At 45.0% G+C, this 65,971-nt stretch overlaps 2 pseudogenes; both read right to left on the reverse strand.

Annotated features, from left to right (window-relative positions):
• Positions 1–26,431: 26,431 nt before the first annotated feature.
• LOC123825415 lies at positions 26,432–29,105 on the reverse strand (annotated as a pseudogene).
• A 74-nt stretch (positions 29,106–29,179) lies between these two features.
• LOC123825419 lies at positions 29,180–36,993 on the reverse strand (annotated as a pseudogene).
• Positions 36,994–65,971: the final 28,978 nt, after the last annotated feature.

Genomic DNA, 65,971 nt, shown 5'->3' on the forward strand with positions numbered 1-65,971 from the left:
CACTGCTCAGCCTGCTGAAGCCAGAAAGACGAGAAAAACTGGTTTGGCCAGTTAGAAACCAACAAGAGGTTTTTTGTTTTTGTTGTTGTTGTTTGATTGTTTGATTTTATCTTTTTAAGTAACTTTTTATTTTTTAATTCTTATTATTTTTATATCTTTCAATTCCATATGTTTGTCTTCCTTTCATCCTAGTGTTATTCCTTCCTTTCCAAATATATCTCTCCTGCATTCCATCTTTTGCTTTTTTTCCTTTTTTTGAACCTACAAATTATTGCAAATTTGTATTATCTTTTTCTCATTATTCTTACATTTTTTTTATTTTAATAGTATTTTGGTATTCCTTTTTTTTCTGTATAGTCTTTGTTTAGCTGGTTATACTATATCGCTTCATAGCTTTCCCCTGTCTCATTCATAGTGTATTGCTAATTTACTGTCCTTTATTCGTGTTCCATTAGTACACTTCTTAAGGTTCTATACTCCCTATTCTTGTTATCTAGATCTCATAGATTCTGCCATATGATTGTTGCTCTAATATTACTGTAAATAAGACCTATTTCATACAATTGTAAATACTATACAACACCCTCCCAGATCTCAGCCCACTACGCAATTTCCTGAACTCTATTATTGTAGTGGTTAACTCTATTCTCTTACACACTACTCCTATTTACTATTTTTTACTCTGACCTTACCTCAGAATCGGATCTCTCACAGCCTCACTGCATTCTAGATCAAACTCACAATCCTTTCCTCCCCAATAAGAGTCTTATCTTTCCATCCTTTCTAAAACGTGGCTAATGGGGTGAAAGATCATGGTTAACACTATATGGAGCCAAAGGACCTCCTATCTCTTCTCTACTGGCTGCTACTTTAAATATCATAGAATACTCTCTTGCTGTCATAAACCATCTTGCTTTACTCCTCCAACTGATCACAAAAAAGAGTAGGGGGAAGCTGTGAACACCAGGATACCCAAAGGAGACTGCACCACTGAATCTCACAGGTCTTCTACCACAGAAGTTCACACCATAAACCCAGGGAACCAGAACAGATCAATTTAAGAAACAAAGGCTAACAAGAAGAGTCTCATGAACAATGAGAAGACAAATAAACAATCCCCAAAAGAAAGGTAAGGAGGAAGCCTCAGAAAGAATGCTAAATGAAATAAAGGCAATTCAACTATCAGATATTGAGTTCAAAGAAATGATTATCAGGAAGCTCAAGAAGCTCACAGTGAGCTACCAGAAACTACAGGAAAGCTACAATGAACTCACTGCAAACTATATGAGCATTAAAAAAAATAGAAACTATTAGCATGGACCAAGAGGAAATGAAGAATACAATTTCTGAACTGAAGAACCCAGTAGAAGGAATCAAAAGCAGGATCAATGAAGCAGAAGACTGGATCAGCAAATTGGAGGACAAAGTAGGAAAAAATGCCCAGAAAGAGCAAGAAAAGGAAAAGAGGCTCAGAAAGGAGGAATAGGGATGAACAGAAATGCAAGACAATATGAAAAGTAATAATAACTATATAATAAGGATAACAGAAGGAGAAGAAGAAGAGCAGGAGATAGAAAACCTATTTGAAAAAGTAATGATGAAAAACTTCCCTAATTTGATGAGAGAAAAAGTCACACAAATCCAGGAAACACAGAGAGTCCCAATCAAGAGGAATCCAAAGAGGCCCACCTAAAGACATATCATAATTAAAATGGAAAAATTTCAAGACAAAGAGAATATTAAAGGCAGCAAGGGAGAAACAGGAAGTGACATACAAGAGAGCCCCAATAAGGCTAGCAGCTGAATTCTCAAAGAAAATGCCCCAAGCAAGAAGAGAATGGCAAGAAATACTCCAAGTAATGAGAACCAGAGGTCTTCAACCAAGGCTACTTTAACCAGCAAGTCTCTCAATCAAGATAGAAGGCCAAATAAGAAGCTTCTCAGACAAAAGAAGTCTAAAAGAATACACCTCCACCAAACCAGCTCTACAAGAGGTGCTAAAGGGACTTCTTTAAGGAAAGGAAGAAAAAGAGATAGAGAAAGAGGAACGCAGGTACGAAAATGGCAATTGGATAAGTACCTATTAATAATAACCTTAAACATAAATGGATTAAATACTCCAATCAAAAGACATAGATTAGCTGAATGGATAAGAAAGCATTAACCACACATATTCTGCCTTCAACAGACCCACCTCAGAACAAAAGGTTGACACAGGATGAGAGTCAAGTGCTGGAAACAAATTTTCTAAGCAAACAGACAGAGAAAAAAAAAAACCGGGGTAGCAATACAAATCTTATCAGACAAAATAGACTTCACAAAAAGGACCATAAAGAGACACCCAGAAGGTCACTACATAATACTCAAAGGAAGAATCCACTAAGAAGACATAAACATTGTAAATATATATGCACCCAACATAGGAGCACCCAAATACATAAAGGATATCTTAGAGGACTTTATGAAAGACATTGACAGCAACAAACTTATAGTAGGGGATTTTAACACCCCACTGTAAAAAATGGACAGCTCTTCCAAACAAAATATCAACAAAGATATTGAGGCATTGAACAATGCCCTAGATGAAATGAGGTTAACTGATATATACAGAGCCCTCCATCCCAAAGAAGCTAAATACACATTCGTTTCAAATGCTCATGGAACATTTTCAAAGATAGACCACATGATAGGACACAAAGCAGGCCTCAATAAATTCAAGAAAATTGAAATTATACCCAGCATTTTCTCTGACCACAAGGGGCTGAAACTAGAAACCAACCCCAAGGAAAAAAACCCAAAACACTAAAAAAATCATGGAGATTGAATAGCATGTTATTAAACAATGAATGGGTCAAGAACGAAATTAGGGAAGAAATCAAAAAGTTCCTGGAAACCAATGAAAATGAACTCACAGCAACCCAAAATGTATGGGATATAGCAAAAGCAGTCCTGAGAGGGAAGTTCATAGCTATACAGGCCTACCTAAAAAAGATAGAAACATTTCAAACAAACAACCCAACCCTGAGTCTACAAGAAGTTGAGGAACAACAACAAAGACAGCCCAGAGCAAGCAGAAGGAAGGAAATAACCAAGAATGGAGCTGAATTAAATGACACAGAGGCTAGAAGCACAATTCTAAGGATCAATGAATCCAGGGGCTGGTTCTTTGAAAAGATAAACAAAATCAACAAACCTTTAAGCAGACTCATCAAGGCGAAAAGAAAAAGGATCCAAATAAACACAATCAGAAATGAAAGAGGCGAGATTACAACTGATACCACAGAATTACAAAGGATTGTGAGAAATTACTACTAAGAAGTACATGCCGAGAAATTTGAAAACCTAGGTGAAATGGACAAATTTCTAGGAAAATATAATCTTCCAAAACTCAATGAAAAAGGAGCAGAGAGCCTGAACAAACCAATAACAGCAAAAGAAATTGAAGCAGTAATCAAAACACTCCCAACACACAAAAGCCCTGGATCAGATGGTTTCACAGGAGAATTCTATAAAGAATTTAAAGAAGAGGTAACTCCCATCCTTCACAGACTATTTCAAAACATCCAAAAAGATGGAACACTCCCAAACTCTTTTTAGGGGGCTAACATCCTCGTAATAACAAAACTAGATAAAGATATGACAAAGGAAGAAAATTTCAGGCCAATATTGCTGATGAACATTGGTGCTAAAATCCTCAACAAAATACTGGCAAACTACATCCAACAATACATTAAAAAGATCATACACCATGACCAAGTGGGATTCATCCCAGGGATGCAAGGATGGTACAATATTCACAAATCAGTAAATGTAATACATCACATAAATAAAAGCAAAGACAGAAACCACATGATCATACCAATAGATGCAGAAAAAGCATTTGATAATGTACAGCTCCCATTTATGATAAAAACACTCAGCAAAGTGGGACTAGAGGGAGCATTCCTCAACATAATACAGGCCATATATGAGAGACCTATAGTCAACATTATACTCAATGGGTAAAAACTAAAATCTTTTCCACTAAGATCAGGAAGAAGACAAGGCTGTCCACTTTCACCACTTCTATTCAACATAGGATTGGAAGTCCTAGCCACAGCAATCAGACCAGAAAAAGAAATAAAAGGCACCCAAATCAGAAAGGAGGAAACAAACTGTCACTGTTTGCAGATGACATGATAGTGCACATAGAAAATCCTATAGACTTGGCCAAAAAAGTGCTTGACCTAATAAATGAATTTAGTAAAACAGGAGGATACAAAGTCAGTATCCAGAAATCAAAGGTATTTTTGTACACCATTAAGGAAACAGCAGAAGCAGAAATAAATAAAAAATCTCATTTGAAATAGCAAAAAGAAAACTAAAATACCTTGGAATAAACCTAACCAAAGAGGTAAAAGACCTGTGTTCAGAAAACTACATAATACTCTGGAAGGAAATCAAGGAAGACACAATTAAATGGAAACACATACCCTGTTCATGGATTGGAAGAATTAACATCAACATGTCCATTCTACCCAAAGCAATTTACACATTCAATGCAATACTTATGAAAGTACCAATGGCATATTTCACAGACATAGAACAAACATTGCAAAAATGTATATGGAACCATAAATGACCCCAAATAGCTGCTGCAATTTTGAGAAAGAAGAGTAACGTAGGAGGAATCACAATACCTGGGACCAAACTGTATTACAAGGCCATAGTAATCAAAACAGCCTGGTGCTGGCATAAAAACAGCTCATGGACCAATGGAACAGAATAGAGAGCCCAGAAATAAACCCAAGTCTCTATGGTCAATTAATATTTGACAAAAAGGGAAGCAACATAAAATGGAGTAACAACAGCCTCTTCAACAAATGGTGTTGGGAGAACTGGACAGCTACATGCAAAAAAAAAAAAAAAATGAAACTCAAGCACCAACTTACACCATACACAAAAATAAATTCAAGGTGGATAAAAGACTTAAATATATATCATGACACCATTAATGTCCTAGAAGAGAACATAGGCAGGAAAATCTCAGATATTACACACTGAAACATTTTTACTGACATGTCCCCTAGAGCAAAAGACATAAAGGAAAGAATAAACAAATGGGATCTTATCAAAATAAAAAGCATCTGCATGGCACTTTTATTTCTTTATAAAAGAAAACAGTATTAAAATAAAAAGAACCAACTGTATGGGAAAACATATTTGCCAAGGATACCTCAGACAAGGGTTTAATCTCCAAAATATATAAAGAACTTACATGACTCCACTCTAAGAAGACATGCAACTCAGTTAAAAAATGGGCAAAGGACTTGAACAGACACTTCTCTAAGGAGGACATACAGAGGATCCAGAGACACATGAAAAGATGTTCAATATTGCTATCAGAGAGATGCAGATTAAAACCACAATGAGATATGACTTCAAACCAGTCAGGATGGCCATAATAAACAAAGCAACAAACAACAAGTGTTGGAGAGGTTGTGCAGAAAAGGGGACCCTAGTGCACTGCTGGTGGGCCTGAAGACTGGTGCAACCACTATGGAAAAGAGTGTGGAATTTCCTCAGAAAACTAAAAATGGATCTGTCTTTTGACCCAGCAATTCCACTACTGGGATTGTATCTTAAGAACCCTGAAACACCAATCCAAAATAACCTATGCACCCCAATGCTCATAGCAGCACAATTTACAACAGCTAAATGCTGGAAGCAACCTAGATGCCCATCAGTAAATGAATGGATCAAAAATCTACGGTCCATTTACACAATGGAATTCTATGCAGCAGAAAGAAAGTAGGAACTCCTACCCTTTGCAACAGCATGGATGGAGCTGGAAAGCATTATGCTAAGTAAAATAATCCAGTCAGTGAAAGACAAATACCATATGATCTCACCTTTAACAGGAACCTAAACAACAAAACAAAAAAACAAGCAAAATATAGTCAAAGACAATGAAACAGAGGACAGGCTCACAGTGACCAGAGGTGAGAGAAGAGGGAATTTCAGGGGAGAATGGGAAGGGTTTACAGGAACAAATTTAAAGGACACATGGACAAAAACTAGGGGGGGATGGGAGGGTGGGCTGGAATGAGAGTAAAAGGCAGAAAACTGTACTTGAACAATGATTGAAATAAAAAAAACTGTGGTACATTTACATGATGGAATACTACACAGCAGAGAGGAAAGATCTCCTACCCTTCACAGCAGCATGGATGAAATAAAGCAGGCAGTTAGGGGCATATACCATTTGATCCCAACTATAAGTGAAGCCTAATAAACAAAACAGACAAGGAAGCAAAATATGACCTGAGACATTGAATAAAGAAGAAACTAACAGTAACCAGAGAGGAGGTGGGAGGGAAAAATGGGGAAAAGAAGAGGAAGGGTCATCAAAGGACAAAGCCAAAGGCACGTAGGATTGAGAGTGTGGTGGGCATGGGTGAGAGGGGTAAGTGGTGGTGGGAAAATGGAGACAACTGTATTTTAATAGTAATGAAATAATAATTTAAAATATATAAATATAGAGAAACTGAAAACAAAAGATTGGAAAACACATAAATCATTCAGACACTAATAAAAGTTCAGGAAGGTATACCAACAACAAACTAGATTTTAAAGAAAGAAACATTCTTTGAAATAAAAAAAGAGTTTTTTCATAAATAATAAAAAGTTCAAAACACAAGGAATATAAACCTACTCAAAATTTTATGCACATAATGTATGGACTCAAAACACATAAAGCAAAACCTGACAGAAATAAATGAAGAACAGACAAATCCACAATCATAATGATAGATTTTGCGCAATAAATTCAGCTTGAACATTCAATCGTAGTGGCATATGGAAACATATATGCCATACCTTGTTTCTTTACACCAAATAAGAGTAATCACAATCTCTCACTTTATCTGATTTTTAAAATAATTACCTACTTTATCAATAGTGAGGGGTCAAAAAAGGTAAATCCAAAACAGGTGGCTAGCAGCTATGCCTATAAGCCTCAACATCAGCAGTAGCTTCCTTAATAAAGATGGGATCCCAAGAGGATGATGTGAATGCCAACATTCAAGGGCACAATGCCATCAAATTCTGCAAGTCTTGCAGGTACTTTCTCATGGCTAGAAAGTACTATAGTCATTTCAGTTCAATACATATTTCTCAAGAGCAGACCAGCAAGGCACTGTCTTCAGTTAAATGATACAAGTAAAACAAAGTCCATCCTTAAAAGATTTTTAGTTGTTGAAAGCTAAATTTGAGTCATTTAAATATATTTTTATCATCTCTCACCTCTACTATGATTCAATGTCACCAGTAATCTCCATATTCCCAAATTAATTATTGTCAGTTCTTATCTTACTTTACCTACCAGGACCTTTTGACAGGTGATCATTCCATCTTTCCAGAAAGATTTTCTCCATTTGGCTGTCAGGTTGCCACACTTCATTTGTTTCCTCTTACCTCACTGCCCAGGTCTTCTGTCTCCTGGCTGCTTCCTTCCCATCTGCAAATTCTGAGATGTGGAGTATTTCTTAACCCCTTCTTTTCTCTATCTATATTCACTCACCAGGGATCTCACCAAGGCTCATGACTCTAAATACCATCAATATACTGATGGTTTGAAAGAGACACCAAAGAAAAAACTTCAGTGGCTTTTAAACCCAATTTCAGAAACATCCAACCTCCTCTCTGAGCTGATTACCATTATTGTCTCCACACTCCCTCTGCTCCAGACATGCTGCCTTTCTTGCTTCTCACATCTTTCTTTTCTCTTTACTTGGAATAAACTTCCTTCAAACACATGGTCTGTGCTCTCACCTTCTTTATGTTTTGCTTGAAAGTCACCCTCTCAAATGAGACCCTCTCTGGATATTTCTGTTAAAACGGCCACCCTCCCTCTGCCTCTATTGCCCATCTCCACTTAATACTTTACCATAGCACTTGTTTCTACCTAAAACACTATATTTTACTTATTTTTTAATCTTGTACCTCTTTCTGTTAATATGGAAGCCCCATAAGTGGAGGAATTTTTGCTTGCTTTGTTCACTGTTGAATCTCCTGCTCCTAGAAGAGTATTTGGCATATACAATGAATGAAAATCTGTATTTCTGTCAATTATCCTTTAAAAGGGGCAGCTGAACATATTTGGGCTGCTCAGATATCTTTTCTTGTCTGTTCTGACACACCTTTCCTTAGACATGTGCATCACTGTCTTTTAGCTTGCTTTTGTTCTCCAAAATGCCGAAACACTGTGATAATGTAATAAATAGTCCTTTACAAGTATAGGGATAAACTGTCTTCTCTAAGATGAACAAACAGCTCTCAAGAAGATCCAATAATATCGTCATTAAAAAAAGAAGATCCAATAAGAAAAGTAAGAGTTACACAAGAGTGAGAAACAGCACCACACCCACCCAAAGACACCAACCTTTCAGCTATGTCCAACAGAAGCAGGCCTAATATAAAGAATAAATGTGATCCTGAGAAGTTATATGAATGTACATAATTTTTATTCACTGAGTAGATCTCAAAAGTACTAGGCATCTCAAAGTGAATTTTCATTAAAAAGAAAGAATTTTTTTTACAATGTACCACCTTCAAATTACATATTTTATGGCAGTCACTTTAGATATCCTAAATAACTGAGCTCCACATCCCTTTTCCTTTCATGGAATTCTTCTCAAAGAATCATTTCCTTCTTTTTTTGTATTTAAAATATAAGTTTTACAAAGTAGGCCCAAATCTATAATCATAGAAACAAACAGCAATGATTGTCCTACATATATGCGGGACTTCTTGGCAAACTAATTAACCATGCCACCCTACTGAGGCATGGGCAGGGAGTGTGATACTATAAACAGAAATTGTTTGAGTAACACTTAGGAGGGAAATTAGACCTCAGGGTCCTTCCTCACCCAAATCCAGCATAGTCATAACAACTATCCCTCATGCACTTTGTGGGACACAGGAGAAAAAGTCTCAGTAAAAATGAATCTGAAATCCTCCTTGGTGGGGGGCTCCACCTGTAGAGCTCCCCGGCTACCATGGATGAAAGTAAATCTACCAAGACATGCTCTGCTTGGGGAGGAAAGGTGACCAATCTCTCAGAGGAGAAGGGTTTTGAACAACTCCTTCCCTGTGTCTTTATTGAGTTAAGCTCACACAGAGATACATAGTGTGCACATAAAACTCATCAATTAATGTTCAAAAAGCTACAGTCATGAAAAACTGACATAATTTACAGATAATTGTTGAAGAAACACAGGGATTGTCTCTGGTCAGGATCAGCTTTAGCTCAAGTGTCTGATTCATACCAACAGGGCAGAACAAGCCTCAAAGGAAAAAATATATATGCTTTCTCTGGCCAGATTTGTCCCAGGGAGCCATCTGTTCCAGTACCAGGCTGCAGCTGCCTTTGTCCTTGTGTTTTTTTTTTGTTTTGTTTTGTTTTGTTTTTGTTTTTAAGTCTGAAGCAGGCCAGGAGAGCAAAGTAGGCAAGAGATTAGGAGACTTTTTACAGATAGAATGAGGACTCAGAGACTATGACAAAGCCAAGGGGTGAGGGTCTTTCTGCCCCTTCTCTATAGACCCCTAAGTCTTTCCCCAATGGCCTTTAGAAAATGTGCCTGTCTTAGGTTGTCCCTTTCTTGAGTAATATTACCCATTATAGGCTAACCAGTCATCCATCTAGGGACAAGCAGGGGGAGGTGAGGGAGGTAGGACCTGTGCTTCTGCCAGGAGGAAATTTTCTGTCTCCTAAGCAGCTCGAGGCCCCAAGGCCTTTTCACTCAGCTCTAGCCATGGGCCCTTTTTGTCATTAATGAGGCTACAGTCCTTGAAACCAGGCAGGTCAGCTCCCAACACCTCCTAATTTGAGAAATTAGTGCAGAGGAAGATATATAGAAATTAAGAGTGAAAACTGAGGGATTAGGTGAAAGTCTGTATTTTCAACTGGGAAACTCAACTCCTTAATTTGTTGCAGCTCTAGAATGCAACAGCCATCCCTAAAAGAAGGGGACTAAACCATCTCTCTCAGGGGGAAGCAAATCACTCCCAACAAAGACCTACAGATACTGACATCTGGAGACCCCAAGCAAAATAGCCAGCTGGCAAGCTGAACATACCAAGTATACCAATCAAAAAGGCATCTCACACAGCTTTTAAACAGCATCTCCAGTGCCTCACATTTAAACAAAAAAGAACAGCCAGGATCATCATGTGGATAAAACCTCAAGCAAGGAAGAAAAAAAAAGCATACAAAGGGAACTCAGAGGATAAACACTTTACTGTGCAGAAAGCAGGACAATTAAGATATTATTATTAACATCTCCAGAAATATTTTTTAAATGTATTTTATTGATTATGCTATTACAGTTGTCCCATTTCCCCCCTTCTCTCCCTTCCACCCTGTACGCCCTCTCCCACCCACGTTCCCCCCCTTTAGTTCATGTCCATGTGTCATACTTATGAGTTCTTTAGCTTCTACATTTCCCGTACTATTCTTGCCCTCCCCCTATCTATTTTCAACCTACATTCTATGCTACTTATTCTCTATACCTTTTCCCCCCTCTCCTCCTCCCACCCCCCCTGCTGCTAGCCCTCCATGTGCCCTCCATTTCTGTGGTTCTGTTCCTGTTCTAGTTGTTTACTTAGTTTCTTTTGGTTTTGCTTTAGGTGTGGTTGTTAATAATTGTGAGTTTGCTGTCCTTTGACTATACATGTCTTTTCTTTATCTTCTTTTCTTAGATAAGCCCCTTTAGCATTTCATAAAATAAGGGCTTGGTGATGATGAACTCCTTTAACTTGACCTTATCTGAAAAGCACTTTATCTTCCCTTCCATTCTAAATGAGAGCTTTGCTGGATAGAGCAATCTGGGATGTAGGTCCTTGTCTTTCATGACTTGGAATATTTCTTTCCAGCCCCTTCTTGCCTGTAAGGTCTCTTTGGAGAAATCAGCTGACAGTCTGATGGGAACTCCTTTGTAGGTTACTGTCCCCTTATCTCTTGCTGCTTCTAGGATTCTCTCCTTCATTTTTACCTTGGCTAATGTAATTATGATGTGCCTTGGTGTGTTTCTTCTTGGGTCCAACTTCTTTGGGGCTCTCTGAGCTTTTTGGATTTCTTGGAAGACTGTTCCCTTTGCCAGATTGGGGAAGTTCTCCTTTATTATTTGTTCCAATACGTGCTCCATCTGTTGCTTTTCTCCTTCCTGTTCAGGTACCCCTATAATTCGGATGTTGGAACGTTTAAAGGTGTCCTGGATGCTCTTAAGCTTTTCCTTGATTTTTTGAATTCTTATTTCATCATGCTTTCCTGCTTGGTTGATTCTATCTTCCTTCTGGTCTGCTGTATTGTTTTGAGACTCAGATTCCTTCCTTTCACTATTGGCTCTCCTCCATGTATCTTCCTGCATCTCTTTTATGGTAACCTGCATCCTTTCATCTAAATTGCGCCCAAAATCAACCAATTCCGTGAGCTTTCTGATCATCAGTGTTTTGAACTGTGCATCTGATAGATTGGCTATTTCTTGGTCGCTCAAAAGGATGAGTCCTGGGGGACTGATCTGTTCTGTTGGATACATGTCTTAAGTCTTTCCCTGTCTCTGGTCGCTCTTGTTATGGTGGGGGGCGGAGCCTTAGGTGTTCACTGGGGCTGGGCACCCTGTTCGCTAGATTGTGACGTTATATGTGTGGGCAGGGGTGGGAGCGGAAGGGGACAATGGCGATAGTTTCTTTCTCCCAGGCTCAGGCCCTTCCTTGGGATCCTGGGCTGTGAGCTCTGCCCTGGTCCACAATCGCTGCCCCACAGGGTCCGCCAGCTGCAGCTTGCGTACTCAGGGATCACCGCTGTGTTCTTGCACCCCGGAAGGCTGTCACGCCGATTTCGCACCAAATTTTCCCCGACCTCCGCGCGCCGCCGACCCGACCCGCGCCAGCCCCGTGCCTGCCCGGCTCGTCGTCTCCTACAGGTCTGGATGTACAGGTTTACTTCAACTTCTTGGCTGTCTGACTTCCATTCAGATAAATCCTGTCAGTTCTGAGTGATATTCTATCTGTAAATTATTGTTGTTCTAATCTTGGTTGTGTGAGGAGGCACAGTGCGTCCACCTATTCCTCCATCTTGCCAGAAGTCCCCAGAAATATTTTTAAAGTTGATCCATGAACAAAAAAAATTTAAGTGTACACAGTTAGAAAATGAGGGCGGGAAAATTTAATAGAAAAATCTGAAATCACCATAAAAAATGGGCAATAGGAGAAAAAGAGATTTAAATTTTAACAGCTCATTCCAGATGATGCAACATCTAAATAATAAGAGCTCTAAAATGAGAAAACAGTGAAAATGGACAACAAGAAGTTCTCAAAGACATTATATTTTACAAATTTCCAGAATAATGGACCAGTATATTCAGCACAATGAAAGAAAAAACCCCAGGGTTGTAAGGATGGCAACATAGGTAAATGTGGTGTTTGAATCCTTACACACCACACCAAAATTGCACTAAGCTACAGAACAACTATCATTCAGAACTAGAAGCCCTACAACTAAGGATATAAAGAAGCCACACCAGGACTGGTAGGAGAAGCACAAACCCAGAAAGGGCTGGTCTGACACCCACATGTGGTGGATAAAAATCAGAATGCATACCCTGGCAATAGAGGTACCCCTTGCTGTAAAAATTAGCGGGGATTTTGGCTGTGCGAGTTGTCAGGCTTCTGGATTCTGAGGTGGTTCATCCTTTTTTTTTCATCTTTATTAATTTAATTATTCTTCAAGTACAGTTTTCTGTCTTTCACTCCCATCCCAGCCAACCCTCCCAGCCCTCCCCACTTCCTTCCCATTTCCACCCCCACTACTTTTTGTCCATGTGTTCTTTATACTGTTCCTGCAAACCCTTCACCGCCCCCCCACCCTGAAATTCCCTCTTCTCTCACCTCTGCTCAGCCTGTTTGGTTATATTTTTGTTTGTTTGCTTGTATTGATGTTTAGGTTCCTGGTAAAGGTGAAATCATATGGTATTTGTCTTTTACTGCCTGGCTTATTTCACTTAGCATAATGCTTTCCAGCTCCATCCATGCTCGCAAAAGGTAGGAGCTCCTTCTTTCTTTAGCTGCATAGAATTCCATTGTGTAAATGTACCATAGTTTTTTGATCCATTCATTTACTGATGGGCATCTAGGTTGCTTCCAGCATCTAGCTATTGTAAATTTCTGCTATGAACATTGGGGTGCATAGGTTCTTTTGGATTGGTGTTTCAGGGTTCTTAGGATATAGTCCCAGCAGTGGAATTGCTGGGTCAAAAGACAGATCCATTTTTAGTTTTCTGAAGAAGTTCCAGACTGTTTTCCATAGTAGTTGTAGCAGTCTGCAATCCCACCAGCAGTGCACTAAAGTTCCCTTTTCTTCACAACCTCTCCAACACTTGTTGTTTGTTGCTTTGTTTATTATGGCCATCCTGACTGGTGTGAAGTGGTACCTCATTTTTTAATTTGCATCTCTCTGATAGCTATCAATACTGAGAATCTTTTCATTTGTCTCTGGATCCTCTGTATGTCCTCCTTGGAGAAGTGTCTGTTCAAGTCCTTTGCCCATTTTTTAACTGAGTCGCATGTCTTCTTAGAGTGGAGTCATGTAAGTTCTTTATATGTTCTGGAGATTAAACCCTTGTCTGTGGTATCCTTGGCAAATATGTTTTCCCATACAGTTGGTTCTCTTTTTATTTTAATACTGTTTTCTTTAGCCATGCAGATGCTTTTTATTTTGATAAGATCCCATTTGTTTATTCTTTCCTTTATGTCCCTTGCTCTAGGGGACATGTCAGTAAAAATCTTTCAGCATGTAATATCTGAGATTTTCCTGCCTATGTTCTCTTCCAGGACTTTAATGGTGTCACAGCTTATATTTAAGTCTTTTATCCACCTTCAACTTATTTTTGTGTATGGTGTAAGTTGGTGCTTGAGTTTCATTTTTTTGCACGTAGCTGTCCCGTTCTTCCAACACCATTTGTTGAAGAGGCTAGAATTAACATCATCAAAATGTCCATACTACCCAAAGCAATTTACACATTCAATGCAATACTTATGAAAGTATCAATGGCATATTTCACAGACATAGAACAAACACTGCAAAAATGTATATGGAACCATAAATGACCCTGAATAGCTGCTGCAATTTTGAGAAAGAAGAGCAAAGTTGGTGGGGTCACAATACCTGATACCAAACTGTATTACAAGGCCACAGTAATCAAAACAGCCTTGTATTGGCATAAAAACTGGCACAAGGACCAATGGAACAGAACAGAGAGCCCAGAAATAAACCCAAGTCTCTATGGTCAATTAATATTTGACAAAAAGGGAAGCAACATAAAATGGAGTAACAATAGCCTCTTCAACATATGGTAGTTCATCTTAAAGGACTTATGCACAGACGTACTCAGACTCACTTGTTCTGAGCTCCAGTGCTAACGCAGCATGTCTGGGATGTATGGGGAAGAACTGAATTTTCTGGCATCAAGGCAAGACCTGGGATGGGGGCAACTTTCTCCCAGACAGAAGTGCTGGCAGAAACCATTGTTTCTTTTTTGAGTCCTCCCCACAACAGAGTTAGCAAGGGGGTTCCATATCTGAGTCTCCATCAACCTGGCTAACATTGTGCATCCCCCTCTGGTGATTCCCTGACACCTTGTCCCACTCAATTTCTGGGTCCACCCAAGCCATTTCCAGTAGTTTTTGATACAAATGGCCTGTCTTGGCTTATGCTTTGTACTTTCCTAGAATATTTCAAAAAAGCAGCATTTGGCTTTCACATGCCCCCTATCTCTCGTTAAGTGGCCCCAGGCCTGGAACTAGTGGTAGCCAGGCTCATTTTGAAGCCTGATTCTTTTGGGAACCTCCAAGCCCAGCACAAGTAGCAGCCATTTGCAGACATCTCTGTAGCTCATGCCAGGTGGGCTGACATTGGCCTTCACCTCCTGGGTAGACCCAGAACCAGCATACCTGGTGGACAGCTTCAGATCATATTGAAACACTACCCAATCACTTCTACAATGGGTGGACTTGGTAGGAACCAGAGTCCTGCTGATATAAGTCCTGCTCTGCAGGGTTGGCCCCTACACAGCTGATTTACCACGGTAATCTCAGCCAGTCCTTGCATCCAGTCTTTGCACCCTCCCATTGAAGTGCCGGTAGCAATCAAGGCTCAACTATAGCTGGAGGGTGTATACAGCCCAAATGGAGGGCACAACTGCAGTGCCCAGCTTGGGTGTTGGGGGAGGCTGTGCCACTGGACCTTACAGGAAACCTACTACATAAGACCTGGGAGATGTGGGGAAGCTATCTCTAGGAACAGCTTGTGTCAGCCTACCAGAGGTAGAAGGTTATTTGCCATCAATTTCATCTATATCTTGATCACATTTCCATTCCTCATCTTCATTCAAAGTGAGCAGACATCCATGTACGTCTTAACCTGTTCCTGACCCAGAGCTCTGGTCACTACAGAGCTTCAGGCTCTCTGAGCCTGTCCTCAGGTATTCCAAATAAATATCAGACTTGAGGAGCAAGGGGTAGGTGTTCTCTTGCATGGTGGACTGGATTTCTGTCTGAGCCTGGTCAAACATGGAAGTATCAATCAGCTGCTTCACAGTGCAGTCCTTTATGAAACTCTTGATGACTGGCTTGGAACACGATGCCATTGTTATCAAGGACATACTGTTGATAAGTAGCTATGGCCAGCTTTAGCCACTTTTCCTCATTCAAGTCAAAAGACTCTAGTTTCCTTAAGCCACTTTAGGCAAACCAGAAGTCCAGCAGGTCAGCATAGTCCTCCTGCTTCAGGAAATTCCTAAACAGGTTTATTATCTCTTGATAATGTAGTAAGGAGTTTAATGTATCAGCTCACTTCAAGTATGGTGGAGTGGGTGAAGCTCTGCCCACAGACTCATATCCCAGGTCCAGATCTGGGCACCTTGGAGTGGCTGTTGAAGCCTGGCTTTTAATCCTGACACCATTTCTGGAGCAGAAGCTGTGGCTGATGGGCTCAGAGTCTGTGCATACCAGTTCACCCTCCTTGCCAGGCACTGGGAGACTAGGGGCATCTTCAGTGAAACTTGCTCCGAGGCCCAAGGAGAAACCCTGCTCTTGAATATTCAAGGATGATGAGTGTTGTATACTAATACATCAGCACTTTATTTCAAAATAAATCAATCTGCCCTGTTGAAACCATTAAGAGGACAAGGATTGGGAAAGATAGGTTCATGGAAACATGAATACAGAGATATTCTCAATACAAGACTCTCAATGATGCCCTCCCACTTGAACTCAAAGCTGGAAACCAGTTTAAATTTGCAATCTTTCATCACAAGGTTTGTGCTACAGTAAAACAATTTCTGGAAACTTTTACAACTACAGGAATGCCTCAGGAGCTAAAGTGAGTGCCCACTAATGGAGAGCATAACACACCACAAATGTTGTTCTGTGAAAACATCACAGAGACCAGCAGCCTGGAGATCTCCCACCTCAGCTACAGAGCTGAGTGACCAGTCCTATGCAAACTCCAGGAAGGCAGGAGGGCTGGATAAGAAAGGTGCTTATAGTCCACCTAGTTGTACAAACTTGGGTGAAAGCTGATCCTTTACATGTGAGATAAGGATGACCATCCTACCTGCCTTTCAGGGTTGCTGTAAGACTGAAAAGACAGCACATCACACACCATCAGGTGGGTGGTGTGTCTGTTCTCATCATTCCCTAGGTCCACAGCCATGGTGCTTTCTTCCTACCACACCACTTCATACTTGGTATACCTCACAATGTGTGCAAACACACAGTGAGTTTTTACTCTCACTCTCAACAGGTGTCTAAAAGAGTTGTTAATTGTGGGCCACCTTCAACATCTTCAAGCGAGTGATCAAAGGACACTACTCACATGCACATGTACAGAAACTTTTTCATGTCATCAATGTGGACAATCTTAGAAATGTTCCCATCAGAAAGCTGTGCTTGACCTTTAAAACCTTTCTGATAAGGAAACTATCCTACTGATGGCAAATGGCGATTGGGTACTCTGAAGAACAGAGAAGGTATGGGAATAATGGAAACTAATATAATTATAATGTTTATCTAAGGAAGCACATAGCTCACATGATGAAACCCTGTAAGCTGAAAACGAAACCACTCACCCTCATAGAGGTCAGAAAACCATGGGTTCCTTTTAGCTGCTGCTATAAGTCTGCCTTCGGTAAGAGGAAGATTATCCTGGATCACCACTCTACCATGGTCTTCAGTCCTCCTTGCCATATCCTACAGGGGCTCTTAGAGCTCATAAGCTCAGTCTATGTCTCCTAACCTGGCTAAGAGTGTGATTGCAGCACAGCCTGCATGATGTAAGTGGTCTTAGAAGTGGTCTGAAGAGAAGCATGTCAGGTCCAAAATGTCTGGAGCACTGAAAAAGGAAGAAATAAAACCCTGAAATCTGGTACAAATGCTAAGAGTAGCTCTGCCTGGTCATCACTCCACACTCTGGGCCCTGGCCTTCATGTAATCCACCCCCAACACTTATATTGTCACACTATGCACACTTCACCTGCTAGCAGCTGCTGACAGCTAGAAGTGAAAGACACCCAGAAATGGAGTATGGGTCACATTTATGTACACCAAATGACATTTCTGCAGCTAATGACTTTTTATGAAAATTACTGGGAAGGCTCTAATTCCAGCCTAAGCAGGAACAGCCTATTTCTTAAGGTCAAGTCCCATGGTCTGTGGCATTCTGCTATTCATGGACCACTTCAACTGCAAAGTCGCTTTCTTTGAGTACCATCAACATGAACTGAGTACCTGTGGTATCTCAGAAATGCACCGGCTTTCAGATATCTAATGTTTTCTTGTCCAGGAATGCATCTCAGGAGCCTTACCCTTAGAGATACATTGTAGTTCCCTGGGCTTAAAAAAAAATTACTGTATTCAAGTGTAAAGCTAATTATGAATCACTTTCTCTTAATATGCTTATCACTTCCATGTGAATTATCTGTAGTGGCATGGTTTAAACATTTTCTGCAGGACCTATAGCACCCAGCACAAGGTCTGGCAACCAAATGGCACCAATAAATTTTTAATTCATAAGGAAAATGACACTTGCCACAGATGTCAAATGTCACCTCTTTATGGATGCTGAATTACTACACTATAGAAACAACAGTAAATTCAAGATCCAGCCCTAGCTTGTGTGGTTCAGTGGATTGAGCACTGGCCTGTGAATTGAAAAGTTGCCAGTTCAATTCCCAATCAAGGCACAAGTCCACATTGTGGGCCAGGTCCCCAGTTGGGAGTGTGTAAGAGGCAACTGGCTGAAGTTTCTCTTCCTCTCTTTCCCCCTTTCTTCCCCTCTCTCTAAAAATAAATAAAAATAAAACCTTAAAAAAAGACCTAGCTCTTTATTACCAAACTGGGGCTGTTTTAAGACTAACATAATGCTTTCCCATTCTTGCTCTTTTTTTTTAAATTCACATGTGAAGAAACTCCCCTAATCATTTTAAACTACTTTTCATTGCTCAGAAGAAACATTTCTTATAATTCACATCTATTTTTGATTGTCAACTTACAGAGACCTTTGGTGCTCTGAAAGCACATGAACTTCTCCTTAAATTACTGACATTATTGAAATGTGCTCTAATTCCCACAACCTCCAGGTTTCACCGAGAAGCACACAAACTATTTAGTGTATAAACATGCATATAACCACACATAAAGCAGTTATATTAATTCAGGTTAGAGTCAAATGTCCACAAGCACTGAGTGTGTCCAATAACATGTAACCACCATCAATAAAGGGATTCCATAAAAGGAAACTACAACTCTGATACCACATTTAAAATCTCCTTTGGTCAAAGCCAAGACATACCCCTTGGGTACCATGGCAGCCAGCTTGATGCTACAATTGTGTGTATATTTATTTATTTAACTAAAATACAGCTTTTGACCTTTTGGTTTATGCAGAAAATGGAAGTAATACAGCATGACTCTGATATTTTCCTAACTGTCCATTAATTAAACTCTTAAAAGGTTAAGGGTAACCATTTTACATGTAACCATTCCCTCACCACCTAAATTCTAAACAACCAAAGTATCACCAAAAAAAGCCACTTACCTCTTCTGAAATAAAAAAATCCAAGAGATACCAACATTTGCTGAAAAACAAACAAACACTACTTTTAAAATAGTGCTTTCCCATCCTTGCTCCTTTTTAAAAATTTTTACTTTTTAACTTATTTTTAGACAAATGGGAGGAGAAGGAGAGGGAGAGAAAGATCAATGTGTGGTTGCCTCTCACACGCCCCCCTACTGAGGACCTGGCCCATAACCTAGGCATGTGCCCTGACTAGGAATCGAACCTGCAACCTTTTGGTTTGCATGCTGGCACCCAATCCACTGAGTCACACCAGCTGGGGTTCCCACCCTTGATCCTAAGTAGAAGTTTTTAAAAGTGAACCCAATACTGCTATCCTGGGAGGCCAGGTTTAGACTGTGTGTGTTCTCCAAAACAGGGCCTGTGGTCCAAATATACCTGAGACTCTTCCTAAGAAGCAAAGAACATAAATGTGAGCAAAAAGGAAGTGCCAAGTACACAATAAAAACTCTTTATAAATCTGAGAGATGAGTTTGACTAAGTTTGACTGCCCTGGCTGTACAGCTCATGTTTCATGGTGGACTGAATTCCAAAATGTGGAGTAGAAGTAGAATCTGAGACCCACACTAGGAGAGTTTTGGGGACAAAGTATCAAACTGAAAGAGCCACTCAGCCTGTTCAGCCACTCAGGTAAGCCAAACAACAGCCTGAACCCAGCCTAAGGCACCTCTGCCTCAGAAGGAATGACTTCCTTGGGTTTTAGACTCACTCATTCCTACTTTTTGCCAGGCATATGGGAAAGAGACACTCTGCTGTCTAATGTCTCTGCAGAATCCCTTCACACGTTGTCTTGCCCCAGAAACTACTGTGCACCCCACCCATACCCAGAAACTTACCCAAAACTCACAAACCTCAGCATGCACCAAGCATCATCCAAAACCATCAGCCACAGACCCTAGCCTCATTTAGAAGGAAACCCCACCTCTTCTCAGAATCCTTACTCTTCCTTATACCCTTCCACTCCCCTAAAGCAAGAGCCTGCCATTTTTGAACCAAACTCAGCATTCTTCCTCCCAATGTAAATGGCCCTTCTATCTCCTGCTAGCACCTTCTTCTGACACACCTGCTCTCATGGCCTAGGTCACACACACCTTTCTCATACATCACTGCAGCCTGCATACCCTCCACACACAGCCTCCTCTCACCTGCTCCCTGTCCACACTGCCTCAGTGTCCAGAACTGCTTACATAATACCTGGCATAACTCCCCTTCTAACACTATTACTATATGTTATCTTGCCTTGATGGTTCCTCCTCATTCTGTGTCTCCTGCATGGACAACTCACCAGCAGTCATGATATAGCCCTCAGATCCCTGATGGCCCCCATGAGTCAAGAGTCAGGTCCTGAAGCCAACAGAAAAGCAGTAGCATGGCAGCAAGTGTGTGAGCACCAATAGCAGCACACTACATCTCAGAAGTCTCGGGAGACACAGTAACATGGAGGGTGACCATGGAAGTCAGGTGACACTCCAGGCTCCACCATGCTGCAGCTCATGGCCCTACTGCAGTTACCTCATGGTGCATGTTCTTACATGCACACACACAGAATGTCCCTCTTTGATCTCCAAAAGATACTTCATTTACAATCTCTTAATCATGGCTGTCTTTTAGGTCCTGTCCTCTGAAGCCCAAGGTAATTGGATTTCGTGCCTCTGATTCATGTTGTCTAGCTGCTTCGCATTATAGGTGGATGTTTTTTCCATTTTATTTTCAATACTTCTTTTCTTCTTTAAAAAAAAAAGCCCCTTAAACTTTACTAACTTGACATGACTTGTTGCCTAGCCCTAGGAGTCATGGCTGGGGGAGGACAGGTGTCCATCATGCCAAGGCTCTGGCCAGCTGGGAGTATTTATTTGATGCTGCCTCCATGTGAAATCTAATGTGAAAGACTAGGGGAGCCATTTTTGGGACCATGGTGCAGTGGACTCATTCTGCCTTTGTCTTTTCCCACGACTCTTCCTGGGGACATTTGAGGAGAGGGTCTTAAGGTATGCGTGTGTGTGTATGACCATGTAAAGGTGCAAAGGGTGGGGTGCACTGAGGACAGGGCCTTAGCCATAAGAACAAAGGGCAGTAGGAAGCATGTCCACTTGTCTGCCTGTCCATTCATCTCCATCTGTCTGCCCTCCCACCTGGCTTACTGCATCTGTCTGGTTCTGTCTGCCTGCTGGTGCCTCACTATCCCATGGTCTATCATGATAGGGTTGGCCATCTGTCTGAGCACTCTCAGCCACTCCAGGAAGCAACTTCCTGCTCTTTATCACTATACATCTGGAAGAAAAATGCCTTTAGGCTGCAGCTGGGATTCCCACCACCGATTGACTGAGGCAGGGACCAGATAACAGCCTTAGAACCCTATGGTAGCCATTGTAACCAGCACCTTTAGACACCACCATCCCCCAAGCCACTCCTAACAGCTGAGGAGGGAGCAAGGAGTGCCGCTGATGGGGTCCACTCCAGGGTCCCCTCAGAGGATATGGTCAGGCATGACTGAATGGTGGTTATTGCTATACCAGCTGTTGTTTTCATGTATGTGTGTTTCATGAATATCCAGTGTGAAGGCTCATTGTCCCTCTCTCAGGACATGTCCCAGGATGCTCCATTCCCTGCCTGACTTCTTGGTGGAGACAGAAACAGTGTCCTTGCAGTCCCTGCTAAGAGGAGAACTTCAGGTCAGTCTTCCCCCAGGGGCTGAAGGCCAGGCTGAGTCTCATCAGAAAATAATGGGTGAGAAGCAGGAGGAAGAGCAGGAGGAACTGCCCAACCCCAAGTGGGCAGAGCCAAGCTTTTGATCTGCCTTAGACCCCAAAGAGCCAACCAGCTTTATCTCTGCCTGCCAACCTTTCCTCTACTGTCTCATTAATCTACTGAACACACAAACACACTTACACAGCCTCCTTTCAGCCTTCAAACACCCTAGCATGGCTTTGCTGCCCACAAACCTTGTGTCTCTACCTGCAGAACACTGGTACTTCAGCCACACTAAGCAGACACTCCAACCCTGTGGAAATTGGCCATACACCTATAACCTTGCACCTGCTCTTCCCTTGTCCTGTACCCCCAGACCTCTTGGTGAGACCTTTCCAGATGTCTTAAACAAGGGCAAAACATGGCATCACCCCTGTGTGTTGCAGAGTATTGCACATCCAAGAGCCATTCATACCTCATCTCCGTGATAGCACCTGTCCTTTCCAAATGTTCCTGTGATGAGAACCAATTGGTCAAGGACCACAAGAAGGCCACTTAAGAGCCCAGTTCCTGGCCCACTCCCAGCCCACATCTGCTGAACACAAGGTTGTATAAGGAAGAGTTACAGGGCTGTGATGAGCAGGTGTGAACTTCAAGCCCCTGGGGAGAGACCAGGACTGTGGCAGGCCCCTGGGGACTCAGAAGCTGCTGAGGAGGCCACCACCAAGGCAAGAAGACTCAGGAGCTAAGGGGAGCCTGGAACACAAATCAATAGGGGTCACACATCTGAGGGTAGGGACTTAAGGCAGGCCAGGCTGGACCCAGAGCCACAGGGCAAAGAAGGTGCTCGAGTAGCCCCCTGAACTTGCTCTCACACTTTACATGACCATACCCGAGCTGCCTGGTCATAGGATTGAGGTGCCAGTTTTGAGGGCCTCCCCTGCAGGGCAGGACACCTCCAACAGACAGGTCTTTTCCAGGAGTAAATCTTGGGACAGCTGACAGTGGTAAAGGGTTCAGGGCCTGGAGTCCATTCTGGGGATCAGGGTAAGCTGTGGGCTCTGGTGTGCTGTGGCAGAGTGCAGAACAAGACAGCATAAGGCTGAGGCTGCTAAAGTAGTTCATCTGTCCCTGGGATCCAGCCTAGGGGCAGTTGCTAGGGGTGGGAAGAAGAGGGGTTTGAGGGAGTCTGGAGCCCACAGAGCATTTAAGGGGGTGGTAATGGACTGTGAAGGTGGAGATGGAGTCCAAGTCTCAGGGAAGGGCAGATGGTGCATGTGGGTGTGTCACAGTGGTTCCCCTGAGTTCCCAGCACCCTGAAAGGACCCAGGGCATGGACAAAGGTGCCCAGGTCTCACCTGCTCTCTCCACACCCACCACCATGAAGCTAGGGTGCACCAGAGGAGGACTCAGGTGACACCCTCAAGAAGAAGTGTTAGGAGAAGGACCCTAGACTGGACCTCACCCTCCCTGAGACTCAGAGACACCAGAATGAGACAGTGGACACAACATGGTGTTTGATGGCCACTCTTTTGTTAGAAGCCTCTTCTGCATAGTAGCAAGGGATGCCTCCTCAGTCCACAACAATAATAATGGTCCACCCTGTGTCCACAGCTCAGCATGGCCCTTGACACTGAAGCTGACTGGTTGGGCTCTGTCGTCATGTAAACACACATGGGCTCAATTATTCATGGGGAAACAGGAATCAAGAGGGCTTGCCCAAGGGCTCCTAGAGGGCAGGGGAGGGTCTGACCCACCTGGTGCAGGGATAGGGGGGTGGGATAGCATGAAGGCAGGTCTGGCTTTTGTAGTTTTGACCTTGGTCAGTAGAAATGACCCCAACCCAGGGGCCTGAAGGGCTGCAAGGCCTCATTGATGGGGAACTGGAGGTTCTCAGAAAGACAGACACATCAGCAGAATTGGCAGAGATGTGGTTAGTGATTGGGAAGAAATGAGGAAGGCAGCTCAGGTGGCCTGACAAGGGCCTGGAATAGGAAATATATGTGGTAGGGGCAGGGATTTGTGGTCAGATGGGCTACAATGGCTCAGCTCTTGGTTGTGTGACATATGAGGACATACAGTCCATGTCTCCCTTGTCACCCCCATATCTCCAAAGGTGGAACAGTGTGATAGATCTAGCCTGCCAGGGGCCTCCACCAGACCTGGGTTATTTTTTTATTTGTAGTGAAGGATGAGTCTGTCAATCACTGAGGGCTTCTTAAACTTTGCTGAGTCAAGGGTATTTGTGAGAATTTCAGGAAATGAGCTGATGCTGCCTCTCTCCATAAAAGAGCTCATGTTTCAGAGATTCCAGACCAAGGCCACACTCAGACTGACAGCTCAGTCCAACATCAGGTTATGGAGAAGTGAATGACCTACTGAAACCATGCCAAGCTCCTCCTATTAGCCAATAGCCAGTAGCCAGCCTGGGCCATCCTTGTGGTAACCCTCAGGCCTTAAGGGAGTAGAGTCAGCCAGGATTTGGACACTCCCCTGGCCCACCAGTACTAACAGGGAGACTGTGGCCCAAGTTCTCCCTCACCCTGCATCAGCCCCAGCTGCCTTGGGAACCCCAGGAATCTGACACATGAACCCCATAGGTCATGCCAGAAGCCCCCTCTACTTGTATGGCCTTTGTTGGGGTGGAAAGCAAGCTATGAGGGGTGACTGAGAGCCAAGGTCAATGAACTAAGGACATTTGGGGTGCACACCACAGTGGTGAACCAAGTGATAGGCTGAAAAGCTGGAAAGGGATCAGTGAGATTCAGTTCAGGGCTGAACATGGGAACTGTGATGTGGACATGAGCATGGGCAGGGATGGCCCATCCAGAACACCACCAATTCAGCTGGAGCCAGGAGCTGTAGTTTGGGCAACTGGGCTGGGCTATGCTGGTTCCCCAGAACTAGAGCAGGGGCAGCTTCAGGGGTAGCCTGGAAATTATCAGCTTTAGGTGAAATTTTTTAAAATATTAAAATCTGCTCACAAAAGAGGGATATTAGATGAGAAATTACTGGTATGTGGGCAGCATGAGGACACTCCAGAAGACTGGGACAGTGTACTCAGCTACAAACAGAGATCTCAGGGACACCATTCCCCTCCCTCCAGCACTCTAAGCCTAAGGCAGGCCCTCACCCTTGATGATCTCATGAGCCCGCAGGGCCCTCTTACAACTGTGCCCACTGACAAGCCATGCATACTGCCCATCTGCACACTACCTCTGGCCTCCACCACCAGGAACACAGCCCAGGTGTCTGACACCCCTCAGCCAGTTGTCAAGGGAACTCCACCCTGTGCTCTCAGATGCTTGAATGAGTCTCAATGCTGGACTTCGAAGTAAGGGTCAAGGAAAAGGGCCAAGGCATCCCTAAATCTCAGAGCTGGAGAGGCGTCAGAGTGGCTGGCCCAAAATTAAATGTGAGTCACCTGAGGAGAGGACACCCAGGTTGCAGGTCCATGTGTCCAGGGTGACAGAGATCCTGAATCAAGGCTTTCTCTGCAAAACACTGTTGCCTATACCTCTGAGCTGGTAGAGGTGTTCACTGTACCAAAAAGCATGCCAGTTTGATCATTCCCAGAGCTGGGCCATATACTTCCTGCCTCTACTCTGGAAAACATTCTATAACAGGCAGGGATATGCAATGCAAAGGGGCAAGCACCGTCCTGTCCTATCACATACCACCTTCAACTTCTCAGGATTCTCTCCTAGAGGAAAGAAAAACACTAAAACAAACCTCAGTCACACAGCTCATCTGGGTACTGCCCATCTCAGCCATGTCCAGGGTCTCTAGAGCAGTGAGGTTGTGGCAGGAAAAGAAAACTCCAAAAGTTTCTTATGCTCTGTAACTGTAACACTTGCAAAATTTCACACAGGACTGTAGAAGCTGACAAGTCGTAACCAAAGCAATGGCCAGTTACTCAAGGTCGTACACAGACCCCCATGATAAGCTCCTGTGCTCTGTAGCTTCTGCAAATTCCTCCTGCATTTTCTCTTTGTCTCCCATATAAGGTAGCTAGACCTAACTTCTGCATTAGGCTTCTGTAACCTTGCTTCGCCACGTAGGTAGGAAGCCCGGGACTATTTAAACCCCGGGAGAGTGAGGATCGGTGCTCAGAGGATTTGGATGTTAACCACCCCCTCTGGGTTCCTGGGTAATAAAGTTTGTGCTTCGTTATCTCCCCACGTGTGGGTGGATTTTCCACAAGGTGACAGGGTCTAGGACTATGCAGGACAGCTTCAGTCTTCCAAATAAAGTACGACCCTCATGGCCCGGCTCAGACTATACCCATGCCGCCCCTAGAATGTGGTGAACCAGCCACAGCTGGGCTTATGCTGCAGGGGGCAAGGGGACTTCAGAAGCAATGAGTAGGCCTCAGGTCACTGGGGATCCTGGGACTAGAGGCCCATTAGGCCCTCCACAAAGTCTACCTTACCCAGAAGCTTCATAGCCAGCACACACAAGAATGTTTCACCCACTGTCTATAGGTTTGCCAAAGGGTGGAGGGGTGGGGTGGCTCAGGGACAACAAGGGACACTGAGCCTGGCTATGAGGGATGGGTCAATCACTGTGTAGTCACTTCCCACTGCCTCTCTTCTGTACCACCACTGGCTCAGACAGTGTCTGCTACTGAAGATGCTCAAATGGCTCTCCCACAGAGACTTTGAACAGAGGGATGGAATCTTACAGGGGCAAGATGGGGTTACAGTTAGGCACACTTGGGAGAGCAGAAATCTAAATGCCTTTAGTCAAACACCAAGAAGAACTGAGCATGAGAGGACTGGGCCCCTCAGTCTTTGCCACAGTGTCAAATGAGGCTGCTTGCCACCCCTCAGGCTTCAGACCAGAGGGTAGTACCCTGTCCATGAGACAGGGACCACCTTCCCTTGGAAATGCAAGAATCAGGTGCCTGTCCTTGGTTCCCCTGCTGTGGGGCCCTGTGGTCACAGATAAACCAAGCAGAGGGAACAGGGGCAACCAGCTGCTGCACCATGGGTGGCGTTCTCTGTCCCAGAAGCTACCACAGTCTCCACACTCCACTGTCCTAGGGGACAGACACAAGAAGGTCTAAACTGGGAAAATCCTGGGGGATGTTAAGTGGCTAAGTAAACCAACGGTGCCAAGACTCCAGCTCTTGTCACTAAGAGTCCTTCTGTCCCTGAACGTATGAAGAGGGCCAAAGGGTCAGAACCATGAGGGGAGGGAACATGCCATGTGGAACATACAGGACTGTGGTTCCAGCTGGGCAGCCGTGCAGAGGCAACTCTTTCCCAAGCCCACCTGGTGTGGCAGCCCCTCATCCAGGTTACCCATAAGGCAGTGCACTTTTCTACCCCATCCATCTGCTTGGCCATTGTGACCAACCTAGAGGGCAGAGCAGTTGGCATTCACACATGCTCGATTTCTCCTCCAGAAGCCTCTTCAAAGCTTCATCCAGTGTCAGGCTGACCCACTCAGTCTCCTCCTCCTGGATGACAAACTCCTGTGCAGGCAGATAAAGGGCATGTGGTGAGGCTAGGCAGCCAGCCACTGGGGTCCATAAGCACAAGGAAGTCCAGACTCAAGGCCTCAACTTGTATTTGTCATAGATTGCCACCCTTCTCTTGGGGTTGTCTGGGTGTACAGGGGGTCTTGGTCAATCTACAACAGCATCCCTTGCTTCAGGTCCATCCCAAACTTGGAGCACTGGTCCTCCTTCAGGATCTGATAGGAAGCTATGGATGGAGGCAGGTGCTGCTGGCAGGATCCTACCCACCCTGCCAGCCAGCCCCACCCAGATCCTCCCCAGCAGATGGCAGCCTCCAGACCAGAAAAAAGGAAGGAGCCAAAAGTGGAAAGTAGGAGGCTGTATTCACTTGGGCTCTGGTGGGCAACATAGCAACAAACTCTTCTATGGGCAGAAAGCACTCACTGGGGCTGCCCAGAAAGGGACATGGTCCCATTCACGTTTCACTGGAGACCCTCCCCTCCAGAGACCAGTGTGCCTCAGTCCATGCTGATCTAGTCTCCCTTCTCTGACTGGCAGTCAGAGCCCTCTTGCCTTCAAGATGTAGAGGTCAAACCGTAGGCCTCATCAATGAGACCCAAGGTGTGCAGTCACAGTCACTGAGGACTTTGTGTTCAGGATCTCGCCACAGAGCTCACACTGAAACAACTGTGGCTTCCACACTTTCTTCACCCTGTTTGAGAGCCAAGAGATCAAGAGTCCTCATGAGTGTTGTTGCTTCTCCCAACAGACCCAAATGGGGACCAGGGTGTACAGACCCAGGATGTAGACTTGGTTGTCCATCTAGAAATCAGCTTCTTCCCAGCCAGCTTGGCACCCTCAGACTTTGCCAAGATTGCTGGTGTGTGTTTCAGATACACCACACACACAATCATAACCCCATGGTTCACAAGTCAACACATTCCACACTAAGGGCCAAGAAAGTAAAGGGAGATACGACTTGGGAGGACTCCCCCAGAGGACTTAGCAATTCCTACAGGCTTTTGACCAGAGGAAACAGGGGTTGGATACATACTTGGAGAACTGTGCTTAGGTGAGTGTGTCAGAATAATGAGGAGGTGGTAGTGCCAGCCTTGTGTCAAGAGAAGTGACAAAGGCAAACTATGGTCAGTCAAGCTGACAGGTGACTGCAGACTTCCCTCTTCCACCTCCCTCCCCATCCTTATACTTGATTCATGACACAACCCTAGGACCTCTGCACTTGCTGTTCCTGATATCAACATCACCTTGTCTCAGAATACCCAGCTGGTTTTACAAAGAGTAGCAGTCCCTGGAATTGAGGGAGCTGTCTCCATCAGACTGTAAAGCCATCCTGGGGCTGGTCAGCCTCCATTTTGCCTTCCAGGTAGCTCCGGAGTCCAGCACGGTTCCCAGGGCAGCTAAGGCTCGGGAAGTATCCCCGCTGCCACAACCCCCTTCTACGACGCCTGCCCTGCTCATCCACCTTGTCCTTATTGATGTATCTGTGGCCCAGGATCCAGCCCTTGCCATCCCAGAGCCCCAGCTGGGACTCCTGTGGGTAGTGAATGGAAATGAGCAATCTTCCACCTGCTCCCACTGCTGGTTTTCCGGGTTTCTCTTGAACTTAGCTCAGTGTGGTCTGTAGTGCCTGGAGGTTGGGCGTGGTGGTGGTGCCTGCGTCTCTTCCAGTGAGCAAAGGTAGCTCTGGGGCAGGTGGGAGCACATGCTTCCCTGGAGCAGGAGCTACTTCCATATAAAGGCAGGCAACTTGTGCAAGGGCATCACAGCCACCTGGCAGGAGGTAGAAGATCAGAGTCACGCTGCAGCCCTGCTGATCCCTGGACTCTCACACTGTCTCAACACCCAACCCCGGCCTTGAAACTCTCACGCTGCCCAGGCTCATGATCTTGACTCTGCAAGGCGACAACTCTGGATGCAGACTGCCTGAGGTACCTGAGTACCTGTTGGATCTCTGCCCCACTGGAACCGAAGTTGTCCAGTGCTACCTGCTCTTTAAACACCATGGACAGACCACAAAGCTGGACTATCTATTCCAATCTCTCCCACTTTTCCGCCTTCAGGGACCATGGAAAATGCCCTGCGAAGACAGCGGCAGCCCAAGACACCGTGGTCAAGTGCAGCCCGTTTTCTGTTTTCTTGGAGCAGCAGCCCAGGGAGCAGGGCTTGTCATCCTGGGCCCAATCTCCTTTCCTCCCAGGAGCACACACACACACAAAAATGTAAAAACTCTTGCATTGAAATGTAACTGTAGAATATTAAATTCACCAATCACAGCAAAATCAGAGCTACATAAAAATGGTAATGTCTTAAATTTTACCCCCAGTAGGACTTTACATAAATGTTTCCCCTTTATAAGCTTAGAGAATGCTATCATGGCCAAGTTCAGGATGACTGGAAGTATGAGAAGCTTCTAGGGAGGTCGAAATTTGGGCAGGGCCCAAAAGGGAAGCTCCCAGTGCTCTGACTGTGGGCCACAGTGACTCCAGCTTCCCATGGCCCTGCTCCACATCCCTCATACAGATAACAACAGTCCCCTGTGCTCTTGCCTTGGGGAGGGCAGGGGCAATCAGCCGCCCTTACCCTGCTTCCCCTACAGAGGAGAGAGAAAGGCTTGGGGCGAGGGGGCTAATGGTATGCAACTGAGGCCAGTCTTGTGGTTTAGGCATTTCTTTCTGAACCTCAGGTCCCATGCTCACCCAAGGCTCTAGGTGAGAGAAAGTCTTTTCTCACCTAGGATCAGGCTGGAACAGGTGTGCATAGGTGTGGGGTATGTGTGGGTAGGTGTAGGCTAGTGTGAGCAGGCACAGACAACTATGGGATAAACCTAGGCAGGTGTAAAGATGTGTGGGGCAGGTGTAGGGAGGTATGTGCAGGTATGGGAAAGGTGTGGGGTGAGTATGTGGTATGTGTGGGCAGGTATGGGGAAGGTATGGGACAAATGTAGGACAGGTGTAAGGCCGGCGTGAACAGACAAGGGGCAGGTATGGGACAGGTGTAGGGTAGGTGTGGGAATAGGTGTAGCAGGTACAAGACAGGGACAAGGGAGGTGTGGGACAGGAGTGGGACAGGTATGGGAAAGTTATGGTCAGGTATGGGAAAGGTATGGGACATGTGTGGGCTGGTATGGAACAGATGTAGGCAGGTGTGGGTCAGGTATGGGACATGCATATGGGCAAATGTGGGCAAGGGAGGCCAAGATCAGAAGGCGATATCTCTGGAGGTGCCTTTCTGTGCTTACATGAGGGGATTGGAGGTATGTGGCTATAGTGAGGAAAAGGCATTTACTCTTGCTCTGCAAGGGTACTCTCTAGCCTCAGCAGAGTGGGATGGGCTCTCAGAGGAAGACACAGGGCTGGGAAGTCAAGGAGAGTGTCCAGAGGCATCCAGGCCTAGCCCTCACCTGCCTTGCAGCTGAAGCCCACACATAGGTAGTCATGTCTGTGTAGTAGGAGGCACTGATCATTCTGGTCCATGGTCATTCAAGCAGAGCATCAAGTACAAGGTAGTCTCCATGAGCACCAAAGCCTTATCTCACTCCCTGTGAGAAAGGGACCATAGGAGGGCTTGCTGCCAAGGTCTGCTGACCAGTCCCTGCCATGAACCCAGAACTGAGGCCTCCAGGCTCTGAGACATGGAGGACAGCAGTTGTGAGATTTGCAGAAGTCAAGATGCTCTTTCCCCTTCACGCCACACTGCATCCCAGTCTATCTAGAGATGTGCCCTGAACTGGTCCCCTTCCTTGTGTCCTGGATCCCAGGACTTCCTGAGGAGAAGTGGCCAGGTGTAGAAGGGGAGTCCTTTGTAACTTCCAGAAGACAACTTACCCTGTGTGGCTTACAGGAAGTTGGATCACTTCCAAACTCAGGTGCAGGCAAAATAATCATAGTCCTAAAGGCAGTGATTCAGCCATTTGGCAGCTCTGAGAGGTTCTCATCCTAGCCCTTAAGATTACTTAGGACTTATAGGGCAGGCAAGCTTCAGGGAGAGGTAACAGTTGTCTGTCTCTGGGTAGGGGATGATAAGGTTGGCCTTACGAGACAAGGTGCTCAAAGACAGGGGACAGCCCTGGAAGAAGGCTGCAGGAGGAGCAGAAAGGCCTGGTAAGAAGGGGCTGGAAGGACTGGGTTGAGTCACTTAGCCAGACATCCTGTCCATACTTGTGGTACAGTTGGGTGAAGTATTGAAGCTCAGGAAGGGTGAGGCAGCACTCACGTAGACCATTACCAAGGTATTGTTGGAAATCACACTCTAAAGGGACAGCCATGCAGTGTCAGCTCTAAGTTCCATGTTTGTGTCTCCCACTGGACAAGGGCCTACATTGGATTCTCCCCTCTAGGCCTGGAAATACCTGGTCTTTGATCCTAGTTGCAGTCCCATTTCCTCAGGCACACCTGCTCACAGGAACCTATAAAACATGCCTCTTTTCCTGCAAGTGGTGCCCCTTTTCTGGCCCAATGCCTGTTGGGATCACTCTGTTGCCTGAAAGGCCAACCTAACCCAGTGTGCACGATAAAGTCAATGCAGGAAGGCCTGAGCAGCATCACTCAGTCTGGGAAGGTCTGAGCCTTGAGCTGAGCCCAGCCACGAGGCACTCACAAACTAAGGTATTGTTTTTGCCCACTGGGAGATGGTGAGGGAGCCCCCACTGTCCATGGCCATGTTGAGTTGCAGCCGCATCACCGAAGGCATGTCAGACTGCACCAGCACAGAGACCCTGTCTAGGGGCCTGAAGTGCACAGACACCACATCCATGTCTTCCTGCATAATCTGGTAGCCCATGAGGTAGAAGGGGCCCACCACCCACACTGCTAGTCCTGCCCAGGTCCTAGTAGCCAGGACTTGGGAGCAACAGAGCATTGGAAGTGTTGCAGCTCTGGATTGGACTGCTCTGCAGAAGATCCTGGAAGTTTAGAATCCAAGATTAGCAGGCTGTCAGGAGGACAAAGGGCTCAGCTGCAGGAAGGGCTGGGGATAAAAGTCAGGGGCCGGGGCCACCCTCTACCCTGCCTTTCCCATGCAGCCTACCTGTGAGAGCTGCTATAGTGCTGAAAACCACCAATACTTGGGGCCCTGCCAGGCTCTTGGCCATCACTTGCAACCACCAGTCCCAGGGTGGTGAGGGCAACAGCAGGCAGCAGACTTAGGTGGAGCGAGTGCAAGTAAGCACCTTCTGAAAGTTACTGGGCAGGGTAGCTGTACCCACAATGACACACACAGAGCAGCTTAGGCTCCTGTTGGACACACAGCCCTGCAGCTCCAGCAACAGTTACTGGGTTGTACTCAGAGACAAAGATACTGCAGCCAAGGGGCATGGCCTTGCTCAGGCTTTGTGGCTTCCAATGACCTCCCTTTATTGCTCACACTTAGGGTGGTGGCCGTGCTTCTCAGCACAGCCCCAGGACTCAGAAACTCACCTTTTTAATCCATAGTGAAGATAGCACTACCACCCACTCCATCAAAACCAGAGGCTGGGCCTCCCCCAAGACCCCCACTCATTTTAGGTAGGTGGGGTAGGTGAGAAAGGTCTATGGAAAGGGTACATCGGGCTTCAGGGTGGAGAGAGACCTTGACTACTCACATGACCAGTACGTCAGGTTGGAAGATGTAAACACAGATGGGAACAAAGCCCTAGAAAGAGAATGAGAGATGGGGGTGAGATTGGAAAGGACCAGAGATCTCAGGTTGGGGGTGGATGGTGGGAAGACAGGGCTGCGGCAGAGCCTAGACAAGGTCTTCCCTGAGGAGGTAAATAAGAAGGACCAGTCATTCCTGTCCAGAAGTGTCCTGCATCTCCATCCCCAGAGAGCAGATACACCTTCACCTCAATCTTCTGGGATGAGGGGGGCAGTTGGGCAGCCACAAACCAGTTCACAGGTGCTGGGTAGGAGATGCTGAAGGAAGTGTTGCTATGGAGTATCTTGACAAAGAAGGAGGGCTGCACAGAGTTGTTGGCAGGGAAACGGCTACCCAGTGGGTTAATGACCAGAGGGAGTGGGTTGATGACCAGAGGGGCACTATAGAGGAAGTACCTGGAGGTAGGGATAGTAGAGTAGGCATCAAATGTGGACCTTGGGCCAGGCTTGGCAAGGGGCAGGCAGGCACATAGACAGTGATCTCTACATTTGCACATGTGGAACTGCCACTCTGGGGCACTTGCAGCAGCCAGCACAGCAGTACAGTATCCAGGGCCACTCAGAACTGGGAGTCCGATGCTGCCATACCAGCTATAGAAATAGCTTTGGTGGGGACTGCAAGAACTGCTCAGACACCAGCCTGATGTCTATGGGAAAAGGCACTGCCAGCCAGACCAGGGGCACCCTGAGGTTGTCTGCACCTCCATATGGGAGGTAGACAGAGAAATTCAGCGGCCCTTCTGCCCCAGCATGACTCTAGAGAGAATGAACAAGGGAAGCCATGGTGAGCAGTTCCAGAGCCCTTGGGATGTCCAGAATTCCAACTTTGACCTTGGCAAAGGTTACTGCACCTCTCCAGCCCCTGGCAGTTGTCTCTGGCAACTGGCCCCATATGACAGGTGAGGGAGTTCAGGTCTGCAGGCTAGCCACTTGCTCAGGCCCATAATGACTTGGGACAGCGCTGGAATAAAGCTTGAATCATTGTCATGCAGACAGGTGGCAAGCAGAGACCCTAGGGTGGAGGGGACCCCAGGTTGGAAGTCTTGCCAGGTACAGCTGGCTCTATTTTCCCATGGGCATACACCCATGCAAAATGGCACAGGGATGAGGCAAGGCCCAAGGCAGACAAACTGCCCATGGCTGCACCTGGGGTTCCCTGTGCCCCAATCCCTGCACTGACTCTCAGGCCCCTACCTCTGTGCCTGAACTCCACACTACTCCCTTCCCCTACACACTTCAAAAATCTGCCCTCATGGCTCACTCTTTGTCATACCAGCATTTCTGGAACCAGTTCTAAGGATCTTCTGGGACTCAGCACAGAGGCTGCTCTCCACCTGGGTAAGGCCCCTATTGGAGTGTCCACTGACTAGGGCACAACCTCCATGAAAGCATGGGCCTGGGTCCCACAGTGTAATCACCTGCCTCATGAGTGGGTGAGGGTGCCCACCCAGAACCCTCCCTGTTGGGGCTCCCACAGTAAATAGGCATGTCTGCACTGCCATGGATGGACAATGAGGCCTGGGATCCAGCCACAAGTTGCCTGAGCTGGATGGCAAGGATCCTGGCCCTGGTACCAGTATCATGCCCCATTTGATCTTGTGTGTCCCTTTCCCTCTCTGGGTCCCAGTTCCCTTATGATTTGGCTGAAGTTAACAGCATCTGCCTTTGGGTACCCCTTCTTTCCAAGGTTGATGGATGTTAAAGTGCTTCTGGAAGTATACACTGTGGACACAGTAGTGTGCAGTGTCACTCTCCTCAAGCTGGAGGTGCCTCCCTGTGCCCTGCTGGGAGAGTTGCTGGCTCATACAACCACAGCAGCAGGTTCTGGGCCCCTTCAGTGAGCCAGGTGAGCAGGTAAGGAAGCTGGGTGAGCAGCCTCCTGACCCTCCAATGGAGGAATCTTGAGAAAATATCATAGACCACTTGCAAAGCTAATCTGAGCTACAGAGGATCTCAACTTGGGGGGCCAAGCAGAGGTAGGCTCCATGTAGGGCAAACTCTTGGTGTCTACTGACCACAGAGTTCCGCATACCAGGTTGTGGCCTGTGGAGACTAGGAATCACTGAATTAACAAGCTTTTCTCCTGAGATTGCTGCAGACCCTAGGATAACATGGCAAGGGCCAAACAATCTAAGTGCTGGGAGGTGAAGCAGGATAGCTCCCCATCTGACCTCAGGACCATGGGGCCTTAAAGAGAGAGTTAGCCAGAAGGGCACCCAGCATCTGGATGGGGCCTTGCAGGGGATGTCTCACTGCAGTGGACAGCCCTGACACGAGAAAGGCAAAGCCTTCTGGCCCCCACCATCCCTAGAGCATCAGTATGAGGACATCTGGAACCCAGATGGTAGCTGTGAAGTTTCAGCATGTGGAAAAGAGATAAGAGAATTGCTGAAGGTCACCTGAAGGAAGACCCAGTGGTCCCCTATTCCCAAGGCTACCCAGCCCCTCCAGCACCATACCCCAAGGTCTGAAGCCCCATCTCCCTGCCCAGGATGCCCACATTGTTATTTCAGTAAACTTATCAGGGCATTTACACATCAGTCTGAGTCATGTGAAAGTCACATGTCTTATAACAGGGAGGAAGGGCCAAATGTACCACTGCCCTTCTCCACTGCCCTCTCCAAGTACACAAGGTTGGGGAAAGAACAAGAAGGTCCCTGAGACTTTCCTGGAAAGGTGAGGGTACCCTGTCCCATACCCTCCAAACCAGGACTGGCACTCTGTGCAGAGTCCTTGCACACCCACAGGTCCCAGAAGCCAGAGCTATACTGCTGCCTGCCCCTTGAGCAGGCCTGGGAGGTGAGGAGCTGCCTCAGATTTTCCATCTTCATAAACTGCACACCAGTGTCTGATTACCCTACACCAACCCCTAGGATGGAGAAAAAGGAGAAAATAAGGGTGGGAGTATCTAATGGAGCAACTTAATCAGGAGTCATCTCTGGGAAACCACCTTTCATTTCAAGCTCAGAAACCAAAGGCAGAGTCCTGAAAGAAATAGAAGTTTGGAGGAGGAAGATGTCAAAAAAGGAGAAGCTGGGAGCAGAAAATCAAGGGGAGCTAGTTGCAGACTGTGCTGAATAATCTGCCTACCTGCCCAGGGGGACAGCATCTGGGCCCCTGCAGCACTGCCATCCTGGCCACAAGGCCACCTAGTCTTCTCAGGCCATGAGTCAGGGGGTCTTATATGCCTGGGGCTTGGGGCTCACTCCCAAGCCCTAGATATAAACCTGATGGGCAAGCACCTCCTGGTCTAGCCACTATCTTGGGTCACCAAAGGTTGGGGGCTCTCAAGGGAGTAGAAATGCCAAGGTAGAGAAGAAGTTCACCAACCACTGAAGCAACCATTTCCTCAGAGCCACCCTAGCCTACCAGGCCCTTCAGTGAGTGCCTCCAAGAAGAAAGGCCAGTTGTTGAAAGTGACTGCATAAAGGTTGGTGGTCACTGTTGGAGGGGCGGAAACATAACGCTCACCTGGGTCTCTGCTCCAAGATCTATGCCACTTTCTCCCAACTCTGCCCCTTTCCCCAGACCAGATGCCCCCGCCCCCAACCAGTCACACTGCCTAACCCTTCTTTTCAGGGGCCTTGCAGCTGGAGTCCCAGCTAAGCCCCCCTGGATCCCTCTATCCTCAGGTCCCAGCGTGCTCCAGTTGGACCCAATCTGAACGCTTTGGACAGAAGGAAATAGAAGGGAAGATGCGCTCCAAGGGGCCTGTCTGGCCGAACCCAGCCCTGGAGCCAGAAGAGGGGTCGAGCACGTCCTTTACACCCCCGACTACTCACACAAGCAAGGAACTGGCTTGAGCCCCCAACATGAGTTGGGGACCTGGGCACTACGCTTGCTCCTGGTGAGCTCACAAGTATCCCAAAGTGAGTCACAATTCTGGCCCTGGCCCCTGCCATCTCCCCTACCCCAATTTTTCTAATGTTGCAGGCGGCAGAAGGAAGGGACCAAGAGAGCGGCAGCAGCAGCAATAGCAGCAGCAGCAAAGGCCCCGCCAGCGGCCACTGCGCCATGTGTCCCCAACCCTGCCAAAGGCTGTGCACTCCACCAGAGCTAAACACACAGCCTTCCCCTCCACTGCCCCAGCAGCCCCAGATTCCACTATGGGCCCTGCCTCTGCCACTGCCACAGGCTGTCATAGTCCAGGCAGGCCTGAGCCACAGGGTCACAGGTGTGCACAGGTAACCAGGTTCTTAGTGATCGAGGACAAAGAATTGAACCGAACACACAAAGTTTATAGCATAAAGAAAGAGGGAAGGTTTATTAAGTGATAGTACACTCTACAGGACACGGGAGTGAGCCAGCTCTGAGCAGAGAAGGGACACGTGGGCTGGGGGATTCTATTCTTATAGGGGCAGAAGCCCCCCTGCTAGTCTTTGGTGGACTTTTCCTGCCCAGGTACAAGGAGTTGGATTTCAAAGCTACTGCGCGTGTGTGGTTTCCCATGACTTTCTTGATTGGCTACTGGAGAAGGGAGTCCCACAATGTTATTTCATTATAATGATATTATAATGAATCAGGGGTAGCATGCAGGCACATTCTATGATTCAGGGTTATCCCAGAAAACAGGAACAACCCATCTTAGGGGGTCTTTGTCATGTATAGATGTTTTCTACCTCAGCCCTGCGGGGCCTCTGGAGCTTCCTTCCTGACTATCTCCTGCCTCAACTTCCCCCTGAGAGACATGGTTCTCAAAAATCTTTTTGGGGTTGTTGAAAGATGAAGATCCATCTTCCATAGCTGCTTCAGGCTTGGATTGGACAGTAGACCCTGCCTACTGAGAACCACGGAACTCTTGCCCTATTCTATCTAGAGGTTGAAGAGGAATTCCTGAGGCCACTGCAGATGCTGTATGTTGGTCAGCTTCGACATCGTTCTCAGGGATTGGTTGGAAACTTTAGAGCGTCATCAGTTTGACGTGGAACTGCTTAAGTCTAGAAGAAACAAATTTAACAAGTAAATTAAATAAGCAAGGTCCTAAAAGTAGTGAAACCAGCAGTGTTATTAAGGGCCCTAAGAAGGGTAATAACCATGTTAAGCCAGGGAACCAGGAGGTCAGGGCTTCCTTAATCCCTTGGCCCTGTTGATTATACTTATGTAGCCATTCTGCCTGTTCATAAATTTTCCTTATGTTAGTTTCAATCATTCCAGAGTTATTTACATAGGTGCAGCAGGTTTTATTGATAACAGCACATACCCCTCCTTGTTCTGCTAGAAGATAGTCAAGGGCAAGGCAGTTTGCCAATGAGTCTACTGATCTTGAGAGTCCAGCTAGAGTACCAGCAGTATCTTTGGAGATTTCTTCTATAATCTTAGTGAGCTCCCTTAGAGTGGCCTCATGATAGGCGAAGCCTCCCCAGGGGGCTGCAGCAGCTATAGTGGCAGCAGCTCCAGCCACTACTAGACCAAAATCTTGTCTTTTTCTGCTGAGAGATGGACTCCCAGGACCCATGGTTATATTTATAATGGTAAGGTCTTGGGGTGCCAAGGTCCCTAAGGTACAGTCACCTCCATGTTTAGAGTTGCTGAGACGAGTATAAGCAATAGCTTCTTGAAGTTCTGAATGATCCGTTAGCCAGTGACTGGGAGTCCCACATAGCCAGATGAGCCCCTGGGGTGCTGCAATAACTGTGGCATTAGTAGAGTTATATTTGTTAAGGAGGGCATATGGCAAGGGGGAAAGGCAGTCCTTAAAAGGGCCTAAGTTATTTCCCTGATCTTCGCCCCCTGCAGGAGGTGGTAGAAATTTTGCTAATGCTCCTTGAAGAGATTGGTTCAATTTCCAAGTAACACATTTAGAAGTATCATTTGTATCTGCATTGTGAGTTTTGTCAAAGCAACAATGGGTACTATTAGGAATACAGTTAGAATCATAATTCGAGTAGCATACTATATGTGACCAATTTAAAGGCTTGAAAATTCCTTCTTCAGAAAGATTCTCTAGAAAGCTGGAACTTGAAAGAGAAGCCAGGGCTTGAAATGGGTCAATGGCCCTTGTATGAGTATTATTATAACATGGGGTACATCCCATCGTACTGTCGCACTTAAGAGAGGTGCTGGAGTAATTAAATGGCTTTAATCCTAGTGGGGTCATATGGAAACACAAAGGAGGATTTCGCTCCCATCTGACTCTTAAAGAAAAAGAGGAACATGTGTAATTGGCGGAGGAATTCAAAGCACTGATTAAGGATCCATTAGCTATTGGGTAGGCTTTTATATGAGTATTATATCTGGAAGGAGTTTCCGGGTTAGGATGACATATCCAACATTGGGCCAGGTTTTCTCCTGCTGCTAAGGTTCAAGAAGCATTCACTAGAAAATTTTCATCCCATTCCACTATACAGGGTGCAGGCAAGTAGAGAATGGTTAATAGAAACAACAAAGACATTTTCATTTTAGACAATCCACCCAGATATGATTCCACCCAGAAGGAAGTAAGCAAGCCTTTATATGAAGCAGAGGACCAGTATGAATAGGAAGTTTTCAAGAAGTGCAACTATCCAGAACAATGGTGATTTTAGTGCACTGCTATTGGTTATTACTTATCTTTTTAGGGCTTCCTCCTTTTGAACAGGAACCTGAGGTCTTCCAGTGGCTCACAGGTATAGTCTGGGCTTTGGGTCTCCAGCTGGTCCTGAGTCAGATTGGGATCCGTGGGGGCTAGTTTTACCCTGGAAATATGAACCCAACTATCGACCCCTAAGAGTTTCACAGCCATAGGGGGTACTCAGGGCTACCTGGTAAGGCCCTTTCCATTTAGGGTTGAGTTGGTCTGCTGGTGATCCCTCCTTCCAGGTTTTAAGGAGTACCCAGTCTCCTGGAGATATGGCAGTTTGAAAATTCCCTTTTGGGGCTGGTAAAACTTTATTTCCATATTCCTGTAAAGCTTTCTGCACTTGTTCCTAAGTTTATTATATACTTAATTGCTTGATGGGTTTCTGTATCAAATATTATATCTAGAGTCAAACAGGGCCAGGCATACAACATTTCAAATGGACTGAGTTTAGTATTGGCCTTAGGGGAGCCCCTAATTCTCATGAGGGCTATAGGTAGTAATTTAGCCCAGTTTTCAGAAGTCTCTTGACAAAGTTTTGATAATGTCTTTTTTAAAGTTTGATTTGCTCTTTCTACCTTTCCAGAGGACTGTGGTCTCCAAGCAGAGTGCAGATAATATTTTATGCCTAGAGCTTCAGAAACTGCTTGAGTGATCTTAGAAGTGAAGGATGGCCCATTATCACTTTGTAGGGATCGTGGGAGACCAAACCTGGGTATTATTTCCTTTAGGAGAGCCTTTACTACTTCTGTGGCCTTCTCTGTCCTTGTCAGAAAGGCCTCAATCCATCCAGTAAAGGTATCTACCAGGACCAGTAAGTATTTGTATCCTTTACAAGGAGGCATTTTGGTAAAATCAATCTGCCAGTCCTCTCCAGGATAGGTCCCTCTTCGCTGAATAGGTTCTATCAGCGGAGGCAGGGATGGCTTTTGCCCAGGGTTGTTATAGGCACAAAGAGTACAAGCCTGGCAAATATTCTTTATGGTAGTAGCTATTCCCCTACCTATGAATAATTTGTTAACCATTGTCATTGTATCATCCCTTCCAATGTGGAAGGAGTCATGCAAAGCCTTTAAGAACTTCCACTGGGAGGCTTGAGGAAGGAAGAACCTTTGGCCAATATATATCCAGGGTCCTTCATGGACACCTCCTTGCTCCAAAGCCCAAGATATTTCCTCAGATGCATAGTTGGGCTTGATATCTGAGACATTTACAGGGGGGAATAAAGCCATTTGTCTATCAGTCCCTAGCGCTGCTTTCTTTGCTTCTTGGTCTGCTCTCCTATTTCCCTGAGAGATATGGGACATATTCTTTTGGTGGCCTTTGCAATGCATAACTGCCACTTGCTTAGGGAGCCTAACTGCTTCCAATAAATTTAAAATTTCTGATCCATGTTTAATAGGGGAATTCTTAGCAGTGAGGAGCCCTCTTTCTTTCCAGATGGCAGTATGAGCATGCAGAACAAGGAAGGCATATTTGGAGTCTGTATAGATATTGACCCTTCTTCCCTGTCCTAGGATGAGAGCTCGGGTAAGGGCTATAATTTCAGCCTTTTGGGCCGAGGTTGAGGGTGGAAGGGGTTGTGCCTCAATGGTGTTATATAAACTAACTACTGCATATCCTGCTTTTTGCTGCCCATTCTGTACAAAGCTGCTCCCATCAGTGAACCACTCATCATCAGGGTTTTCTAAGGGCTGGTCTAATAAGTCAGTCCTGCTTGATTGAGTGAGACTAATAACGTCTGAGCAGGAATGGATCAAATCTGGGGATGATTCTGTAGGCATTAAGGAGGCTGGATTTAGGGTGTTACAGGTCTTTATAGTTACTTCAGGATTGTCTAGAAGAAGGGCCTGATATTTGGTCAGTCTATTTCCTGTTAGCCAAAGGTGCCCTTTCATTTCTAATACCCCTTGTACCTGATGTGGAGTTAAGACTTCTAACTTTTGCCCAAGAGTTAGTTTACTAGCTTCCTCGGTTAGCATGGCTGTGGCTGCAACTGCTCTTAGACATGGAGGCCACCCAGCTGCTACAGTGTCCAGTTTTTTTGAGAAATATGCAACTGGTTGAGGTTCATTCCCTAGTCATTGGACTAAGACCCCTAAAGCTATTCCTTGCTTCTCTGCTATGTATAGAGAGAAAGGCTTGTTTAAGCTGGGGATGCCTAAGGCTGGGGCTTTGACTAGAGCCTGCTTGATTTTATTAAAAGCCTGATCACATTCTTTTTCCCATATAATGGGTTCAGGGTCTGGCCCCTTAGTAGCTTCATACAGAGGTTTGGCGATTAGCCCAAAGTTGGGGATCCAAATCCTACAGAATCCTGCCATTCCTAAAAAGGAGCGAAGCTGCTGTTTATAGCAGGTGGAGTTAATTAGTAATCTCTTTAATTCTCTCCTGTGATAATTGCCTACATCCAGGAGTCAAAATATACCCTAAGTAATTTACTTTTTGTTTGGTAATCTGAGCCTTTTTCTTTGATACCTGATATCGTCTTCCAGCTAGGAAATTCAGAGTCTGGATGGTATTTTGATCAGAAGCCTCCTTGGAGGGGCTGCAGATTAGCATGTCATCTACGTATTGTAAAATGGCCCCTCCTTGTAGCTGTAAATCTCTAAGATCCTTTTCTAATACCCTAGCAAAGAGATGGGGACTGTCCCTAAACCCTTGTGGCAATACAGTCCAAATACATTGCTGATGTATCATCATCTTTGGATCAGTCCACTCAAAAGCAAATAAATACTGAGAGTCAGGATGCAAAGGGATGCAGAAGGCATCTTTCAGATCTAATACTGAATACCACTGAGCATCATCTGGTATCTGCGAGAGCAAGGTGTAAGGGTTAGCTACTATTGGATGTAAAGGGACTACTGCTTCATTGACTAACCTTAGATCCTGGACTAGCCTGTATTCTCCTGTAGGTTTCATCACTGGTAAGATGGGAGTGTTGCAAGGAGGCTGACAAGGGACTATGAGCCCATGTTGTATAAATTTAGTTATGATGGGCTGTAACCCCTCCAAAGCTTCTTGTTTAATAGGATACTGCTTCCTGTGAGGGTAATCTGACCTGGGTTTTAACTGGATTTTAACTGGTAATGCAGTCTTTGCTCTTCTAGGAATCCCTCACTCCCAAACTAGTGGGTTTACTGCATCCAGAACTGAACTTGGGATTTCTTCCTGCTTTCTAACACTACTGATTATCACCACCTTACTTAAAACTCAAATGGCACTTCAGGGAACAACAAGATAGTTCCCATCTGAGCTAAAAGGTCCCGGCCTAACAGAGAATAGGGCACTGAGGAACAATTAAAAAGGAGTGTTTGAATATTCGACTCTCAAATTGGCAAGTGATAGGGAATGTATAGAAATATGCCTTAAGATTTCCTTCGACCCCCATTACCTTAGCTGATTTGGAGGAAAGAGGTCCAGAGTAAGAGTTAAGGACAGAGTAAGTGGCCCCTGTATCAACAAGAAAGTTGATTTTCTTACCTGCCACATCTAGAGTTACCTGGGGCTCCTCGGTAGAGATGGGAATATGAGTATTCCCTGGGGCTGACCTGTTCCCCGGGCACCTTCAGTCCTCAAGAGTAGCCATGGCCTTGGAGATAACCCCTTTCCACTATGGGAACGGGGGCAGTCTACCTTCCAGTGCCAGGGATCAGAACTGAAGTTCTTGCATAGAGGACAGGGCCTCGGAGGTGGCTGAGTGCAGTTCTTTGACCAGTGTCCAGGTCGCTTGCACTTATAACAGGTCTGATCCTTTTGCCCCTGATTCTTTTGAGGCCTCCCCGAGCTCCCCTGATGGGGCTGGTTTCCGCCAATGGCACTACTAAAGGCTAGTGCAAGGAGCTCTGCTTGCTTCTCCCTTTCCTTCTTTCCCTGTTTTCTTTCCTCCAAATCCCTATTGTTAAAGACTGAAAAGGCTGTATCCATGAGCTGATCTAAGGGGATCTGTGGGCCCATTTGTAATTTTTGAAGCTTCCTGCAAATATCAGGGGCAGGTTAAATTATAAAATGCTGTCCTATCAAGATTCGACCCTCCGGGGATGAAGGGTCCAAATTCGTATATTTTTGGAAGGCTTCTACTAGTCTGTTTCTGAAGAGAACCGGGTTCTCTTCCTTGCCCTGAGAGATTTCCCTAACTTTTTCATAATTCACAGGTTTCTTGATGCAGTTCCTCATTCTGCCAGTAAGCAATCTATCATTGCATCCCTACTCCGGATCCCTGCCTGAGTACTGTATCCTCAGTCAGGTTCCTGGTCCGGAACAGCTTGGGCAGCTGGTTGGTTAGTCCCAGGGTTCTGGGTATGCAGCTGATCTGCATGCTTACGGGCCTCCTCCCAGATCCGCTGTTTCTCATCTGGGGAACAGCAGGTGGTCAGAATTATGTACAAATCCCTCCACGACATACTAAATGCTAGGGTAAGAGTCTGGAAATTACTAGTGAAACGTGAAGGGTCCTCTGAAAAACTCCCTGGCCTGTCTTTACATTGCTGTAAATCAGTTATAGAGAATGGCACTTGTACCCTTATAGCACCTTCAGGGCCTGCTACCTCCCTCAAGGGTAGGAGTGCAGGAGTGGTAGGGAGATAAGAAGCGCCACTTCTAGTATGTCCTGCAGGGCTGGGGTTTTCCTCAGCTGGTGGCTTTAGGTTATCCATAGCATAAGGTGGTGGAGAGGTCGCTTCCTCTAAGGTAGGGGCAGAGACTACAGAACTCTGAGGTTCCCTTAATCTCCCTTGAGAGACAGGTGGGGAGCTAAGGAGGATATCTTCTAATTGATCAACACTTGGGCCTGTAGGTTTTGTCCGGGTGGGGCTGGAGCAAAACGAGGGATCTCGGTACAGAGCCATAAATGCCTGCAGGTAAGGAACTTCAGACCATTTGCCTTTACTCCGGCAGAATAGATCTAGCTGTAGGATAGTATTATAATTTGTGCTCCCATTCTCAGGCCATATCTCTCCATCCCCTAATTTATACTGGGGCCAAACAGTGTTACAAAAGAAAACTAATCTGTTCTTTTAAAAAAATTTTTGGGTCAAATTTATCCCAGTTGCTAAGAATGCAACCCAATGGTGATTTGGAAGGGATGGAAGATGTAGTTCCCATCTCGACTGTGGTGATCCTAAGACAGAAGGAAAAGAAACACAAAGATACTCCTTTGCAGACTAGAGGCGTCCCTCTCTTTGCTGTCCTTAGGAGATTCCTAGTGGGCCATGGGCGTCCCCTGGGATCCCACCGAACTACCGGATGTCTCTGGCAAAAGAGATTCTAGTGAGAAAGATACTCCCTTGCAATTGAGAGGCGTCCCCCTTTTCTTGCCTCAGGAGCTTCCTAGTGGGCCACAGGGCATCCCCTGGGATCCCACCAAACTACCAGATGTCTCTGGTGAAAGAAATCCTAGTGAGTGTTGGCCGACAGAAATCTAAAAGACTTAAAAGAATCACCACAGTCTACTTTTGTTTCTAACTATTGGGAAGGAACCAGTCCTGCATTCTTGAGCAATTGCTTATAATCCTGAAAATCCCAGACTCTACCCTTGTGGCCCTAGTACATTTCCATTTCTGTATTCTTTATCTACGGGGACCCTCATTTTCCTGTAAGCTTTAAGATCTGGGGCAAAGGAAGTGTCTTACTAGAAAAATAATTTCTGGCCCTGTAAACCATTCAGAGGAGCACCAAGATGATATTATTATAAAATCACTCTTTTCTAGATCACAAAGAAGACCCTTAAATATTCTATGTAATTTTCCAGAACTTTAAGAAATTGTACCTGCATCTGAAATCTCCTAGAAGGGACCTCAAGAGATGTCTAAAACACCACGCTTCATACTGGAGGCGGATCTCACAGAGGGACAATGAACTGAGAGGGGAAATTAAAATACCCTTATAGGAACAAGTAAACCACCTTAGAATTCCAAATTCAATTGATTAGGTAAGAGTGGCTCTACGCAGCCATTCTAGTAACCAGCGACCAGCAGGCACCCGTTGTGCAGTTCTGAGCGATGTTGCTGCTTACAATGATAGTATACACGTGGCAAAGATGGGAGTGGCTCATTCCTGCAACTGTACTTAACGCTAGCCTATCAATGACCCCAAGGTATATATCTTAGTACAAAGACAGCAGGAACCCTTCATATATAAAAGGCAAGTGGGGTACGAGTGAAGGTATAAAGACCAGAAGTCAGTTGGGGAGGAAAAGCATAAAAGACTATCTGTGGGCCTGATGAAAAGACTGCAAAAGGAAGTCATAGCACAGGTGAGGTGGTGACTGATATCCCGCTTGGAAGGTCCGACTATGCCTATTGGGGGAGTGGCCTCGGGGTGGGGCAGTGTTCTGTGCTTTCCACAGTGTGCCTGACCGTTGTGCGGACATTTTCTTGTACCTGGAGGGGACTAAGGCTAACCCCATTCCGCATCCAAGTTATCCTATCACAGGAGTCTTCAAGCGGCAGGCGCCCTTGTGGCTTTTAACTGCCCGACCTGTGCCCGCAAATTAGAGGCCGACTTTCCATCACAGAACATCAGAGTCACCGAAACAGAATAGGTGATAATGGAAAAGGGCATCCTAGGTGTCAGAGCAGCAAAGGGGGCTTACCACTCCTGTGTCTCCTCCTAGGCTGGCTCGCCAAAAACTGTCACAGGTGTGCACAGGTAACCAGGTTCTTAGTGATCGAGGACAAAGAATTGAACTGAACACACAAAGTTTATAGCATAAAGAAAGAGGGAAGGTTTATTAAGTGATAGTACACTCTACAGGACACGGGAGTGAGCCAGCTCTGAGCAGAGAAGGGACACGTGGGCTGGGGGATTCTATTCTTATAGGGGCAGAAGCACCTTCGCTAGTCTTTGGTGGACTTTTCCTGCCCAGGTACAAGGAGTTGGATTTCAAAGCTACTGCGCATGTGTGGTTTCCCATGACTTTCTTGATTGGCTACTGGACAAGGGAGTCCCACAATGTTATTTCATTATAATGATATTATAATGAATCAGGGGTAGCATGCAGGCACATTCTATGATTCAGAGTTATCCCAGAAAACAGGAACAACCCATCTTAGGGGGTCTTTGTCATGTATAGATGTTTTCTACCTCAGCCCTGCGGGGCCTCTGGAGCTTCCTTCCTGACTATCTCCTGCCTCAACAGGTGCCTGGGTAACTCCTGCCTGCGAGGCCTGGCCCCTCCAGGAGCTGGCTGGTGTGTGGCTGGAGGAGCGTGGAGCCAGGGTCACCGGAACGTGGACCAAAAGGCCCGGGAAGCGGGGAGTGTAGGGTCCAGGGGTCCAGCTGGGATGAGGATACGAAGGAGGACACGGGCGGGGGTGCAATGAGGAAACAGGGACTATATGGGGTCAGGGGCAACGCGGTGCCAACTGCGATATGGGGTCAGGAGAATCTTGTGCAGGGAGAGCAGACGAGAGGCCAAGGGGGTGACTGACGGTGCAAGGAGGCGGCGAAGCGAGATTTGGGGCTGAACTCAGGGCAGGTAGAGGTAGAGCAGGTCCTGGGCCAACGTGGGGACAAAGGAAAATGTGAGTTGAGGGTCTGATGGGGACCCCACGCATGCAGGAGGCGAGGGATACAAGAAGGTTACCCGAAATGCGCGGGGGAGTCGGAAGGGAGGCATAAATTAAATTGTGCGTAAATTAAAACATGCAAGAGATTGCAGGAGTCGGGGGTCACCTAGAGAGCCCCCAGATGCTTCCTGGAGGCCCTAGGGGTGTCCCACGAGAGGTGAGTGTTTGTGGGTTCACTGGGTTGTGGGCCAGGCATTGCAAGGCAGGCTGCGTTGGTGAACTGGCAGGGACACCCTCTCTCTTCTGTCTGGTGAGCCCCCGCACCCATTTCTGCCTAGCAGTGCAGACCCGGATGCGCACCTCACAGAGTTGTACCCCCGGGCAGTCCACAAAGCCGCTCTGAGTGTGTGTAAAAGCATACAGTTGAAAGATGAATGGCTCTGTGAACATTTTGGAATTTCACATTGGTGAATGGAACTAACGCTGCACCGTTTACATTGGGATTCCAAACACTAGGAATTTAAGCCCAAATAGGAAACAATCAGGGACCAGAAGAAAACTTGGGTGAGTTTTTTAGTCTTGGGGGAAGGCATTGCTAAATATGGCCCTAAACTCAGAATCTTTAGAGGCAAGACTAGAAAAATTCAGCTAGCTGAAAATGTTTTCTGTAGAGCGAAACTACCTAATTGACGTCAAAATATAAGCCATAAATGAGAGTACATGCTTGCACCTCACATTACAAAGGGCTGATCTTCACAAGATTAATAATAAACAGCTCCTACAAACAAATGAGAAAATACCACACTCCGATACAAAACGATCTCAGAATATTCCTAGAAAGGAAATGCAAATAAACAGGAACAGGTTCCAACCCTTCTTAGAATGTGAAATGCAAATTAAAAACACCCAGACTTTTTTTTTCCACCTAACACATCTGCAAAGATCAGAAAGTTTGATCAAACCTGAAAAGTGAGACTGTGAGCCAACAGATGTTCTTATGTTTAGTGAGCCTTTGGGAAGTCTGTGCAGGAGGGTGCAGCCAGAGGGTCCCCCAAAAGAAGGATTTGTAATGGGGTTCAGAATTCAAGGTGTCCAGGAAATATTAGAGAGATATATAGGAGGTCCTTACCCTCCACCTTCAAAGCTACTGCCTTGAACAACTCACAGCTGTGAGTTGGGGGAAGGGACACATAGAGCAGGGCCATTGAGAGCTGTTTTGCATAGCAACTAACCTTTGCAGCTAACCTCTAGTGTGGTCATTTAACATATCTATAACCTTTAACTGGTTACATAGATATGTTAAATAGCTGTGGCCTTGCTCTGAGCCAGGGGGATGGAAGGAACTTCCCCCCAAGATGTAACTGGGAGGCAACTGCCCCTAGTTACAGTGCCTGTGTGAGAACTTGGAGATGATTGGCTCCACAACATGGGGTCACCCCTGCACAGACTCATGGATGGAGCCCAGTAAAGCTGGAAGGATATTTAAACCCAGACTCGGCAGCCATTGAAGAGAAGCACGTGGCTGCAGCCATGTAAGAAGGACCATGCACTTTTGGCACAGGGGGAATCCCCCCCCTCCCTGGCAGCCATGAGAAGAATCACCACGCAACTTTAGCAGAGAACCACCATGCGGCTTTAGCTGGAGATCCAGGCAACACAGCCGATGGTGCTGAGAACCAAGGAAGGCCTACCAGCCAAGCACAGATTACTGGGAAAAACCGGGAGCTGCCTGAGCCACGGACTTCTATTTCTTTTCCTGAGATACGGTACCCCAGACTGGGCAAAGGGGGGAAGGAAGGACTATGTGTGTTTGTGGGTGTTTTAAGGGACTTTGGGATTTTGATGAAAACATTAAGTCATTACTTTTAGTCTGTATAACTTGAATAAATAACTCCTTTCTTTTTCACCAATCTGTAACATGGAGAACTATAATTCTCTGGTGAAGGGAAAGGTAAACCTAGTATAGGGGGACCCCAGAGAAACGAGGGTCAGTTTGGTAGCACTATGGGAGTCTCTTCCCTGGTGGCCAATTGGGGAGCATCATGGGAGACCACAGGCGCAGTAGCTTTAAAGTAATACAACTACTTGTACATACTCAGTAAAAGCCCACCGAAACTAGCCAGGAAGGATCTGCCCTATAAGAATAAAGTCCCTTCAGCCTATGAGGCCAATCCCTGCTTGGAGTTGGCCTGTTCCCATGTTCTCTGCTATAAACTCTGGGTGTTCAGTTCAATTCTTTGTTCCGATCACTAAGAACCTGGTTACCTGTGCCCACCTGTGACATCTGGACTCTATGTACAAAGCCTTGCCTCAGTTATTCCACCACTGTGCATTTTCCCTGTGGAGACGTTCACAGAAATGAACCCAGATCTTGGTCATAAGGGATTGGAGCACTTGATTCATGGATGTCCATGCTGTGACTCCAACACTGTTACAACATAGTGTGAATGCAGAAGGAAACCGGGAAGCTCTGAGTTCTGGCTGTGATTGGGAAACTCAAGAGTTGGAAATTTTAGTTTAAGGTAATAGTAGCTAATGCATGTAACAAGCTATTGTTCCAGGAACTGAAGGTTTAGCCCACCCTGATTCGAGGAGACTACAACAAATTCCGCTGCTGTGTCCCAAAAGGACTGCAAGCATTCAAGACGTATCCAAGCAATTGTATTCCAGGGACAGACATCCCCAGGACAAAGATAAAGAAAATCAGCACTCAGTGGATGAAAGGATGTTAGGGAAATTGCTAGGCTGCAGCTTTTATCTGATTAACCTTTTTCCTGAATTCCAAGTCCCTTACCCACACTTTTTTCCTCCTTAAAGGCTGGCTTGAAAGGAAATGTAAGACGGTCTGTCAGGGTACATAACTCACCATCTTCTCAGATCACCATCCACCTGAATAAAGTCCCCTGAAGATTCAATCCCTATCTCTCTGCTTATTGGTTCTGGTAATGATAGACAGCATGAACTCTGACTTTTCTGGTTTCAGTTAGAGACATCCTACCAGATTTAGCTTTAGCTCAGAAAAAGAAAGGATAGAACAATGTGTTCAGAAATCTACTGGTTTTGTAGGAAATTAAAACAAAAAGCATTTGTGTGTTTCAAAAGGATAGAATGACTGAAAATGTCCAGGAGCAAGTGCACAAGTTTATCCTAGAGGAGAGAATCACATGGCTGGGATTGGACTTTGCGTGTTATACCTATTTGAACCCTTTGAACTTTATGGGGGGGGGTGTTATTAAGGGTTACCTGGAGGGGAGAGAGAAGTTAAACCACCAAGCAGAAGGCCACTGAAGGTGGGTTAAGGAGAGTGGAGGGTGGAAGTTTAGGGAGGAAGGAAGGGAGAGGTGTGAAGCACCAAAGAGGCCCTTTATTCTTTTGGAATCCAGACTGGGCCCTCCTCATCCCTGGCAGCTGGAAGTAAGGCCAGCCTAGGGGGTGGGGAGTTCCTGTTGTTCTAAATTTAAAGGGACAGAGATCAGCTCTGGGTTTTGTTGAGCGGTGATTTTAGTGCAGTATTATGGCCCAGTTATGCCAGGGACAACAGCTGTGATCAGCACTGTGAGGACTGGTCCATCCAAGACCCATCCCCTCCCCCTAGGCTGAGCTCAGAGGCACCCCATCAGCCCTCCTCACTTCAAGGACCAACCCTGAGTGTGCCACCTCTGTGTGATACTCCTGTACCCATATTCTGTACCAGGTAGGAGGTGAAGGAAGAGATACCCTCCCACCCCAGTGGTCCATCTAGGGGGTTGGTTAACTTATAGATGAACAAGGATCCCTCCTAGACTGGAGTCTGGAGACCTCTGCAAAGTAATAGCTTTAACTAAGAACCCTAGAACACGCCTTGAGGTACTTCATTTTCAAGATGGGAAACTGAGGCCCAGAGACCAGAGGGCTCTGTCTAGAGGCTTTTGCATATAAAAGTTCTGTGTAGCCTACAAAAAAGTGAATTCCAACTAGAGATTAGATGGTCAAGTGCCAAGAATAAAATGATTAAAATATTAGAAGAGAAACTGAGATTAGAACACATCACTTAAAATGCAGAGACAGATGGAAAAGAATATCTTAGGAAAGATGGACAGGAAACTAGGAAACCATGAAAAAAAAAGTACTTATTTTGTCAGGTTGAAAATGTGTTTTTGCTGTGTCTAGAGGAAAATAATTTCCTGAGACTTGCACAGGAAGATGGGCTCTGTATTATGGATTATTGATTATGTAAAATTATTGGGGTTCCCCTCCTGATTTCCCAATGTCCCATTTGCATCTATCCTGCTAAAGAAAAAGTCCAATTTTGTCTTTAATAGGACAGACACAAAAGCCAGAGTCCAGAGTTTCTGCCCTTTATTACAGTACAGTCCTTTGGAGCCTGCAGATATCTGCTAAGTGGTCCCAATTTACATCCAGGTAGCTTAGCTTGTTCCCAGCTGCTCCAGTGGGAGAGTCACATGGCTGCTGGTCATGCAGCTGTGAGGGCTACATGGCCATGGAGAGAACAGGCATGTGCACTATGCAAGGGTGGGTCATCAGGAAAAGAGAAAGGGAAAACTTAGTCATTTTGGAGCCTATGCAGTCTGCTATGGGTCCTGGTACCTGCTAGACCCACATGGTCATGTGCTCCTGGGGAAGAGAGTGCATGTGAATTAATAGGGTGAACACATCACTGGGTGGGCAAGAGAGAGAGATTCTTTGCTCCCCTTGGATTATAACCAGGATCTTGGGTTTGGGATGGACCAGGTGCTTTATCAAAATGACCAATCAATTTCTCAAGCTGTTGTGGACTATGGATGGGTTTATACCCCTTAGTTAGACTGGCAGACTCTTTGGTCAAGCACCTCTGCTTGTGCCTCCTAATAATCTGGTTCTGCCCCTGGGAAGACAGCGGTGTTAATCCCCTTTGGCTAAGTACAATGCTATGATCCCCTAGCATGTGAAAAACTGTACCTTCCTGGTAAAGGAAACAGATTCCTGCTTCACAGTTTATTAAGCTCAATGTCTAAGTCCCTTTGTTCTCCTTTTCTAGCTAAATACCAATAGTAACAATTTAACTACATTTAAAGAATATTATGGAAGTATAAAAAATATGAAACTAGTAAAAACCAGGATAAAAGTCATTAATTAACCTGGCCAGATAGCTTAATTGGTTAGAGCATTGGCCTGATGGACCAAGGTTGCAGGTTTGATCCCAGGTCGAGGCACATACAAGAATCAACCAATGAATACATAAATAAGTGAAACAACAATTGGTATTTCTCTCTGTTTCTCTTCTCCCTTCTTCTTGCTAAAATCAATTTAAAAAATTTATAAAATATCATCATTAAGTCAAAAGACTAAGTGGGAGAAAATATGTGCTATGCATATGACAAAGGATTATACTTAAAATAGAAGGAAATTTACATACTGAAAAAAGACCCAAAAGAAAAATTGGGGGATCTAAAATGGCGTCGGAGTAGGAAGGAGCAGATTCGGCTTCCCTCTGCTCAGGGGAGAAAATCCTGACCAATCTATGGAGTAGAGAAGCAAGCAACCAACATACTTTAGCATATGTGAAAATAAGGGACCAAGGATTGTGGCGGAACCAAAAAACTGGACCTTAAGTAGAGTGCTGCATCAAGGTAGGGTCACAGAGACCAGTGTGTGGTCCAGGGAATGCAGCCCCAGGCCCAGTGCCCGCTGCTGGGTTTGCCACAGAATCCTTGAGAGAGAGCTGGGACAACTGCTCCCTCCCCAGCCAAACAAGGTCTGAGCGGCACTGGGAGGAATCCAGGTGCTAGCAAACACACAAGGGCTGTGAGCACCTTTGGAGGCGGTGGACACCGGAGGGGCTGGGTTGCACAGCGGGCCCTGATCCCCACAGTCACTGGTCTGGCTGGAGAGTTTGGCTGCGGGAGAAGCCAAGCCACTGTGTGGAGCGGCAGGCTTGAACAGGAGGAATTTCTCAAGAGGAAGGAGTGAATAGACAGACACTGTTTGGGGAATTCTCCTAAAGTGATCAATCACTCCAGCCTCCCTGCCACCCAGCCAGGGGCACACAGACACAGGCACACGGGGAGAGCATCCCCGCACCAAGTCCACAGTAGTAACCCTGGGGAAAGGCCTGATTCCCACACCCAGGGCGCAGGCCTGAGGAGCCACGTCACCTTCCCAGACAGTGCACACCGCTCACCTAGGAAGAAAAGCCATACCAATCACCCCTCAGTCTGCCACAGCCAGCAAGAGCAGAAAAACCAGTTTGGCCACTTTGAAACCAAGAGACTTTTTAATTTGCTCCTATTTTTTTTAACAATTCTTAATTTTTAAATTTTTATTATTTTATTCTTTTTAATTTCTTTTTCCTCTCTTTCCTTCTTTCTTGTTTTATTCCTTCCTCCTTTCTTTCCTCCAAGTTTATCTCTTCTTCTTTCCTTTGTCTGCCTTTATTATTTTTATTTTTTCTAAATAGCTACAAGTGAGACAAAATCCTGGATCTGTGAAAAGACCAAAGTTGAACCCAAAGAAGGAGCATCACAACAGCTGGGACACTGAGACAAATTTCACTCAGCTATTACAGAGAACCTGCAAGTTATTGCATATTTGTATTTTTATTATTTTTCCAGTATTCTTACATCCTTTTTTTAATAGTATTTTTGAATCTCTCTTCTTTTTGTATAGTCTTCTTTGCAAGGCTGGTTATATTGTATGACCTGACAGCTTTCCTCTGATATCTCTCTCATAGTGTATTGCTAATCTACTGTCCTTTAACTCACCTGTGTCCCATTAGCACACTACTCAAGGTTCTGTACTTGCTATTCTTGTTACCTAGATCTCATAGATTCTGTCATATGATTGTTGCTCTAATATTATTGTAAATAATAGCTGGTCCATACAATTGTAATTACTTCACAACGCCCCTCCCAGATCTTAGCCCATTTCAAAGTTTCCTAAATTCTAGTACTGTAGTGGTTAACTATATTCTCTCACATACTACACCTATTTACTATCCTTTACTCTCACCTTACCTTAGAATCTGACCTTCCACAACCTCACTGCTTTCTAGATCCAACAAACAATCCTTCCTTCCCCAACAAGAGTCTTATCTTCTTTCCATCCTTTCTAAAAATCAGCCAGCTGGGTGGAAAATCATGATTAACACTATACATAGTCAACGGATCTCCTATCTCTTCTCTACTGGCTGCCATTGTAAATATCATAGAATACTCACTTGCTGTCTTAAACCATTTTGTCTTCCCCTCCAACTGATCACAAAAAAGAGTAGGTGGAAGTGGTGAACACCAAGATACTCACTGGAAGAGGAAACCCAACAACAAAGGAACCATTAGCAGATAACAACAGAAGAAGGTGAAGGAGGGAGTAGTAAGCACACAAACCTCAATCCAGGGCCTATCTGAAAATACAACTAAACAGTAGAGACAGTATCCAAAACAAACAACTGAACAAGAGCAAGGGAGAATCCTTAAAACCTTTTACACGCAGAAAAACCAGCTTCAACACAACCTGCCCTCACCAGCACAACAAAATACAAGAGGTGGTTGACAGAGTGACCCTCATTTAACCAGCTGGTGGGAAGGAACCACCAAAGAAAGACTCAACAACAATCAAAACCCAAAGGCAAACACAAAGCCAACTTAAATGAAAGCCCAAGACCAGTGAGCTTGAGAGATCAAGGAAACTGCACCACTGAAACTCACTGCTATTCTACTAAAGAAGTTCACACCAAAAACCCAGGGAGCCAGAACAGATCCATTTAAGAAGCTGAGGCTAACAAGAAGAGTCTCACAAACAATACGAAGACAAATAAACAATCCCCAAAAGAAAGGTAAGGAGGAAGCCTCAGAAAGAATGCTAAATGAAATAAAGGCAATTCAACTATCAGATATTGAGTTCAAAGCAATGATTATCAGGAAGCTCAATTAGCTCATGATGAGCTGCCAGAAACTACAGGGAAGCTACAATGAACTCACTGAAAACTACATCAGCATGAAAAAGGAAATAGAAACTCTCAACAAGGGCCAACAGGAAATGAAGAAGCCAACTTTTGAACTGAAGAACACAGTAGAAGGAGTGAAAAGCAGGATCAATGAAGCAAAAGACCGGATCAGCGAGCTACAGGACAAAGTAGAAGAAAACACCCAGGAAGAGCAAGAAAAGGAAAAGAGGCTCAGAGAGAATGAAGAGGGATTAAGAGAAATGCAAGACAATATGAAACGTAATAATATCTGTATAATAGGAATAACAGAAGGAGAAGAACAAGAGCAAGGGATAGAAAACCTATTTGGAAAAGTAATGATGAAAAACTTCCCTAATTTGATGAGAGAAAAAGTCACACAAATCCAGGAAACACAGAGAGTCCCAAGCAAGAGGAATCCAAAGAGGCCCACCGCAAGACACGTCATAATTAAAATGGCAAAATTTCAAGACAAAGAGAGAATCTTAAAGGCAGCAAGGGAGAAACAGGAAGTAACATGCAAGAGAGCCCCAATAAGGCTAGCAGCTGACTTCTCAATGGAAACACTCCAAGCCAGAAGAGAATGGCAAGAAATATTCCAAGTAATGAAAACCAGAGGTCTTCAACCAAGGCTACTTTACCCAGCAAGGCTCTCAATCAAGATAGAAGGCCAAATAAGAAGCTTCTCAGACAAAAGAAGTCTAAAAGAATACACCTCCACCAAACCAGCTCTGCAAGAGATGCTAAAGGAACTGCTTCAAGCAAACAAAGGAAAAGAGAGAGAGAGAGAGAGAGAGAGAGAGAGGAACACACGTACATAAAAGGCAATGAATAAGTACCTATCAATAATAACCTTAAACATAAATGGATTAAATGCTCCAATCAAAAGACATAGAACACCTAATTGGATAAGAAAACATGACCCACACATATGCTGCCTACAAGAGACCCAACTCAGGATGAAAGACCTACACAGGCTGAAAGTGAAGGGCTGGAAACAAATCTTCCAAGCAAATGGACAGGAAAAAAAAAACTGGGGTAGAAATACTCATATCTGACAAAATAGACTTCCAAATAATGACCATAAAGAGAGACCCAGAAGGTCATTTCATAATACTCAAGGGAAGAATCAACCAAGAAGACATAAATATTGTAAATATATATTCACTCAACATAGGAGCACCCAAATACATAAAGAAAATCTTAGAGGACTTCAAGAAAGATATTGACAGCAACACGATTATTGTGGGGGATTTTAACACCTCGCTATCAAAAATGGACAGATCTTCCAAACAAAATATCAACAAAGATATTGAGGCATTGAACAATACCCTAGATGAAATGGGCTTTAGTGATATATACAGAACCCTCCATCCCAAAGAAGCTAAATATACATTCTTTTCGAATGTACACGGAAAATTTTCAAAGATAGACCACATGATAGGACACAAAATAAGCCTCAACAATTTCAAGAAATATGAAATCATACCAAGCATTTTCTCAGATCACAAAGGACTGAAGCTAGAAACCAACCCCAAGGAAAAAAAACCCAAACACTCAAAATCATGGAGAATAAATAGCATGCTATTAAACAATGAATGGGTCAAGAATGAAACTAGGGAAGAAATCAAAAGGTTTCTGGGAACAAATGAAAATGAACTCATAACAACCCAAAACTTATGGGACACAGTGAAGGCAGTCCTGAGATGGAAGTTCTTGGCGATACAGGCCCACCTAAAAAAGTTAGAAACATTTCAAACAAACAACCTAACCTTACGTTTACAAGAACCCAAGGAACAACAACAAAGATAGCCCAGAGCAAGCAGAAGGAAGGAAATAACCAGGATCAGAGCAGAATTAAATGACGTAGAGACTACAAGCACAATTCTAAGAATCACTGAATCCAAGAGCTGGTTCTTTGAAAAGACAAACAAAATCCACAAGCCTTTAAGCATACTCATCAAGAAAAAAAGAGAGAAACCCCAATAAACACAATCAGAAATGAAAGAGGAGAGATTACAACTGATACCACAGAAATCCAAAACATTGTAAGAAATTATTACAAAGAACTGTATGCCAAGAAATTTGAAAACCTAGATGAAATGGACAAATTTCTAGAAAAATATAATCTTCCACCCTGGCTGGCGTAGCTCAGTGGATTGAGCATGGGCTGTGAACCAAAGTGTCGCAGGTTCGATTCCCAGTGAGGGCACATGCCTGGGTTGCAGGCCATGACCCTCAGCAACTGTACATTAATGTCTCTCTCTCTCTATCGCCCTCCCTTTCCTCTCTAAAAATAAATAAAGTCTTAAAAAAAGAAAAGTATTATCTTCCAAAACTCAAAGAAAAAGAAGCAGAAAGCCTGAACAAACCAATAACAGCAAAAGAAATTGAAGCAGTCAAAAAACTCGCAACACACAAAAGCCCTGGACCAGATGGTTTCACAGGAGAATTCTACAAAACATTTAAGGAAGAGGTAACCCCTATCCTTCACAAACTATTTCAAAAAATCCAAAAATATGGGAGACTCCTAAACTCTTTTTATGAGGCCAACATCATCCTAATCCCAAAACCAGATAAAGACACAACAAAGAAAGAAAACTTCAGGCCAATATTGCTGATAAACATTGATGCTAAAATCCTCAACAAAATACTGGCAAACTGCATCCAACATACATTAGAAAGATCATACACCATGACCAAGTGGGATTCATTCCAGGGATGCAAGGATGGTACAATATCCACAAATCAGTAAATGTAGAACATCACATAAACAAAAGCAAAGACAGAAACCACATGATCATATCAATAGATGCAGAAAAAAGCATTTGACAAGGTACAGCTCCCATTTATGATAAAAACACTGAGCAAAGTGGGAATAGAGGGAGCATTCCTCAACATAATAAAGGACATATATGAGACACCTACAGCCAACATCATACTCAATGGGCAAAAACTAAAATCTTTTCCACTAAGATCAGGAGCAAGACAAGGCTGTCCACTTTCACCACTTCTATTCAATATAGTACTGAAAGTTTTAGCCACAGCAATCAGACCAGAAAAAAGATATAAAAAGCATCCAAATCAGAAAGGAAGAAACAAAACTGTCACTGTTTGCAGATGACATGATAGTGTACATAGAAAATCCTATAGACTCCACCAAAAAACTGCTTGACCTAATAAATGAATTTGGCAAAAAAGTAGGATACAAAGTCAATATGCAGAAATCAAAGGCATTTCTGTACACCAACAATGAAACAGCAGATGCAGAAATCAAGAAGAAAATCCCATTTGAAATAGCAAAAAGAAAAAAAAAATACCTAAGAATAAACCTACCCAAAGAGGTAAAAGACCTGTATTCAGAAAACTACATAACACTGAGGAAAGAAATCAAGGAAGACACAAACAAATGGAAACATATACCATGTTCATGGATTGGAAGAATTAATATCATGAAAATGTCCATACTACCCAAGGCAATTTACACATTCAATGCAATGCCTATTAAAGTACCAATGGCTTATTTCACAGACATAGAACAAACACTTCAAAAATTTATATGGACCATGAACGACCCCAAATAGCTGCTGCAATTTTGAGAAAGAAGAGTAAAGTAGGAGGGATCACAATACCTGACACTAAACTATACTACAAGGCCACTGTAATCAAAACAGCCTGGTACTGGCATAAAAACAGGCACATGGACCAATGGAACAGAACAGAGAGCCTAGAAATAAGCCCAAGTCTCTATGGTCAATTAATATTTGACAAAGGAAGCAGCAATATAAAATGGAATAAAAATTTCCTCCCCCACAAATGATGTTGGGAAAACTGGACAGCTATGTGCAAAAAAATGAAACTCGAGCACCAACTTACACCATATACAAAAATAAATTCAAGGTGGATAAAAGACTTAAATATAAACTGTGACACCATTAAAGTCCTAGAGGAGAATATAGGTAGGAAAATCTCAGATATTTCATGCAGAACTTTTTTACTGCCATGTCTCCTAGAGCAAGGGACATGAAGGAAAGAATAAACAAATGGGACCTCATCAAAATAAAAAGCTTTTGCACAACTAAATAAAACAGTATCAAAATAAAAAGGGAACCAACTGTATGGGAAAACATGTTTGCCAATGATACTTCCGACAAGGGTTTAATCTCCGAGATATATAAAGAACTTACATGACTCCACTCTAAGAAGACAAGCAACCCAATTAAAAAATAGGCAAGGGACTTGAACAGACACTTCTCCAAGGAGGACATACAGAAGATCCAAAGACACATGAAACGATGTTCAATATCGCTAGCTATCAGGGAGATGCAAATTAAAACCACAATGAGATCCCATTTCACACCAGTTGGAATGGCCATCATAAACAAAGCAACAAACAACAAGTGTTGGAGAGGTTGTGGAGAAAAGGGGACCCTAGTGCACTGTTGGTGGGACTGCAGACTGGTACAACCACTATGGAAAGCAGTATGGAACTTCCTCAGAAAACTAAAAATGGATCTGCCTTTTGACCCTGCAATTCCACTGCTGGGACTATATGCTATGAACACTAAAACACCAATTCAAAAGAACCTTAGCACCCTGATATTCATAGCAGCACAATTTGCAATAGCTAGGTGCTGGAAGCAACCAAGATGCCCATCAGTAAATGAATGGAAGAAAAAACTATAGTACATTTACTCAATGGAATTCTATGCAGCAGAAAGAAAGAAGGAGCTCCTAACCTTTGCAACAGCTTGGATGGAGCTTGAAAGCATTATGCTAAGCGAAATAAGCCAGGCAGTGAAAGACAAATGCCATATGATCTCACCTTTAACAGGAACCTAAACAACAAAACAAAGAAACAAGCAAAATATAACCAAAGACACTGAAATAGAAGACAGACTGACAGTGACCAGATGGGAGAGAAGAGGGAATTTAAGGGGACAGTGGGAAGGGTTCACAGGAACAAACTTAAAGGACACATGGTCATAAACTAAGGGGAGGGTGGTAATGGGAGGGGAGGGTGGAAATGGGAGGGAAGTGGGGATGGTTGGGTGGGTGGGCTGGAATGGGAATAAAAGGGAGAAAACTGTACTTGAACAATGATTAAAATAAAAAGAGGAAAATTGACACAGGATATAAAAGTTTACAGAAGATGAGAAAAGGTGCACATGGCATGCAAGATATGAAATGCTGCTCAATTGCACTTGTTTCAATACAAATTAAAACAAGATGCCTTGTCAAAAGCAGCAAAGGTAGCCCTCTCAGTATGCAGTTCTTCACACTATTCTGGTGGGAATGTGAACTCCCAAACTTTTTGAAGATACTGTGGCAACATTAAAATGTAATGGAAAACAAAAAGCCTTAAGAACACACACAGCAGTATAGGCTGCAGAAGTGTTTGTAGTTGTGAGACAGGTTTGTTAAGTGGAATGAGGAAACTGACACACCTGAAAAAACAGACCAAGCAATTGAGTCAGATAAAGATGGCCAGAGCAGGAAGCCCCAGATGTCTAGCAATGGATCAAACCAGTACAGGACCTCATCCTCAGGATGCCCTTTTTCTACTCTGGCATATCACTGATTATGTGCATTAGGTCCCTCCCTGAACTTTCCTCCAAAGAGATAATATCTAGGCTTCAGTTGTACTTCATCTCCTAGCCCAGAAAAGCACCAAAATCAGGCAATCAATGTCAGGACCTGTGCTGACTAAAGACCACCTGCCTTCGCACTGGCCAGTCACTGGAGACCAAGACCCTGAAAGACCCTGAAAGAATACAGCTGAAGTAGTTGATTAATATTCTATTGGGTTCCTTCCCTAAAACCTACCCTAAACTCCCAGCCTTTAAAACCCTCAAGACAAAGGACCCAGTAGAAGCTCTCTTGGGAGAGCTTTTCCTTTACCCTACTTCTCCCATAGGTGTGCATCTCCTAAACTTTAAGGTACCTCATGAGACTTGGAATCAGCAGAGTAATGAATGGACAGTGTCAACTCATTCCCAGGCTAACCCCCTGAATCTATCCCCAAGGCCTCCTTTTCTCTGACTCCATAGTGAGCTGATAACAGCCCCACCTTGGCCCATTTCCCATAATGTTTCTAGAGATCCAAAGCAGCTGCACCTAGCCATTCTCCAGTTTCTTCTATCCTTGGCTCTTCTTTGTTTTACTGTCAAGAACCTACACATAATAGGGAGGCCCAAGGTCCACACACTCTGAGTCCAGTCCCTTCCCAGTGACAAAGCAAGGCACTTATTTTACAGAAGTCAGAATACAGGTTAAAAAAAAAACAGCAGACTCTGCTCATAGAAGCTGTCAGGTGTGTGGTAGGCAGTTAGATGTAAGCAGAGCAAGGATGATGGGCCCCATACAGAAGGTCACCAGGGCAGAAAACCCCCAGTGCCTTGCAACAGGCAAAACTAGGAAAACAAATACCTCACCCTCAGGGTAACCATTTCTCCCTAGCATATTGCTAGTCATGAGATTTAGGTTCTCTGACCCTTCCTCCCTTGGCATGTTGCTAGTTATGTGGTAGATCCCCTTGGAGAAGGAACAAAGGGACTAAAGTGTGGCCTCATGTGACTCCCATGTGAGCCCTTGCACAACCATTTCCTTAAGCATTTAATCCCTATAGATAGCATCTAGGCCTCAATTGTGTTTTAGCTCCTGGACCAGAAAAGCAGCAAAACCAGACAAGCAATGCCACAGCTGATATTAGGACCAGTTGTATTGGCTGAAAGTATACACCTAGAAAAGCTGATGAATATTCTATTGAGATGATCCCTAGGGCTTCCCCTAAAATCCCCACCTTTTAAAGCCCTTAGGATGGAGGCCCCAGCTCAGTGCTCTCTATGGAGCCTGTTGGTGCCTTTCCCCAAATCTTCCCCCAAGTGTGTTTTCCTCACCTTTCTCTTTCTCCTAAAGCTCAATAGCTCTTATTTTGCCTCTGTAACTTGTTCCCTGAGCCCATTTCTTCCACAGCTCACCTTGAAAGTCAGCTCAGCTTGACTTTCTAAATAAACTTTCTTTTACAGTTTGAGTCTTGGCTCTGAATTCTTTTTTAACTGGAACTCGAGTACTAATGTTGCTGAATTGAGGTCTGATCTGACTCCACCAGTTTAACACCTAGTGCCTCTCACTGCCAACAGTTCACTCCCTAGAAAATAGGGAGTTCTGTTATGGGGTGGGTAAGTAAATTATTTTATAGATGTATGATGATGTTTTACACAGCTTTTCGACAGGTCTGTTGGTCTAGAGGAATATTAGCAAAGTAGAAAAATTTAGTTCCTGGATAATGTGGATTCATCCCATTTCCAGACTGCAACACCCTTAGATACTCTCACTAGCTCTGTAAGTATGGACCAGGTGGAGTGTTGTCTACCCACCCAGAGGGGAGGACTGTTAGAGGGATAGATAGAAGGACATGGATGTTTTCCCACAGTCTGTGTCTAGCCACGAAGAACATTATTATATTTGCTTTGGATAAAAATTTCAAAGATTTGAGGCAGGATAGTAAGATGCTAGGGAAATTTCTTGACAAGGGGAATAAAAGAAACTGAGACAAAATAATTAAACGAAATGAAAATTTTACAGAACCAGCCAGTGGTGTTCTGGAATAGCTGTGGGGTTCGATTGCCTATCTCCAAGAAGTGTGACTCCCAAGGTAAGAGTTTAGTGAAAAAGGAAAGGGATTGTTTATTTAAAGGTTATACAGATTCAGAATAATGGTAGATTTCTGCCATTAAGCCTCACTCCCTTTAAAAACAGCACAAAACATACAGCCCAGCCTCCTTCTGCCTTGCCAGACCAGTTTCAGAATATGCCACTCAGAAGTACTGTCTTTCAGAAAAATAGAAGTCTGCAGCTCAGCATTCCAAGTCACAGTTCAGCTCCAAGCATCTTTCATGTGTCTGTGTGCTTGGCCAGGCAGGTCCCTGCCGCTTCACCAGTTCTGTTGCCATCGTCTTCAGGCAGACCTCCAGACAGACTTCTAGGCAGACAGACCTTGTGGCAGACTCCTGTTACTTGGTCTGCCTTGATTTTAAATTCTCGACTCAGAACTTCCTGTGTGACCTAACATCTGCCTCTTCCTCTGGGACATTAGTGTCTGCCATTTTTGTCAGCTTCCTAGTGTCTTTGACTCTCTTTAGCTGACATCTTTAGTCAGGGAAAGAGTTCCCACTGACACACAGGCACCTGGGTGAGCATCCACCCTGCAGCTCATGCAGGTACTATATGAGCTTCCCCTGGCTATGTCACAAGTCACTCTGCTGGTGCATGTTCTCATAGTCTACACAATTTTGCAACTTCTGCAAATCTTCCCTTCAGGAAGGGATGGGCTATTAATCTGCATTTGTTATGCAATGTGCCTTAAATGCTGTACTTCCTGCTGTTCCCTGCCCACTTCCTGCCTAAAGTCAGGATTGTGGGAGTATTCCCCTATTACCAGAGAACCCATGCTTTATACTCTATTACAAGACGATTTGAGCAATTTACAGTCAGCTAATAAATCACAAGGTTTTATCTTCCCTAACCAAGGGCAGTTAGGAGCAAATGGTCTACACATTGCACAGTGCAGTCTGTCCTAGGGCAGACTAGCCTTAGTCCTGGCCACTCATCAATAATGTTCTTGATAATACTCTAAAAATCATCAGTGTGTTTCTTGGGACTAATAACAAAAGGGTCATGAGGAGCTATGGTCCTTGGACATGATGACCCTTGTGGTCTCTGCATCTTCCATCTGGGGGATTGGAGAGAGGTGAGTCTGGGCTTCTTTGGATTCAGGTGGTTGAAGATTCCAGATTCCTCTCAGGTGTCAAGTCTGGGAGCAGCAGTGGCAACTGTGCCTGTGGGTGTGAAAGGAAGGAATCCAGGACAGTGGCCAGTGAGAGATAGTGCTAGGGCCATCTGTGTGGCTCTGAGGCCCTCTCTAGTCAAAGTCCAGGCTGGTGGCTGGTCTGTTCTTTTGGGCTACAGTTAGTGTGAAATGGAGCAACCTCCTCTTCAGGAGTTCCTGAGGGGTTATGACCTGAAACTCAGCATGTGCTCCCAGAAAACTTTTGACCCAGGCATGCACAAACCAGTTCATGGTAATAAAATTCTCTGGCCATTGACCTGACTGGTGAGGGAGATGAGTTATCTCTGCAGAGATTGATTCTCTATTTGTCAAGCAGGAGGGGTTGCTGGCTGCTGACCTGGGTGGTCATCTTGCGGGTTGTATGTCTCTTGGAGTTTAGTGACTTAAGATATGTTTCAGTATTTATCAATCTAGTGAGAGAAAATGGTCATCTGAAAATGGCTTGTCCCCTTTAGTCCTGATCTTTTCTTAATGGCTAACCATACACCCTGATTCACCAAGATGGGGCCTTTGCCTGCATACCCCAGCCCTCTGCCCTCTTCCTTTTCTTTGCCTAGGATGGTCCCACCACACTGGGGCATTCTTTGTCCTTCCCAATGGTTGTTAGAGAAGAGCCCTGGGAGGAATTTTGGGTCCTTCATGTCTGCCTGATAGGAGCTGGCCAGGGTTCTTCTGCCTCCATTCACAGCTCTCTACAGCCTACTCTCTCATTTGAACCTCTCCTGGATCACCTGGCCTGGTACATCACATCTGTCCCCAACCCCCAGGCACCTGGCCCATTGCAGCTGTACCTTTTTTCTGTGTCTGGGAGCAGCCTTCTGCTGCTCTGAGCTCCCAAATCATTTCAGCCTGGGAAAGTCCTGCCTCTGGCCAGCCCACACGTACCACTGAGCTCCACTGGGTTGTTTAGTTTCTTTGTTTTTGTATTTTTTCATATTTCCATGTTGATTTAATTAAAAAGAAAGCCCCTCCCCTGCCCCGCTCCCCCTGCCCCACCACCACACTATCCTGGAGTTAGCATGAATGCTCCAGGAAATGATGCTGTGTTTTATCAATTGCAAGAACATTCTGGGATACAAGCATCTCCAGAGGGTGAAGCTTGGTCTCAACATAATAGTACATTGGGGGAGCATTATAGATAGTGTCCCCCATGCCCTAAGTTTAGCCTGTGCAGAGCAGACCCCTGATCCTGAGGTGAGGTGGTGAACCCTGGACCCAGGGTAACAGTCTGCTCTTGGGGTATATGGTTGAGGGGGAAGAGAGGTTTGGGCCTTGCACAGGGTTGGTGATGGGGTTGGCCTGTCAGCAGATATTACAGGTTCCTTGAGTGGATGGGCTGAGGGGTAGTTTTAATGGTGAAAGCTTGAATAAGGCTGGGTGGAGGGGGCAGCAGCCAAGTGGTGGCACAGATAAGAACTGTAAGGACTGTGAGCATGGACACTGTTGAGCCATGGTGTTCCAGACTCTTGGAAGTACAGAGTCCCCTGCCCTTGGGAACTGGTGTTCTGATGGAGGACACCCACAAACAGTGAGGCAGTGTAGTTATGAGAGGTGACAGGATCTCAGAAGGAAGGTGAAGCCAGAGGTGGTCAGTGGAGGCCTCTCTGAGAATGTCTGGGAAGAGGTGGCAGGGTCCAGGTGGGGATCCTGAGGGGGCAATACCCTGCACACTTGGGAGCTGAAGGGAGTTCAGTGTGGCTAGTTTGGACAAGCAGAATCAGAAGGTATGGGCATAGCTGGGATGTAAGGACTTGGCCTTCTTGTCAAGAGGCCTCACAGTTGAACTCCAGTCCCAAGCTGCCTTTGGAAGGGCCGGTGAGTAGCCCCTTCAGCAAAATAAGTGCTTAGAGGAAATTTTACTGTACAAAATGCAAATAAAAAGTCTAGTGGCTTAAACATTTTTGCTTACTTATCACTTAAAGTATATTTGTAAGTCACTTTAGTATATTCACAGCAAGGAAAAATCAAGCCTTGTGCTCACCCCAGTGAAGGTTAGGGAGACTATGGAGGGACCACATTTAGCGTAGAAACAACATTGATGTTAATGTCAGCAATTTTATTACCTCCAATCCCAATTTGAGTGCTCACCAGGGCAATCCAAAAGAATAGGAGACTTGGAGGCAGGGTAATGACAAATGTT

This window comes from Phyllostomus hastatus, unplaced genomic scaffold, assembly GCF_019186645.2.
Source record: "Phyllostomus hastatus isolate PE091 unplaced genomic scaffold, TTU_PhHast_1.1 phas_contig_64, whole genome shotgun sequence".
NCBI lineage: Eukaryota > Metazoa > Chordata > Mammalia > Chiroptera > Phyllostomidae > Phyllostomus > Phyllostomus hastatus.